The sequence below is a fragment of the Phocoena phocoena genome, chromosome 14 (genome assembly GCF_963924675.1).
Source record: "Phocoena phocoena chromosome 14, mPhoPho1.1, whole genome shotgun sequence".
NCBI lineage: Eukaryota > Metazoa > Chordata > Mammalia > Artiodactyla > Phocoenidae > Phocoena > Phocoena phocoena.
The window spans coordinates 74,289,468-74,361,556 of NC_089232.1; the positions used below are offsets into that span (position 1 = coordinate 74,289,468).

The 72,089-nt window shown below is 45.7% G+C and overlaps 1 protein-coding gene across 1 annotated transcript; it reads left to right on the forward strand.

Moving 5' to 3' along the window:
* Positions 1-16,334: 16,334 nt before the first annotated feature.
* Positions 16,335-55,689, forward strand: APOB (apolipoprotein B). Its single transcript, XM_065890621.1, has 29 exons — positions 16,335-16,401; positions 16,691-16,729; positions 17,769-17,884; positions 18,939-19,084; positions 21,353-21,506; positions 22,361-22,516; positions 22,992-23,116; positions 24,063-24,148; positions 25,608-25,827; positions 26,584-26,811; positions 27,033-27,150; positions 27,242-27,388; positions 28,083-28,294; positions 28,550-28,787; positions 29,354-29,530; positions 30,934-31,125; positions 32,689-32,856; positions 33,313-33,524; positions 36,044-36,226; positions 36,928-37,049; positions 39,970-40,180; positions 40,755-40,930; positions 41,053-41,240; positions 41,699-41,844; positions 43,625-43,998; positions 44,508-52,061; positions 52,442-52,556; positions 52,655-52,841; positions 53,751-55,689. Exons 1-29 carry the CDS (start codon positions 16,335-16,337, stop codon positions 55,389-55,391), a joined length of 13,698 nt encoding a protein of 4,565 aa, XP_065746693.1. The 3' UTR covers positions 55,392-55,689.
* The last annotated feature ends 16,400 nt before the right edge of the window (positions 55,690-72,089 follow it).

The window sequence follows — 72,089 nt, forward strand, 5'->3', positions numbered from 1 at the left end:
TGGCACACATAATAATTGTAACAATATATAAAGCTAGTATTTGTATCATACTGCTGCCTACTTTTGTCAGATGCTGTTTACCTATATTAATACATTTAATCCTTATAACAACAGCAACCTTATAAGGTAGGGCTGTGGTTATCACCATTTTCATAGTAAGGAAACCAAAGCATAAGAAACTCAAGTGACTTGTTTAAGGTCATACAACTGATAAAGTGCCAGGGTATGGCTCAGACTGGGCAAGCTAGCCTTGAATGCCACATGCTTAACCACTGTGCCACACTGCTGCTCTGACACAGAGGTGTAGCTTAGGGCATGGGTTCCAGGGGCACAGTGGAACCGGGACAGCAAGACCCACTTCTAACTTGATCGACTAGTGGGGATGAGGTGCCTCCTGGGCAGGTCACGTGAGCACTGGGCCAGATGAAGCAGAGCCTGCACCTGAGCCTGCAGTGCCCACATTTACCTGTGTAGGGTGTGAGCAGGCAGGGGCAGGCACCACTGCTCTCTTCTATGTCTCTTCTTACTCCTCTGAGCTCTTTTTTTCTGTTTCTTTTCTCTGTTTCTTTTAAATCTAAAGATTTAAAGAACATCTTTAAATGTTCTTGTTTCTGCTGGATCCATATCTATATGTAAAATCCCTCACTGAATCTTCTCTTTCTTATAGGGAGTCTAGAACCTTTAGCCTATCTTACAAAAGCCTTGGCAGTCAACAAATACATGTCAAAAAGCATATATGTAGGTTGAAATGAGTCCCTGTAATGGACATTTTTAAAATGATGTAGTAGTGTGGGTTTGAAAAGGTAGTGACTTTCAAAAAATAATTAACGTAAAATTACAGAGGATGAGAGCAGAGGGAATAAATAACCATAGAATAAGATTATTTAGTTAAACTCCTGTGATTTGGGGATGAGGTAAGAAGAAGATCCTTAGAGACTCAGAGACTTGGGCAAGGTCTGAAAGTCCGTTTTTCTTTTCTTTTTTTCTTCATGGATGTATCTGGGAGAGTCACAGCCTTAAGCAGCTTTGGAACAACCGATTAGATTAGTAGAGAGTTAGAGGCATTTTATCCTCTAGTGTTAACCTTTCATGAAACTAAAATTTTGGAGAATATCTCTCTACGTAACAAATCACAAAATTATGAATCCCAATTCTGAATTCTTCAACATACGAATATCCCTTATCAGACTTCAGTGAGAGGGTTTACTTTCCACCCCTGACTGGAGACCAGAGACCTGGGCAGCCCATCCACTCCCACCCTGTTCAGAAGATTCTAAAGCAACTCAACTTTCAGCCTAACCATGGATATTTTAATTGTGTTACAAACTTTATAATGATACTTACGATGATATTTTTACAAGTTGTGTGGGAAAAGAATTACTTGTTTTTCATAAACGTTAAAGCTAGATGAAGGAACTGCCTACCCAAAAATAATTTGAGAGTTTCCAGATTTCTGAGAATCTCCACTAAGAGTGTAAAGGTACCAAATAAGAAGCTGAAACTCGTTTTGCAAAATGAGAAGTTAAGTGTTGCTACTTCAAATGAAAAGATAAATCCCACCTAATAGAGAAAATACCATGGACATATTCAGTAAAACATAAATATCACAAAAAAGTCAGTTGACCGTTCAGCTGGCATCCTAAGGAACTTATCGCAAAATTCCTCAAAGGTTTGGATCGTTTGTCAAAGCACTTCATCTCCCGTAACCACCTCCTGTGACCGCAGCTGCTGCACCTCTTCTAGGGCAGTAATATTTGGTCTTAAAATCTGGCTGTTCTTGTAGGTCTTACTTCCTCTATAAGAGTGTAAACTAGCAGAAAAACTTTTTATTCATCTTGGGAAAATATCTGAAGTAGACGTTACGTGTGCACATCAGTAGATCACAGACATTTGGGAGAAGAAAGGGAACTGAATGTGAAAGGATATATTGACAGACCGATGACATTAACTGATATTTATGGACTATTTACCATGCACAAGAACTGTGCCCAGTACCTTATCGGTATTAACTCATTTAATAATCGTAAAACCTTATCAGGTAGGAACAGTCTATTATGTATTATGATCCCCCTTTTACAGATAAGGAAACAGAGGCACAAGAGATTAAATAACATGCCCCCAATCACATAACCCATAAGTGACGGAGCTGTAGTGCAAGCCCAGACCTCTGGCTTCAGAATGTGTGCTCTTAACCATTCTGCTAATGCACTTCCTAAAAAGAAGAGATACATGAGCAAAGGAAGCATCGGGTCCCCAGCTCTGAAAAAAATGGTAGGTTTCTGGGTCTGCTGGAATCAGCTTGTTCTACAAGAAAAAGTTGCTCAGTAGATCATCCAACCTGGAAGCCCAGCTTCCTTGTTGTTGGTTATCTAGAACAAAGTCTGGCTAACAGGATGGATTAATTGAACACATAAAGATCTTTATAAAGGGAAGTTACAAATATTTCAGCATGTCATCATGAGCCCATACAAACTGATTTCATACATGACGTAAATTCCCAGTTTTCTTAACTAGATCCATATCTTCTTTCTTTCACCACCCAGTATAGGATTGAGAGTGCTGAAAAATAATCAATAAATGCTCTTTTGCTGATTAATTGATTTACTGACTGACTGATAGGAGGAAGCCTTATCCTTTTTGTTTTTGAGTCCCAGCTTCATTTATAGTCAGGTGCTTCAACACCCCACTCTCAGCAGCTCATAGAACCAATAAACAAAATCAGCAAGAATATAGAAGAACTCATCAACCAACAGGATCTAATTAACATTTATAGAAAAACTACAGCCAACTCAGTAGAATACACATTTTTTCAAGTGATCATTGAAACATTCACCGATATAGACCATATTCTGGGACATAAACAAGCCTCAACAAATTTAAAATAATTGAAATCATACAGAGTACATTCTCCGACCATAAGGAAATCAAATTTCCTTTGGGTTCAGTCAAGCTACTCAACTAAATAATATAATGTTATTTTTGCCTTATTTTTGTCATGTTAACCAAATATGCTATTACTGTGCCTTTCTTCACAGGCTGGTTGATGTTAATGGTGTCACTTTAAAAATCTCATAAATATTTCTTCCAGCATTTTTTTGAGAAGCCTGGTATTTCATGTAAATGAGTCTTTTCTAATTTGTAAATTTTTGCACCTATTTTTTCCTTGCAAGAGATGCTTTTATTTCTCCGTTCTCCACCCAAAGCATTCACAGTATTAAAGCATTAATCTGCCCTACCTAATCAGACCAAGGTCGCTGGCTGCACTGCTCCTGAGCTAAGGGGATTGCTGGCCCACAGGTACAAGGGACTCCATAGTTCTCTGGGAGTCTGTCTTTAATCCCCTAGAGATGAGTTTATTCTGCTAGGAGAAAAATAGCCCCTAAAGAACGGAAGTCAATAAGCTCTATTACTCTCCTTCTGAGTTATTTGCTGCTGTTGGTAAACTGTCTAAACTTCTCAGACCAATTGTTTTCTGGATTTGTCCTACCCTTGGAATTACCACAGGATTTCCTGGCTGCCCAAAGGTATGTTATAGAGGCATTGTTATCCAGCGATATCCTTCTACTGCAGTAATCACATGGCCAAAAGCCATCTCAGGACTCTGAGGAAGCCATTAACTCAGTGAGGTAGTTCCAAGACCATGTGGACCATAGTCCCTAGTCAGCTACTCAGCTAACAGGGTCTTCTTGAAGCTTTCCAGAGTCCTTCTCAGGAGTCACAAGGGGAGTCCATATCACTGTCAATTGTAAGGAAATCATGTACTTCTGTTTACAGAACCCATTCAGACTATTACGGACTCAAGTGTATTCCCCCAAAATTCATATGTTGCTATGAACAAAATTGTGTTCACCCCAAATTCATATGTTGAAGCCCTAATCCCCATTGCGATAGTATTTGGAAATAGGGCTTTTGGAGGTAATTAGGTTTAGACAAGGTCATGAAGGTAGTAGGGCCTTCATGATGGGATTAGTTCCCTTATAAGAAGAGACACCAAAGAGCTACCCCCTTCTCTCTTTCGCTCTCACTCTTGCTCTCGTTGTTTTGCTCTTTCTGTCTCCCCCACTATCTCCTACTCCCACTCCCCTGCCATGTGAGGACACAGGGAGTAGGTAGCCATCTGCAATCCAGGAAGAAAGCTCTCACCAGAACCTGACCGCGTGGGCACTCTGATCTCAGACTTCCAGCTTCCAGACTGTGAGAAAATTTATTTCTATTGTTTAAGCCCCTCAGTCTATGGTATTTTGCTACAGCAATCTGAGCAGACTAAAGCATACTTTGAAGTCCTAACTTCCAGTATCTCAGAACATGACTGTATTTGGAGATAGGGCTCTTCAAGGGGTTATTAAGTAAAATGAGACCATTAGGGTGAACCCTAATCCACTAGGACTGGTGTCCTTATAAATAAGAAGAGGAAATTAGGACACAGACAGGCACAGAGGGAAAACCATGTGAAGACACAGGGAAGAGGAGGTGGCTGTCCACAAGCCAAGGAGAGAGGCCTCAAAAGAAACCAACCTTGCCAGCACCTTGGTCTTGGACTTCTAGGCTCCAGAGTTGTGAGAAAATTAATTTCTGTTGTTTTAAGTCACCCAGTCTGTGGTACTTTGTTATGGTAGCCCGAGCAAACTAATACACAGGCTATATTGGGAGTCATTACAGCATATTCACTTATATGCCAGCATCTCAGTCCATAAAGTAACTCAAAATATAAGTCAATTCAGAGATAATGAGGTACTAAAATGGTGGCGATGATAAAGCACACATGAAAGAGGAGGAAGAATAGGACAGACAACCTTAATAGAGAAAATGGAGATTAGGGCTGAGGTTTGGTGACCAGGGCAGGAGAGAGAGTTCACTGAGGGAATGAGAGCAGGAGTGAGAAGGGGCAAAGTAAGGGAGAGAGTGGGAGGGGAAGGAGGTCCCATAAGGAAGTGCTTCCTCTGCCTCCGTGGGAGGATTTTAGGGAGGGGTTTATTAGGGGGTGAAAGCAGGGCAGCTGCTGCTCTGCCGTAAAGGTGGTGGTGTGCTCATCCATGGGATGGCCTTGGAAGCTGCTTGTGTTATCTGACTCTTCCTCCCCTGTACCTCCCTCCTTTGAGGAAGGTTCTAGCTTCTGTGAGCAGTAAGAGTGCACATAGCTCCTCTGCCCTCTAACAAGGAGACACAGTTCTGTTATTAATGAAGTGAGAATGAAGTAATTATCTGGATAATTCAGACATCCATCACCATATTCAACTAAGAAGTCCAGGTAAAAAAGGTGTAAGAGTCTAGAGGAATATATTGATTTGAATTAATTGCCTCAATTTACCATTTTATATTGGACTTGTCCAAATTAAGTTACATAGATGGCCTTTAGCTTTGCCTGTGGGTCAGCCAGTGTTCTGCCAGGGGCTCCAGTCCCAAGAACTGGTCCGGAATAAGAAGACAGACATATCAATTCATACTGACTCATTCTCAGAGATATTTTCTGGATGTGATAACAGTGTCTCACATTCCAGAGTGTTAATCCATAGGAATAATCGTGCAAGGCCATTATGTGCAAGATAAGTATGGAAAAAGAACTGAGGTGTCTGAGCCAGCTTCTTGTTTACCTACTTAATAAAAATGCATGAAGGCATTTAGAAGGGGAAAATTGCAATAAACAGTATTTACATTAACACATCCAAGGAGCAGCGACCACAGGTGTTTCACCACGTCTTTGCTTCTTCCCTAAGTACATCTCATCAGACATCAGGATGTTATCAAAGGCAGCCCCTCGGAAATGCCGCCAAGCCCCATCTCCTTCTCTGGCAGTGGTTTGCTGCGGTATTTCTATGTTGCCTCTCTGAGTGTCCTCTCTGGGAGCCAGCTACGGCTCAGAACCCCCATGCCTTATCTCTCTACCAAATTCCATAAAAAGTCCTGGGTTCCCTAATCCTCTCATTAAGATTCAGGATGGTGGAGTATGAACTCCTTGGGATATGAAATCAGAACACCTGATTTTGAGTTCTAGCTCAGCTAGTTACATGCCAGGTGATCTCAGAAAGTCATTTAACTCCAGGGAGCCTCAGGTTCCTCACCTGTGATATCTAATATAAAACTCACAGGGTTATTAGAAAGATGAAAATAAATAGTGAATACCAAAGCCTTTAACAAACCTTAAAGCAATTGCAGCTCTTGTTAATAAGACACTAGCTTATTTCCCCAGATAAAGGGCAACTTAAGTATATGTGCCCGGGGTCACTGAGATGAACCTTATGTTGCTCATTTGATCCTCTTATACATTCATAGTTGCCTCCTCTAGGGATCACAAGGAAGACATTGCATAACTTATGTAGACTTTAGCCCTTGCTTCCTTATTTGTAGGAACGAGGGTTAAAAATACCTATTTTGCAGGTTTTATCTTTTGAATATTAGATCATTTATGAAAGTGAACTGTAACAGTGATCAGTACATTCTGAGTTCTTGATAAATGCTAATGTTTTTTAACATTTATAATGATAGGACTGTTGTTCTGTTACCACTCAGGAGGAGACATGACTATCCCCCCTCCTCAGCATCTGGCACACTGGTACAGGTCTGCAAGGGCCCCTGTCTCAGTTTGTTGATTTATTTGTTTATTTTCCATCCTAACTCCCCATCCCCGCCCTCCAACTCCTGATCTTCTCCCCTTCCTCCCCAAAGCAACCATTCCAATGTGTTTGATGTCACTTTTTTCTATTTATTTATTTGTTTGTTTGTCTCTGGTTCTGTATATTTCCTTGTAAAACATGTGAGCTGGTTTGGGTGCAGAAAAGCCTCATTTCTCTAACCACTGGATACTTTCTGAAGGAAAAAGGAAGCATGGTTATCAGAGTATCATGGACTTGAAAAGGAGCTTGGGATGTTAGCTTCAGAGACCAAACACATCATTTTTCCTTCTGAGAAGACAAGGCCTCAGGGCCTGTGCCCTCGGTGACTGTGGCTCTCAGTCACTGGTGACTGGTCACTGCCTGGAAAGCACCAGGGAGGAGCAGCACCCAATAAGGGACGATCCGCTCGCTGAGCAAGGGGACTGACGTCATCCTCGTCAGGAACAGGTCACGCCCTGTTAGCAGAGAGGTGGGAGAGGTTACTCAGAGTCAGGTACAGGCTCACAGAACCTAGAAATGTCCAAAAGCAAGGCTTAGACGGTAACTTCTATGTACAAAATTTAACTCTAAATAGATCAGACATAAATATAGCGCCTAATACTATACACCTCCTTGAAGAAAATATAGAAGTAAATTTTCTTGACCTTGTTTTAGGCAGTGTCTCTTAGATATGACACCAAAAGAACACGTAACAAAAATAAATAAACAAAGCAGACTTTATCAAAGGAGATGTGGGGATATATGTATATGTATAGCTGATACACTTTGTTATAAAGCAGAAACTCACACACCATACTCCAATAAAGATGTTAAAATAAATAAATAACGAGGAAAAAAATTAAAAATGTACTTCAAAGGACATCATCGGGCTTCCCTGGTGGCACAGTGGTTGAGAGTCTGCCTGCTGATGCAGGGGACATGGGTTCGAACCCTGGTCTGGGAAGATCCCACATGCCGTGGAGCGACTGGGCCCGTGAGCCACAACTGCTGAGCCTGCGCGTCTGGAGCCTGTGCTCCGCAACAAGAGAGGCCACGACAATGAGAGGCCTGCGCACCACGATGAAGACTGGCCCCGCTTGCCACAACTAGAGAAAGCCCTCGCACAGAAACGAAGACCCAACACAGCCAAAAAAAATAAAAATAAATAAAATAAAAGAAGGCTCAACCTTTTAAAAAAAAAAAAAAAAGGACATCATCAAAAAAGTGGAAAGACAGCCCACAGAATGAGAGAAAATATTTGCAAATCCTATATATAATAAAAGGCTTGTATCTACAATATGTAAAGAACTCTTACAACTTAATAATAAAATGTCAAAATAACTCAAAAAGTTTAAAACCCAAAGGATTTGAATAGACATTTCTCCAAAGAAGATATACAAATTTCCAGTAAGAGCACAAAACTATGCTCGATATCCCAGCCATCATGGAAGTGCCGATCAAAACCACAGTGAGATACTGCTTCACACCCACTAGGATGGCTGTAATCAAAAAAACATACAATAACAAGTGTTGGCCAGGATACAGAGAGATTGCACTACTGATGGGAACATAAAATGGTGCAGGCACTTTGGAAAAGTCTGGCTGTTCCCCAAATGATTAAACATAGAATTACCATATGACCCAGCAATTTCACTCTTAGGGCATATACTTAGGAGAAATGAAAACATATGTCCTCACAAGAACTTGTACACAAATGTTCATAGCAGCATTATTTATAATAGCCACTAAGTGGAAGCAACACAAATGTCCATTAGTTGATGAACAGATAAATAAGCTGGTAAATCCAAACAATGGAATATTATTTGGCAATAAAAAAGAATGAAATGCTACAGCCTGGGTGACCCTTGAAAATGTTATGCTGGGTTAAAAAAAAACTGTCACAAAAGACCACACATTGTATGATCCCGTTATATGAAATGTCTAGAATAGGCAATTTGTGGCTGCCTAGGGATGAGGGAATGGGGAATGTAGGGGTGCTGGCTAATTGGCACAGGATTTCTTTTTGAGGTGTTAAAATTTTTCTAAAAATCGGTTGTGGTAATGGTTGTATAATTCTCTGAACACACGAAAAAACATTGAATTATATACTTGAAATGGGTGTATTTTATGGTATGAATTTTATCTCAATAAAGCTGATAAAAAAGAAGTCCTTTTCCAAGGTAGATCTCAAAACAGCTGAACGTGGCCATTATTCTTTTAAATAACTATTAAAAGCTAAGTGTCACTATTAAAAAGAAGACAGAGATACTAAACAGCACGTTTCTACCCACTTTCTGCTTCGAATACCAAGACACCAAACCAGATTGGGTTCCGGGGATGGCCTGACTCCTCCCCCCATGCTAATAGGAAAGAAAGGGTGTACAGATGAAAATAACATCAGCCAATCGGGCAGTTATTTGCTCTTGACTTCAAAATACAGGTAAAGACAGTATCAGAAACTTCCATCCCCAAACTGGCACCTTTCTCAGCTTTCACTGTGATGGATGGTCTGACCTGGACAGAGGACAGAAATAGAATAAACCTGAGATATGACCACAAGGCATTGCTGTCCATACACAGGATCCATCTGGTCCTCTGCAGATAAACAGGCTGGAGGAATGTCCCTTTTAGGGACTTTTAATTGCTGTGCTGACTAGAGCTTCATGTAATTTCACAAAATTCCACCATTTAGGCAGCTTGCTAATGGGTGCCCAGCTATTCTCAGTCTGATGAGATCCCCGTATTAGGAGATGAGTTGGATGCAGTGACTTTAATGGCCCTTTGAAACCCTGAATCTCTGTGATTCTATGTAATTAGTAACATAACAATGTTTATTCTGAATACAAACCCACAAAAAAATCAATTAAGTTTTTCACTTTTAATGAGCAATAGATTATAAGGAAATACACTGATGTCAAAGATTCATTTTCAGTAAAGCAATCTCCAAGTAATTTTATGTAGTCAACATAGATTTAGTGCAATTGGAGTATAATGAATATTCTAAATTATAAACTAGGGGACCCAAGTTCTTGCCCTGCATTTACCCTTGTTTGGGAAAAACAACAAGAACAAGAAAGAACCTCAGGCTGTCGAGACCTCAGTTTCTCTGTCTATAAAGTAAGAATATTGTCTAGAGTCTGCCTCTAAGACCTTCAGTATGGGACTTCCCTGGTAGCACAGTGGTTGAGAATCCACCTGCCAATGCAGGGATATGGGATCAATCCCTGGTCTGGGAAGATCCCACATGCCGTGGAACAACTAAGCCCGTGAGCCACAACTACTGAGGCTGCACTCTAGAGCTTGTGCTCTGCAACAAGAAAGGCTACCGAGAAAGCCTGCGTGCGGCAACAAAGACCTAATGCAGCCAATTAATTAATTTTTTTTTTTTTTTTGTGGTACACGGGCCTCTCACTGTTGTGGCCTCTCCCGTTGCGGAGCACAGGCTCCGGACGCACAGGCTCAGTGGCCATGCATGGCTCACGGGCCCAGCCGCTCCGCGGCATGTGGGATCTTCCCGGACCGGGGCACGAACCCGTGTCCGCTGCATCGGCAGGCGGACTCTCAGCCACTGCGCCACCAGGGCAGCCCTAATTAATTATTTTTTAAAAGACCTTCTGTTTGTCTGACACTCTGGGAATCCCTGTCCCTCCATTTCCCTTCACAGCTCTGGACAAGGAGAATCCAGCCCAATAATCATAGCCTTCTATACTAGCCTGAGTTTCAACGCCATATGTTCCATATTTAATGCCAAATGTCTGATGTGCAGTCTACACAGTAACTCACAGTTAAATCAAAGACTGAATTAGCCAGCACGCTCTCTGTCCTGAGCACAGCAAGGTGTGCTCCCTGCCGATCCCCATCCTGCTTTTCCCCAGCCTTTTCCATGGACTCAGCTGGCTGGCTGGCTTACAGACTGTCAGGCGTGTCAAACAGTGTCAGCTCCCTGCCGTTGCCCTTTCAGTGGTGCCACCCAGTCCAGTTACCCAAATCCTGCCCATCACCCACCCAAGATCCACTCAAGTCCCACCTCCTCCAGGACCTCTGAGACCCACATCAGACCACTGAAGTCTGGCTGTGCAGACCCCACTCTGGATGCTTTATCTCTTCATTTTTTTATTAGCTGTGATGTGTATTCAGGCCCTTCTCCTCCCCTGTAAGCTCTCCGAAGACAAAGTGCTCAGAGGCTTACCTAAATACCTGAAGATGATCAGCAGTCACGTGGGGATGGCGAGGCTCATCCAGCCAGCCAGCCATCTGTTTATCATCAGCGCCAGTCAGCCCTTCGAGGCTAGTGCATTCCGAGCCTCAGTCCATGAGAAGACAAAGAAAACTTAGAAAAAAAAGAAAATCAGCGAAGAACAGCCAACCAAAACCAGCAAAAAGTCTTTCAAAGGAAAAGCTAAGATATACCTAAGGAAGGCAAGGCAAGGCAAGGATGAAGCCTGGAGTTAGACATGAGGGAGAACTTCCCGAGAGTCCCCCGTATCCCCAGGAGGGCATGGCCTCTCTTTATTTGGAAATCTGTTTAAAATGGGTGAAGGGTTATATTCCTTGCACAGTACTATGAGTGCAGGTCTTTGAGGTAGGTGGCCTTCTAGAAATCCATCCCGCTCAGTGATTCCAAATCCTTAGCCACAGCTCCTCATCACAGTGAGGTCCCAGTACAGGATAATTTGTGTGTTGTTTTCTTTAAGTTGCAAAGTCTTCACAGAATCAAAGTAGTCAGAGCTGCAATGGGTTTAAAAGGTTACCTAGGGCTTCCCTGGTGGCGCAGTGGTTGAGAGTCCGCCTGCCAATGCAGGGGACGCGGGTTCGTGTCCCGATCCGGGAAGGTCCCACATGCCGCGGAGCGGCTGGGCCCGTGAGCCATGGCCGCTGAGCCTGCGCGTCCGGAGCCTGTGGTCCGCAACGGGAGAGGCCACAACAGTGAGAGGCCCGCGTACTGCAAAAAAAAAAAAAAGGTCACCTAGTCCTGTCCACTCATCACACAGGTGAGGGACCATACTCAGAGTCGGAGACTGTCCCATGATCCCGGCTCCGAGATCCTGACTCTCTCGTGCTGATTCAGGTTCACCATGCAGTCTAAATTAAGATATAAGCATACGCAGTGGCACCTGAGGGTAAAACTGAGTTGCAGGTATGAAAAACACCTGTCTCACAAGGACCATCTCACATTATAATCACAGCGTTTACTCCTTTGCTACCATCTGCCTTTCCTAGTGCGAGGTGCTGGTGAGGGAGAGGGAAGGGGAATACAAAGGTAAAAACGACACTCAGTTCTCATCCTCCAAGCTTATCTCTCTGGTTGGCAAGTTAACATGTAAACACATGAAAAGTTAGATAATATCACCAGAGACAAATGTAAGTTCAGGGCAACAGCAGGTCTGTATGAAGGCCCTTCAGGATCACTTGCCCTGTGAAGAAACTGACTGATAAGAGACCAGGGTCAGATGCCATGAGGTCTTACTGGACTGGAGCCAGAGGAAGGCTCCTCAAAGGAGGTGGGGCTGGAGCAGGCCCTGGCAGGGTGGAGGGATGAGACCTTCATGGTCAAGGAAGTGATAGCTGCACACACATAGAACCTGACTCCACGCTGAACGGTGCTGACTTCGGACTTTTCTCCCCGGTAAGAACCGCTGCTCAACATTCTGACCTTATCTCTTGGATAGCAGAATAACAAAGTAGGAAAGTTTCGTTCTGCTTCCTCACCGGAGGTTAATCATCCATCAGTAATGTCTTCATCTGGTTGACACTGGGCCCATCCCACCATCTTTCACTCGTACCACTCACCTCAATGCACTTTTTTTTCCCTGACGTTTATCATTTGTGTATGTGTTTGTATATATGTGTGTGTGCACTTGTTATTAGCATGCACAGACCACGCTGGGCATGGCTCCATCTACAGTTCTTGAAGTTTACTTTCCAGCTTCTGGGCATCATGTGCAATTACAATGCTGTCATAGGCAGAAAAGAGAGAGGCTAATTAGTCATTGTCAGCACTGGTCCCTATTTGCCAGATGAGTTATTTGAACGGTACAGCTGGGAATAATTTGCATCAGATTGTATCTCCTTGTTTTATGTGACTGTAAAGATTTATTTAGCGTCATGGTCACTGTACATAAATATCCTGGAAGCAGTGGGGTGTAACTGAATGGCGTAGATTCGTTTGTATTCGGCAAATATATATTGAACACCTATTTCAGTATATGAACTACACTAACTCAGGATATTGGGCTGCTGTGGGGCTTTTAATAGTCTCCATAGGTCCCTGAACTTGACCAGGACCCTTCTGGTCACCTGCAGATAAACAATGCGTAGTTTCACTTCTAGAGGCTGTTAACTGGAATCCTTGGCATTATCTAATTCCTTGAAATTCCATTAATCAGGTGACTTTCTAATGGGTACGCAGAGCTTTGTGATTACTCAGACTGATGGTTCACCTTATGGGACTTTGCATTCACACACTGTCAAGTCATAGCCACTAGCTGAGATTAATCTTTGTGATATCAGAACGTGTCTCTGCTAGGGTCACTAGTCTGCTTGCTGTAGAAAGGCCTCCGTTCACCCCCAGAAAGGACAGTGATTTCACATCCCCAGAAAAGTTAGGAATCATCAGAGACAAATGGATGTTCTGTCTCCCCTATGCGCAGCCCTCAAGGATGCCCTGTCTTGTTTCTGCTCTCTTTCCCTAATGCGATTTCCTGTTTTTGTTCTGTCAATCTCTGTCTCTATATCCACTGTGGTTAGCTAGCTCAATAGCTACCCTCTAAATATACTTCCACTCCAACACACACACATAATAAATGATAATTTATCATTCATTGTCTTTTTTGCCAGGCATCGTGCTATCAATGCAGTTATTTACATAATTGTTTCACTTAATTCTCACAAAAATTCCTATGAGGAAGGTTGCTATTTTTAATCCGGTTTTAGGGATGGCTAAACAGAGGCTTAGGAAAGTGAAGTCACCCAAGGTTACAAGCCCCACAAGAAACCCAGCTAGGACACAATCCCAGGTCGTCTTAAGTCTAACACTCATACTGCTTTCCTTTACATCAGCTGACCTCGCTCGACCTGGGTTTTCTCTGTTCAATGAATACCTTATACTAGTAGATTTCCTGACTCCTGACACCATTTGATGTCTCTGTGAAGACAGGTCACTGTCCTTTGAAACTTTGAATGTGTTTAGGAGAGGGAACTGAGAAATGTTCTTCTTAAGGGCAAAGAGATGAAGGGTGATATCTGTGTTCACAAATAATGCTATATTTTAAAATAGCTTTTGACAAAAGATCTAAGTGGATGTAGTAATGTAAGAATAGTCTATGCACTAATCCTTACAGTATTTCTGTAAGTGTACCCAAGTCAACTCAACGATCCAACATTTCCTCTGTGGTGCTTCTGTACCTGACCTTGTCAGAGGATGAGTACTGCTGGCCGCTACCCAGCACTAGGGTGACCTTTCAGAGGAAATCAGGGGAAGAAAGAGAAGCTGAGCCCGATGCTTCCAAGTCTCCATTTAGATATGGTGACAGTCAGCTCAGGGGCATCTAAGCAACCCACAAGTTTTCCCTGCATCCAAATTAGCAGATTCATTTTCTGATTCCCAAATCATAAAAATGACGTTCTCTACTTTTTTACATCATAATAATTCAGTATTTGTGTATGTTGTGAAATGATCACAATGCCAACATCTGACACTATACATGCCCCCGCACAATTTTTTCTTTTCTCGTGATAAAGACTTCTAAGATCTACTCTCTTAGCAACTTGCAAATACACAAAATAGTGCTATGAGCTATGTTCACCATGCTGTACATTACATCCCCAAGTCTTATTTAATGTTCTCTACTGACAGACTATAGGACAGTGGCTTCATTTGTCATCCAACAGAGAAATCCTGGCCTTGTGCTTATAAACTGAAGTTAACCATCTCGTTTCAGTTTCTTTATACCTGAATATTTTTACACACATGCATGGGAGCATGACCATTTCCTGATATACTAACAGCAGCTCCTCCTGTGGAAAGACAATCCTCGTAAAATAGTTCAAATAGTGTTCAGAGAAATGGGGTTTGGGGGCAGCTACTTTTTCCAGACCTTTCTGAATTCAGTGGTGTAGGTATGAGCAGCCTTGGGTTGAAACCTCTGTAATATCCACTTTTAACAATATTACTATACCTTGCAGCTCATCACTGAAGGGAGTTTAGCTGCCCACAGGGAGTTCCTGGCTAAGGAAAATACATGAATTGAGGAGAAGTGTGGCGACCCAAGTGCCAGTAAGTCTTGGCTAAGGTAATGGGGGGTTTATACACTGTTACTGTCTCAGAACTGACCTTTCTGACCATCACATTTGGCACCAGAAGATTTAAATGACTCCACAGGTAGTTTGTTACATCTGGATACGTCTCATAAATAACAAATTGTAACAACAAATACTGACTTCTGCCTCCAGTGCTTCATGTCCCCGTCAGTCCACAGCCCCTCTTCATTGCTCCAGGACCCCCGTCTCCCACGCCTCCCTTTGCTCTCCTCCAGCAGTTATACCCCACACAGTTTAGCATTGCTTTCAGCCTGCCTTCATTGCTCACCAGCAGTTTCCCGTCTACACACTTTGTCTCCCCAGCCGGATTGGAGGTGCCTTGTGGACATGGCCAGTCCCAGATATTTGTCCATCCCATCACAGCACCATCCCATCATTCACCCTTTATCATCACTTCTGGGTCAGTAAGTCAGTGTTGCTGAAATATCTATACTGTGCCTTGGCAAAAGTTTCCTGTGGGAAACGGACGGTACCTAGAAAAGAAGGGAAGGATTCATGGAGATGTTTCCGGGATGTTTAGGGGGAACATTATGCACCCACCCACTACTGTACGTCTCCTCGCTGGCCTCCCCCATCCGTGAGGAAACCCAGAAGCAGTTCACGTAGGGAAAAGCCTCCTCTCCTCAATTTCTGAAGAAGAAATTGGACTGCTGGGGGGAAGACGGGGGAGGCTGGTCTTTTCCAAAGGCCCCACCTTACTGGGGTTTCTAGAAGATTTAGGCTGCTGGATTTCTGCTTTGACTGAGACGTGGTCCCTCAGGTCGAGTGGGGGTCAGTCCCTCACCAGACCTCCCTCCTTCCCCTTGCTGTTTGCTCCCTCCAGATGGGCTGAATCCAGGGCATGTGACCCAGAGCCACAGGTACTGACCTGGGTCACAGGCCCCCATGCAAACTCAGAGTCCACTAAAGGGGGAGGAAGGGGGAGGAAAATGTCTCCACCAAGACGCTGTGAAGGACTGGCTCCCCAGTGGTTACAAAGCTCAGGGAGCAGGGGTGAGATTGGCTCCTGTGCTTGCATCTCCCGGAGGCACCCCTAGCTCAGGGCAGGCGCTTCGCGTGCTGAGCCCACTGGCCTGGGGCCCTGAGACCCCAGGGACAGGAGAGGCGAGAGGCAAGGCCCCAGTGGCCCTGGCTGAGTCCAGGCTGAGCCCCCTCCTCGGGGCTCAGAGCAGGGCCTGGGGCAGAAAAGCAAACAGGCCCGGGACGCTGCCCTTTGGACCTTTTGCAATTTGCCCGGCGCTCTTTCAGCTGCAGCCCTGCGCGGGCGGCCTCATATAAATCGGGCCCGGGCGCCGGCCCCGCATTCCCAAGGCGGGTGCGGGTGCCGAGCTGCTGCCTGTGGGCGCCGGTCCCTAAGGAGCCAGCGAGCAGCGCGGAGGCCAGGCCCAGCCAGCGGACGGGAGGGAGCCGCCGTTCAGGTCGGCCATGGGCCCCCCGAGGCCTGCGCTGCTGCCGCTGCTGCTGCTGCTGCTTGCCGCCAGCGCCCGGGCCGGTGAGTGAGGCCCCCCGGCCGCTGGGGCGCCAGGCCGGGGGTGGGGGGCTGGGGCAGCTTGGGCCTGGGTCAGAGGGAGGACGGCCACAGGGGTCGGGGGACAGGGGCACAGGACCAGCTGGGTGGCTCCTCCAGACTCAGGTAATGGGTGGGGCTGGGGATTGGGTTCTTCAAAACCTGCTTCCCTCCAAGACACTGAAAGTCCTCTGCAGTTGTCGTCCCCGTCAGACGCTAGGACCCATCTGGAAGGACGAGAACACCCACAGTTGTCGTTCTCCCTTTCTTACAGGAGACACCGTGCTGGAAAATGTCAGCCCGAGCTGCCCAAGTAAGGCATTTCCCGCTGGGGCAAGGAAGGCCCCCCCACCCATCCCCCACCCATCCCCCACCCATCCCCCTGCACCTCAGGCCACTTAAGTGCTGTGATGCTGTGATTGGCGTACCCTGCTCTGAGCCCAAGAAGCCAGTTCCTTGAGCCTCTGACCCCCTCCAAGGGGTCTCCGCTCTCTTCTACCCACCCTTCCCATCGGTCCTAAAAGTTCAGCCTGGGAGTAGGGTGGGGAAGGGACCGCCAACTGTTGGTCCATAGACACTTTAAAGAGACATCTGTCCTGTTTGTCAGGGGCTAATCATTAATTTGAAGCGCAGGAAGGTGAGGAAATGCTGACTTTAACCTTTGTGCAGAAATCCAGATGCCCACCCCTTTGTATTTACCTGACCCCTAGGGGTCAAAGGAGCTGGCCTTGCAGTGGTACCCTGTGTTCTCCCAAGAGCCGGAGGCTGCCCTCTGATGGAGCAGCACTGCCATCTCGTGGGCGTCTGGCATCACTGCATCTGGGCTCAGAACCCAAATGTTTTTTCTCAAATTATTCAGAAAATGCCTCTCACGCCCTGTGGAAACCTCCGGAAATTCCTTCTTGGGGGTTTCTTAAATCAGCCGGACACCCTTAACGCTTAGTGAACTTAGCCTCAGATATTTGGTAGAATCAAAAAAGAGCCACAGAATTATGGTATTTTCAAGCTGAAAAGGCAATGAGAGATACTTGCTTTTATGCTGTCAACTCTTAATTTTCCAGGGAGTTTTTCCTATAGACTTTCTGAGCCTCATTACTTGACACTCCATGCCTTGTGTCTCAGATTATATATTCAAAGATTACCAGCTAATTTAAATATTAGCCTCCGCAAAATCATAATGCAGAAGCTAAATCTATAAAGGAAAATTAAGTATAAACCAAAATCAATTAAAAATAATTTGAGTTTAATTACCATTTTTTATTATCTTTGCCACTACCCCTCTCTGCCCAGGATTGACTGTCCTCGGGCGAGTTATTTCTGCTATGTAGCTGACTGACTTCTCCTCATTGCAGAAGATGCAACGCGATTCAAGCACCTCAGGAAATACGTGTACAACTATGAGGCTGAGAGTTCCAGTGGAGTCCCCGGGACTGCTGATTCAAGAAGTTCCACCAAGATCAACTGCAAGGTATGAGGGGAGATGGAGGGCCACTGGAGGACCCTGGAGCCCGGGGCTGAGCAAACCAGCTTGTGCCAGAACTGTCGTCATCTCCAAGTGCTGGACTGGCCCTCAGTTTGAAAGTCAGCCACTTTGCTGAGAAGTTGTCTGCCACAGAAAAAAAAAAACTTTACCCACCAGGTTTATTTTCCCATTAGCTTCCAAGATGTAATTAGAATATGTGATCTAGAATATCAGGATTGCAGACCAGAAGATTTAATATGTTGAGAGATGTCCAGCGGGTGAGCCAAGGGACGTGAGCATCCCAGGAAAGCATTCTGGAGAGCGGTTTTTATCATCTAAGTCAAATCGTATCTGCTACTACTTATTGTTGAGAATGACTGTACTCCTATCCATGTTCCTGTGGAACAGATCTAAGGGCCACTATTGGGGTTCGTGTGGGAAAGAGAAGTCAGGATGGGCCACCCTCTTCTTTCTAGGGTCCCAGCGCCTGTGCTGTCAGGTAAGGTAGCCATTGGCCACGTGCGGCTATTTAAATTGAATGGAAGTAAAAGTTCAGGTCCTTAGTCACACTGGCCACATTTCACACGCCCAATAGGCACCTACACCTAGCAGCCCCCGTGTTGGATAGTGAGAATATAGAACATTTCCAGCACTGCAGAAAGTCCTTTAAACAGTGCTGGATAACAACTAGGGATCTGTTTAAACTACAGCTGCAAGCAAAGCTCTGAATAGGCCCTGATAGGTACAGTGGTCTTGGATTTTTGGTTTTTCTATTTATATTAAGGAAACATTCGCTGTTGAAAGCAATGATAGCCCTCCTCCTGCCTCCTGGTTTTCTTCCAAACCCTCACTCCTAGACTGCCTTTCTTCTAGCCAGTTGTACGTCTTTAAAGGGAGTACATTTAGAACCAATAAAAAGGTATCATCCTTTGCGTGCATAGGGAAAAACTTCAGAAGCATGGTACCCTAGGACATGGAAAAGGCCAGAAAGCCCTGGGCTGAGGGGGGATCTGGTGTTCTTGATGGAGAGTCTTAATGTGATGTTACCCTCTGTTGTCAGGTTGAGCTGGAGGTCCCCCAACTCTGCAACTTCATCCTGAAGACGAGCCTCTGCACCCTGAAAGAGGTGTATGGCTTCAACCCTGAGGGCAAGGCCTTGCTGAAGAAGGCCAAGAACTCTGAGGAGTTTGCTGCCGCCATGTCCAAGTAAGACGTGGGCCTGTGCATTTACATTTCTGAGCTCTGAGTACCGCTGCACGTGTTGTGCATGAGCGTGTGGGTGTGTGTCCACCGAGGCATGAATGTGTGTGTTTATGTTGGGCACGTATGTGAGTATAAGTATTGGTATTCTCTATTCACCATGGATCAGGGAATTGCCGAGTTTTCACAACAATTCAAAAGAGGGAAGCAGTATTTACCCTCCCCTACTGAAGTTCCCCTAATTATCATTTAAATGTGGTTCTAAAAGATCTCACGTTTTAAAACTCCTTGAGACAGTAAAGCTGAGATGGTTTGTTTAAACAGGTGAACTCACGTTTAAAGAATGAAACAAGACTACGCCTCGTGGTCTTCAGACAGGGTCTCGGCAGGACTTGCTGTGGCCAAACATGGCAGTGCGGGTCCTGCTCAGCAGAGGACACCAGCTTCAAGGGGTCCAGGGAGAGCTGAGGCCTGAGCTGATCGCCCTCCAGGGCTGGCATTTTGCCAGTGCACACTGACCAGGCCATTCCTCTTGTTTATGACTGGCATCACTTCTGACTGATCACTGTTCACGTTGTACTGGTTGTTAGATTTTTTTTTTTTTTTTTTTGCGGTACGCGGGCCTCTCACCGTTGTAGCCTCTCCCGTTGCGGAGCACAGGCTCCGGACGCGCAGGCTCAGCGGCCATGGCTCACGGGCCCAGCCGCTCCACGGCATGTGGGGTCTTCGCGCACCGGGGCACGAACCTGTGTCCCCTGCATCGGCAGGTGGACTCTCAACCACTGCGCCACCGGGGAAGCCCTGTTAGATTTTTTGATCATCCCTGCCTCATCTCCAGATCACAGTTTGTAGTGTCCTGAGTGTGTGCAAATACAGACAGTCATGGATTTGTTGATTTGGTAACATCGGAAACTCCACCACCCCCCCACCCCCCGTGCCCTTCTTTCAGTTTGTTAAACATTAGACTCGGAAGCCATAGTAGGCCTTGATGCTTCTGTCTCTTACCAATACATCTTATTTTATACAAGACTTAGATGCATCTGAGGGAGTGGGGTGCAGTGACAGAAGGGAGTCACAGTTCCTTTTTAGTCCTTACCCTCCTGCAGAAAAGGACTCCTGCTTTTGGCCACCTCAGGGCTTTCCTGTGAGCCTGCATCAGTGTCTGCAGTTTTCTGAGCGGATGGACAGCTGTGGGAAACATGCCTGGTCTTCTTTTCTTTACTCTGACTTAACTAGAGCAGGTGCTGCCAGGCCATGTGAAACCCCCTAAGGAAGTCCCCAAAGAAAGGTCCCTTAGATCAGAGTTGACCCAGGCTTTAGACATAGCCTGAGATCATATAAAAGAGTGAATGAATGTCCAACAAATGTATGGAAAGAAGCTCCAATTCGCCAGTGGTCAGGAAATGCAATTAATGTAACAATGAGATATTTATCACCTTATACCCATTAAGACTACAGAAATTGAAAACAGCTATATCACTTGTTGCTAACAAGCCTATGAGGAAAAGTGTACCTTCGTGCACTGATGGTGAGAATGAGTGCCATTAGTCAATATCTACTATAATTAAAAATACTTGTAGCATTTGACACAGCAATTTCAAATGCTGGGACTCTAGCCCATGAAAAGAAAAGTAGTAATGTGTGACAATAGATGCATTAAAATGTTTATTTCAGTGTTGTTCGTGTGGCAAAAAAGATCTAGGAAGAGAAAGTGAATGCCATCAAACAGGGAACTATGAATAAAGTATATATAACCACAGAATAGAATGTTATACAACTTTTTAAAAAGAATCTGTTAGAGCACTACCAAATGACTCAGAAGGATTTTCATGGAGTATAATTAAATGAGAAAAGCAAGATAAAGACAAGTATGCATAATACCATCCCATTTGGATAAAACAAGGAACGACAAACTCTTCCTATGCAGGTGTTTTCACTCCCACGCTTCTACATAGGATTGTCTGAGTGTGGAGATACAAATGGGGGATGCCCAGTAGGTTGTTCTGTGGGGGAGTGTGACTACAGAGACCCGATGTGGGTAAAAAAGAGAGAGAGGATGAGTGAGCCAATCAAAGAAGGAAAAGAAATGAAAGAATACCAAAAGCATACACATATTTGTATGCTCTTGAAAAACAATATATATGTGTTGATATGTATGAAGAAAAAATGTAAAAAGAAAATAAGTAAAGAGGAGGCTACAAAGCCACCCAGCTTATGTCCAGCAGGTTCATGGTGGAGAAAGGACACTGAGTGACCACACTCTCTCTGGGACAGGTACGATCTCAGGCTGGCTGTTCCTGAAGGGAAGCAAGTTTTACTTTACCCAGAGAAAGAAGAGCCTAAACACATCCTGAACATCAAGAGGGGCATCATTTCTGCCCTCCTGCTTCCCCCGGATACAGAAGAGGCTAAACAAGTGTTATTTCTGGTGAGAATTTAGAAAGCTGATAACAGTGGCCCTTTGAACGCATCTTCACATATTGGAGCCGGGTCCCACTTATACATCAGGTGGATCGTTGACTCAGCTGCATGGCTAGTTACACGGGATGCCCGATATTGGTGTGAAGCACAGTGCCCAGGGCTTGCCCCAGCCTCTGGGCTCACTGAGGGCTCAGCCCACGCAGCCTGAGCAGGTTGGGTCTAATTTTTATAGCAGTTTCTGGGGAGTCCCAACCACCCTACTCCTTTGTTTGATTTTGTTCTGTTTCCACAAGGTATAGCCTCTGTGTGTTTTAAACACAGAAAATAATTGAATCTACTTGCCAGCCTCTTTGAAGAATTTCAGGTTTTGATCGGAGAGAGAACTCAATTTACTTCAGTCCCACTAACACTTTTGAGCCCTTACTATGTTCTGAGTTCCATCCTGTGCTACTCGCAGAGAACTCACTGCTGCATCCTGCAGGGGCCTCTCCTCAGGGAGTTCTCAGGACCTGGGGTGAGAACCGAGACACGTATAACACAAGGCAGATTGGAATACGAGCCATAAATGAACAGCAGAGAAAATGCTCTGCGAGCACAGAATATAAAACAAGCATTGGCGAGGTCCTAGGAGGGCAGGCAGGTATGCCTCAGAACCAGGATCACCTGTAAGTGGTTTTCTCACTCCAGCTCTGGCCGCCCTTGGAACCAGCAATGCCCACGCTCTGTCAAAGAGAATGAAGCTTTCTCCCAAAGCCATGTTGCATCCGCCTTTTCTCCCTGGCTCCTTTCCCAGCCCCACCCCAAGAACCTAAAGATGTTTCCCCGTGTTGAATACACCAATTGTATCTTTTGCTCCCATAGGACACCGTGTATGGAAACTGCTCCAGTGACGTTACCGTTAAAACAAGGAAGGGAAATGTGGCAACAGAAATATCCATTGAAAGAAACCTGGAGAATTGTGATCACTTCCAGCCCATTAGCACGGGAGTTAGCCCCCTTGCTTTGATCAAAGGCATGGTGAGTTTCACATCAGCATTGCTATTCACGCTGGCAGCAGCCTCTTTATTATTAAGATGATGGAATGTTAGCGCTGTAAGGGATCTCAAAGAAAAACTTCTAGGCAAAGAAAACATAAGGAGCAATAGCAGCTGTGAAGTGTTTATGTTTGGTGGGATGGACAGGCATGTGTAGGATACCAGGTTATATATACTTTGTGCAGGATCATAGGTCCACTGGGGTAGAATAAGAAGAGTCTGTAACTTGACTCAGCTTTGGATCTGCCAAGTTGTCGCATCCCCTTGTCAAAATGTCAAGTACCAAGCTCGCTTCTCTTCTCTCTTCTCTTCTCAGCTCTCTTCTAACTGAATTTATCTAGTGGTACAGAACCTGCATTCCCTCACCTTCTTCCCAGAAGGTAAATACCTATGGCAGGAGACTCAGGTTCAAGCCCCAGGGACTGATGAAAATGCTTCTCCCCTGATCTCATTCACAGGCCCGCCCCTTGTCAACGCTGATTGGCAGCAGCCAGTCCTGTCAGTACACCCTGGACCCTAAGAGGAAGCACGTGTCAGAAGCCATCTGCAAGGAGCAACACCTGTTCCTGCCTTTCTCCTATAAGTAGGTCACCCTCTGCAGCCTTGATTCATTATTTATGGAGCCAGTAGGAGCTGAATGCTTCTCAGGTGCCCTCTTGCAAGCTAGGCTGTGCCTGGGAGGGGGTTGTGAAGAGGTACAAAGCAGAGCCCGTCCCTGTCCTCCTGTCTCAAGCTAACAGGCAATTTGGTAGGAAAGTCTTAGGCATGCAAAATAATTTGGAACCAACAAAAGATAGCTGAGACCCAGACTTTAAGGGCTATAGGTCAGGGAAAACTGGGGATCATCACAGCCTGCCCTGGTTATAAAGGCTTTGCAGAAGATTTGGGAATTGGCGTAGAGACTTGTGTATCCAAATCCATTCTGAAAAGTGATCAGTCAACTAATGTATATGGAGTAACTGCTGTAGTCTTGGCACTGTGCTGTGGGAGGTGCGAAGGAATTTCAAAGCACAATGTTAGTCCATTCCCTCTGGGCGCTCCAGAATGGTGGAGGGTGTAAGGTACATATGTCCTTCTGGTGGACATATCAAGGACAGTTGGCTTTTTTTTTTAATTGGAGTATAGTTGCTTTACAATGTTGTGTTAGTTTCTGCCGTACAGCAAAGTGAATCAGCTATGCATATACATATATCCCCTCTTTTTTGGATTTCCTTTCCATTTAGGTCACCACAGGGCACTGAGTAGAGTTCCCTGTGCTGTACAGTAGGTTCTCATTAGTTATCTGTTTTATACATAGTAGTGTATATATGTCAAACCCAATGCCCCAGTTCATCCCAGCCCCCTCCCCCCCCCTTGGTATCGATCTGTTTGTTCTCTACACCTGTGAAGGACAGTTGGCTATAACTATGGGTTGAAAGGTGAGCAGAATTTGGGTAGAAGCAGAGGTGGGGGAAACATTCAACGTGAAAAGAACAGAATGGTCTGGGGAGCCGGCCGTTGATGACATGATGTGCCTCCTTTGTTACCAGGAATAAGTATGGGATGATGGCACAGGTTACACAGACTTTGAAACTTGAAGACACACCTAAGATCAACAGCCGCTTCTTTGATGAAGGTAAGACTTTATGTGCACCTGGTTGCCAGGGCTGGGAAATCTGCCCATGATGTACCAACCATGGCTTAGCTCCTTGCTGGGCCCGAGGAAATGTCTGCTGGTGATGAGGTCATGGGCTCCAGTGTTCTGGCCGTTCTACTGAGAAAGCACATTCACTTCAGAATGTCAGGTGGCAATGGGATAAAGGAAAGGGAGTTCCCCAAAGCTACCTGGGTTTTTGTAAGTAGGAAACTGGTTTCCTAAGTCAACCTTTGGTAGATCTGACAACCTCATATACCCCATGATAAGGCCTGGGGCCTGGACAGGGTGGGGCAAGTGAGAGAGACCCTCAGGGTCAGGGATCAGTCTTTAGAGCTGAAAGGAACTAGAGACCTCTAGTCCAACCCCAGCCCTGCATGTGTCTTGTACGTGAAGCTGTCGTATATCTTACCTCATCGTTCTCAGCAACCTGTGATGTCAGGTGGTAGCAACGTGTGCTTTTGTACCCATCAGAGGGGAGAGGGACCCAGAGAGAGGCTTAGTGATGTGTTCACAGTCACAGACTATTAGAGGTGGTAAAAAATAGGCCTCCAGGTCTACTCTAATCTAAGTGGACTCCTTCCACTGCACCGTATTTCCGTGCTGATTCACCTGCCTCCCTGGCACAGGTGAGAGCAGGGTGATGGAGGGGACACAAAAGCACCTTCCCCTCCCCCACAAACTGCCATTAGATCCCGCTGGAAGAAAGGGTGGGCGAGCAGCAGTGAGTCAGCTTCAGCTGTTGCCACATCAGCAGCAGCGCCTCCTCACCAGGTCTTTTAGGCAGAAAGGTTATCTGATACCAGAGTCACAAAAGCCTGGATTCAGTTCCAGCTCTGCCTCTCACACCCAGAAAGGTCTTGGGCAAGGTGAGTGGCTCGCTTCTGGGTCTTAGTTCCCTTATCTTTTTTTTTTTTTTTTATAAGTTTATTTATTTATTTTTGGCTGTATTGGGTCTTCGTTGCGGTGCACGGGCTTCTCACTGAGGTGGCTGCTTCTCTTGTTGTGGAGCTTGGGCTCTAGGCGCATGGGCTTCAGTAGTTGCAGCACACTGGCTCAGCAGTTGTGGCTCGCGGGCTCTAGGCGCACGGGCTCAGTTGCTCCACGGCACGTGGGATCTTCCCGGACCAGGGCTCGAACCCCTGTCCCCTGCACTGGCAGGTGGATTCTGAACCACTGCGCCACCGGGGAAGTCCCCCCTTATCTTTAAATTGAGGAATACTGCTCCCCTCAGGGAGAGTGTGATGAGTCAATGAAAACACTGAAGTCAGACCCCTAGCACAGAGCCAGATAGATACGTAATGGCATCAAGTACAGTACTGGATAGTTTTCTTTTCTTTTCCCCTTTGCTGACCCCTCCTTGATCTCCAGTTTCCAGTAGAAAGATGGGGGTGAGAAGCAGAGGTAAGCCAGAATCCCTCTGACACATTCCTCCTTCCAGGTGCCGAGGCGGTGGGTCTTGCCTTTGAGAGCACCAAGTCCACATCACCTCCAAAGCAGGCCGAGGCCATCGTGAAGACCCTCCAGGAGCTGCAGAAACTGCATGTCTCCGAGCAGAACGCCCAGAGAGCTAACCTCTTCCATAAACTGGTGACTGAGCTGCGAGCCCTCAGCAATGAGGCAGTCACATCCCTCTTGCCGAAGCTGATCGAGGTGTCCAGGTATTTCTTGAATGGTCACAGCTCAGTCTTTCATAGATTATACACCTGTGGTAGCTGGCCGAGACCCCGGCCACACAGAGAATCTCAGGGACCACTGAAATTTCAACCCAGTTAATCAATTAGTCAGTCAGTTAACGTTTACTGGATAGAGAAGTATCAGCTAAGGTGTCTAGAGTTCCATGGGCAAAACACACATACACACATCGCATCCAAGGTAGATACATATTTGTGTATTAAGACAGGAGGAAAATATTTCCCACATTTTGATGTGTATCTTCTAATTCCTAGTTCTATAATGGGTACCCTGGAGTGTTTGAGAGAAAAAGAAGTCTGTACTCTCTGGAAGCCTATAGGCTAGAGGAGAGAGAACTCAGGCAAACAAAATAATACCGTGCCTTCTCTTTACTCCAATGCACTCACTGTTAGTGCCGTGAAGACCAGCGAAGGGACTGAAGACTGGATGAGTGTTTGCCTGGCATGTTCTGTGTTCTGACCAAAGGATGACAGACCTTTCTGGATGTTGAGTCCAGGGGGTCCTTCTTCAGGCTTTGCTCCGTGGTGCTTTTCCGGTGGATAATGCTTATAGGGAAGGCTTTCTGGTTCTAGGGATCTGAGTTAGATTTTGGAAGATGGTTGGATTTGGATTGTGAATAAGGGGAATAAGGGCATTCCTGACAGAGGGAACACCATGGGCCAAGGATATTTTAGCTGCCTAGAAGGTGATGTTTATAACTCTCTCTGCCCTTTTCTTCTCAGCCCCATCACTTTACAAGCCTTGATTCAATGCGGACAGCCCCAGTGTTACACTCACATCCTCCAGTGGCTGAAAAGTGAGAAAGCCAACCCCCTTCTGATAGATGTTGTGACCTACCTGGTGGCCTTGATCCCAAAGCCCTCTGCCGAGAGGCTGCGAACAATCTTTAACACGGCAAAGGAGCAGCAGAGCCGGGCCACATTTTATGCTCTGAGTCACGTGATCAACAAGTGAGTTTTACACTGGTTCTCCTCGTAGGAGCTAAGGACGACCCCGCTTCTCTGTATTCAGTTTGTCCCCTCCCTCCACTTTCAAATTATGATGCTTACTCTTTTGTTTTTCTACTGCTCATTTTGAGAGTAATGATTTGAAATAAGAAATCAGCAAATATAAGTGTATATTTTAAGATAAATCCGGCTGTGCTCGCTGAATCCTACCTCTTATTCTGTAGCTATCATAAGACAAACCCTACGGGGACACAGGACCTGCTGGAAATTGCTGATTACCTGTCGGAACAGATTCGCAATGACTGCACTGGGAACGAAGATCACGTCTACTTGATTCTGAGGGTATTTTCAGTTTTTTGTATGAATCGCAGTTTTCCTGTACACCCCTCACTTCTTCTGTGCCCTGATTCCCTCTTGTTTCTTTTCAATGCAGGTCATTGGAAATATTGGTAGAACCATGGAGCAACTAACCCCAAAACTCCCATCTTCAGTCCTGAAATGCATCAAAAGTAGACAGCCATCCCTGCTGATTCAGAAGGCTGCCATCCAGGCCCTGCGGAAAATGGAGCTTAGAGACGAGGTAAAGTCCACAGAAGAGGACTGAAAGTGAAAAGTTTATTCAGACTGACAAGGATTTGGAATGAGATTCTAAATCTCATCATTCTAGTGACTTTATTCTACTGCTTTTTAATTGCAACTTTCAACACACCTGGTGACTGCCTAGCAGTACGGTGGACCTGAGAGAAATATTTGAGCTTGTTGCTACTCCAGCAGGCGGAGTGTGAGCTGTTCACTATATGCTGTCCTCGCGCCAGATTGACCATCGTTCCCATCTTGGGAAAACGTGTCTGATTTTTCCCCAGTTTCCCTAGACTAGGATAGTCAAACTGGCCCCAGAAAGTGGCAGTGGCTCCAGAGCTTTGCAGACAACCTGACTTACTTATTAGCACCAAATTCTCACTGTCCCTTCCCACCTTTATCCTCATATTGGGATAATTTATGTTAAAACAACTTTATCTTCAGTTAGTGGCAGATCTCCGACAAGTTGTAACTTGGCCATAACTTGTGTATTTTAATGCAGTTGAATTCAACATGCATCTGATAGGTGTCTTCTGAGAACACTTCCTTCAGCTAGTTGCTCTGGGGGGAACACAGGCAAGAAGGTTCAGTACCAGCGTTTGAAGGATTCTTAGAGAGAAATTCAACTTGCGCATAATAAGACCAGGCATGTTCTGTGTTCTGACAGTGATAACAGTCTCCTCTTTTGGCTACAGGTCCGGGAAGTCCTACTTCAGACTTTCCTCGATGACACCTCTCCGGGGGATAAGCGACTGGCTGCCTATCTCATGCTGATGGGCGGCCCTTCCCCGTCAGATATTAACAAAATCACCCAACTCCTCACACGGGAAAAGAATGAGCAAGTGAAGAACTTTGTGGCTTCCCACATTGCCAACATCTTAAACTCAGAAGAGCTGTATGTCCAGGAGTGAGTGAAGTCGTCCCCATCTGCCACAGGGGCCTGAAATTCCAAACCTCGATTCTGACTTAGCCGCTGCCTGCCCTTCATACATTGTTCTTTCTTCTGGAACAAACATCTGGGTGAAAGGGTGGCAGATCTGAGCCAAGCTCTTGGGGCAAATGAAACCCAAGTAGTTTGGTAGCGATTGGAAATCCATATTTACTTGGGGGTGGAAGAGTAACGTGATGTGTGTCGGCTCACAATATCCTCCTCTTCATCTAGGTTGAAAAAGTTAGTGGAAGAAGCTCTGAAAACATCTCGACTTCCGACTGTCATGGACTTCAAAAAGTTTTCCCGGAACTATCACCTTTCCAAATCTATTTCTCTTCCATCACTTGACCCAGTCTCAGGCAGAATTGAAGGGAATCTTATATTTGATCCAAGTAATTACCTTCCTAAAGAAAGCATGCTGAAAATGACCCTCTCAGTCTTTGGATTTGCTCCAGCTGACCTCTTTGAGGTATGTGTGAGATTGAAGCAGAGTCGTATGTTTTCTAGGCCATTCTGTTCTACATCATAAACATAAAGTCAAATCAAGGGAGCCGTGAGCCAGCTACAGAGGAGCAAGAATCGTCAGGCAGTGGCACCATCACTTCTTTCCCTCCTCCCTTGCCTTCCTGCCTCCCCACTAGGGGCCATCTGAAGCATGACTCCTTACATGAATGGAAATGCAGATGTCTCAGAGAAGCCCTTAGACCCCAAATCCAAGGAAGTGCATGGGCTGCACAGTCAGACGGCTCTGGTTCAAACCCCAAGTCCACTCCCAACTCTGCATCTTTGGTTTAACTATTTATGCTCTCTGAACCTTAGCTGCCTCTTCCAGAAAACAGGCAAGTGATAAGTTCTGCCTGTCAAGATTCTGGTGAGATTTAAATAAGACAACTCACGTGGAGTGCCAAGCTCAGCTCCTGCCCTGTAGTTGTCACCGAATACTTGTTTAATGAATTGGGCATAAAGAGGGGGATGGAAGGCTGACAGACAACAGAGAAACATGATGGCATTTTCTTGCCTGATTTTCTTTCTCAGATTGGTCTGCAAGGAAAAGGCTTTGAGCCAACACTGGAAGCTCTTTTTGGGAAGCAAGGATTTTTCCCAGACAGTGTCAACAAGGCTTTGTACTGGGTTGATGGTCAAGTTCCTGATCATGTCTCCAAGGTCTTGGTGGATCACTTTGGCTACAACAAAGATGATAAACGTGAGCAGGTATGTTTCCGTTAAGTATCCTCTCAATGAAAGCTTTGGGTTTCAATGCGAAAACATTCTTGTCTAAGCCTGGAAGTCACCAAGGTACTATCTAACTGAAGTGACAACTATGGCTCTTATTAACCAGTCCAGTGAGGATAAGAGCCAGTATCCTCTGTAGGTATGGGCCTCCTGGAGATTCAGTCTACCCACATCCAGACTCATTAGAGGCCTCTCTAACATCGAGTTCATAATAGTGTGAACTCTGGGGCATGGGTTTGAAATCTAACCTCACTCTCTTCAAGCTCTGCATACCTGGGCAAGTTGCTTGATGTTATGTCTGTTTCCACATCCCCAGATTGCTAATAATAATCCGTACCCTTCATGAGGATATTTAAAGACTAAATGAACTGGAGTATGTAAAAAGCGAAGCAAAGTGCCTGACTCTTCAATTGATTACTCTAGAAGCAGATAGTATTATACTCTTTATCTTCATATTTTCATTTTTAATAACTACTGTCTTTGGCTCTCACCAACACCAGTACACTAGCTTATGGGAGCACAATCCTCTTTGAAGCTAGCATAAGCCTCCACTTAAGGAGGAGAAAACAGCTTGTATGATCTGGAGCTTCTTATGCTTTAGCTTTTTGCTACCCAAAGTGTGGTCATCATTGGCATCACATCAGAGCTTGTTAGAAATGCAGGTGTTCAGGCCCTGCTGGGCTCTGCTGAATCAGAACCTGCATTATAACGAGACCCCCAAGGAACTGGTGTGCACATTTCAGTTTGAGAAGCAGGGCCATAATTTACTCCTCCATGCTCGCAAATGGTCCCACCTCTGTCTTCTAATTTACTTACCTCCACTTGAGGCTGAGGGTCTTTGATCTGTTTGGAGCCTTTCAATCAATCACTCTTTTCTTCCTCAACGCCTAAGCATCAGTCTATGGAATTCTTCTAAGAACTTACCTAGATAAGAACTTACCTAGACCAGGTGTTTTTCAAGCTTTTGGCCAATGTATGTAGCAGCTATGCTTTCCCAAGAAACCCCTAGTGTTTTTGCCTCGTCAAAGGAGAGAGGGAGTAAGCAGGGGAGGGGTTGGCAGACAGAGGGTCTTCTAATCTTGGGGAGCCGTTGGGATCCTGGCATCCTGGAGAGCGTCCCTTACTATGGCTACATCATTCAAGTTAAGAACAGAGTGGAAGCGCCGTTGTCCCCGAGCGTCTTCGTCTCAGTCTGGAGGAGCTAGTATCTACCTTCTGATAAAAGGTGGGAGCCTGATTTCAGTGTCTTCCCCGTGCCCCCGCCTTGAGCATTTGTGTTTAGGCCCATCCCGGCTGCAGCAGGTAGGTCCCACATCTAAATCTATGGGTGTTTGTTTGACAACACTCACACCTCACTGGACATTTTGTTGTTAAAATCCCAGGACATGGTCAACGGAATTATGCTCAGCGCTGAGAAGCTGATCAAAGATTTGAAATCCAAAGACTTCCCAGAAGCCAGAGCCTACCTCCACATCTTGGGCGAAGAGCTTGGCTTTGTGAAGCTCCAGGACCTCCAGCTCCTGGGGAGGCTGCTGCTGAGCGGTGTCCGTACCCTGCAGGGGGTCCCTCAGATGGTAAGTGGGCCAGGCCCCGTCACAGGGTGACGGGATTAGCCTGGGCTCCTTTTAGGTCTCCCAGGCTCCCTTAAGACCCCAGCCACACAAACCAGAGAAAGTGCTTGTACTTCCTTCAGAGAGGCAGGTTTGTCTTGAATTTCAGTGAAGAAGATTCTTGGATCCTAAGGAATTGAAAACATTTAGAAATTAAGCTATTCATCATGTTAGATGTATCTTTTAACAGCGTTCATTTGTTCATCTGGAAAACAATGTTAAGTGTGTCTCCCTCTACCTATGCTACAGGTTCCTTTTAATATTGAAATGATGCAGTGATTATGAAACAACATATGTGGAAAACTGTAATCCACTATCTAAATATGAACTATAGGGTTTTTTATTTTTAAAGATTTTTTTTTTTTTTTTTTGGCTGCGTCAGGTCTTAGTTGTGGCATGCGGGCTCTTCGTTGCCGCGCGCGGGCTTCTCTCTAGTTGTGGCGTGTAGGCTCCAGAGCACGTGGGCTCTGTGGTTGTGGCGTGTGGGTCCCAGAGCGCATGGGCTCTGTAGTTTGCGGCACGCAGGCTCTCTAGTTGAGGTGCGTGAGCTCAGTAGTTGTGGTGCGCGGGCTTAGTTGCCCCGCAGCACATGGGATCTTAGTTCCCTGACCAGGGATTGAACCCACGTCCTCTGCATTATAAGGTAGATTCTCTACCACTGGACCACCAGGGAAGTCCCTATAGTGTTTTATAATTATTAATTTATTAAAAAGGGAGAAAATATCCAAGTATACTCCCTAGGATATAATGAATAATAATGTGGCTTTAATAAAAGAGATCTCAAGTTATTTTGCAGGTGTGTTATAAAGAACAAAGAACAATACATACTTATATGTACATCGTCTAAATAGCTCATCAGTTTTGTTTTTTTTTTATTATTTTTAAAAATATTTATTTATTTATTTGGCTGTGCTGGGTCTTAGTTGCGGCCTGCGGGATCTTCATTGTGGCGTGCAGGATCTTTTAGTTGCAGCATGCACACTCTTTGTTGCAGCATGTGGATCTAGTTCCCCGACCAGGGATCGAACCCAGGCCCCCTGCATTGGGAGCACGGAGTCTTAGCCACTGGACCACCAGGGAAGTCCCAGCTCATCAGTTTTTAAAAATCGGTTTTACCATAATATATTGTGCTGCAAGTTAAACCCTCATTTACATTTAGACGCCAGAAAATCAGAATTAAGCCATGCTATGCAGTGATATTTAAAGTTCATAAATCTCAGAGAACTCTGAGATCTCATAAATCTCAGAAATCTGAAATTTCTCATTTCAGAAATATTCTGAAATGCCTTCTAAATCACCAGTTGAAAACAACATGATATTTACACAGGGCAATTTTTTGTATCCCAATTTGTTGAAATCAATAATCATTCATCTTTACTTATTAAACTATTCAGCTAATTAAAATATGCCGGTCCCTTCCTTTCTGGATAAAGAAGAATAACCATTGTCTAATGGTAGGGGAAGGTCGCATTTCACAAAGCCCACTTTGATGAGGCGTACTTTTCGTCTCCCCTGTCGGATCTACAGATTAAAGAGCTCGTAAGGAAAGGTTCAAAGGGCGACCTGTTTCTTCACTACATCTTCATGGACAATGCCTTTGAACTCCCCACCGGACTTGGATTACAACTGCAGGTGTCCTCCTCTGGAGTCATCACTCCTGGAATCAAGGCTGGAGTGAAACTGGAAGTAGCCAGTGTAAGACTCCGTCCACTTTTTCCTTCCGTGGGTTGTTCTTTTCCTCCAGGGTGGGTGTCTTGTGCAAGTTAAAAAATGTGTTTGCGGTTCAAGACGAAGTGCATCACCATTGGAATCACCTCATTAACTTTCACGACAAACGTTAGGCTTCCACTAGGATGCACCACCTTGCTAGTTCTGCTGGGGTACAGCAGTAGCGTGAGAACTCAGCTGTTTCTGTCGTCCTTGTGTCTTGTTATGCTTCAGGTTAACTTGGGCACTTGCTATTCCTGGGTATCAGTCTGGCCCTGGACGACTGAGAACTTGGCTTTTCCTCCTACAAACGAATCTCAGTAACATTTCCTCTGGTGTGAGCCATCCAGAGATATTTGCCCGGGGGTGGGAAGGATGGTTGATCTGACTGCAGGGGAATGAGGTTATTTAACAAAGCTGAACAGGTTGTTTTGTGACTTACAGATACAGGCAGAACTGGTGACAAAGCCGTCTGTGTCTGTGGAGTTTGTGACAAGTATGGGCATCATCATTCCGGACTTTGCTAGGAGTGGGGTCCAGATGAACACCAACTTCTTCCATGAGACAGGCCTGGAGGCGAGAGTAGCCCTGAAAGCTGGGCAGCTGGAGTTCATCGTTCCTTCTCCTAAGAGGCCAGTCAGGCTGTTCAGTGGCAGGTAATTCTTTCAGTTAGATCTGATGAGCCAGTTTGAAAGAAGGAATTATGACTACAGGGTTTGGCCAGGCTAGACAGCTGATTGAGATAATTCAGGCCCCAGTGGATCTGGGGGCGGTGGTGGCTGGAGAGAGAGAGAAGGTACTGGATTACCTATTTTTAACCTGGCCTAGACTCAGTATGTAATTACAGTTTCCTCGACTTTTCACATTTTACTAAGATGAGACTTAAGACCTACTGACTAATTAGTTGCTGTTAGGTTGTGTTTTCTTGTTGTTTGTTTTGAGAATGAAGAAGCTCTAGCTATAGAGAAGTCATCTTTGGGAAATGGGTATTTTTCCCAGGAAAACCACCAAAGGACATACTGATTTGCAGTGGCTAGTTCAGTGCATAAAGCATGGAAGTCCTACTCTCCTGATTATGGGATGCTGCCTCCTATCGAGAGCTCCATTTTCAATGAAATCTTCAAACATTGATTTACCTTAGTTTCCATATTTTGGACACATTAATTTGTCCATTCAAATACAGTGAGGCAAGCAGTGACTATCAAGTGAGGGCTCGGTTAGAGGAAGCAGGAGGGGACCATGAAATTACGTATCACGGAGCCTGTGGCAGTTAGGGAAAACCTTCTGAAGAAAGCCACACTTGAGCTGATCCCTGGAAGCTGTGTCGGAGTTATGCAGACAGAAGAGAAAGGAATGAGTGTTCCCAGGCAAAGAGAAAAGCACGTGAAATGGCCTGAAGGAAAAATGATACGGTTTGGGAACTACAAGAAATTCCATGAGGTCAAGTACATGGGGAACACGGGGAGAGAGGAAGTGAGAGGCTGGCAAGGGTCAGCCTTGTGAGCCGTCTTAGGGAGATTGGGCTCTTCTGAAGGCAAAAGGGTTTCAAGTGGGAGCGTAAGTAAACTAAGGTCGGTGCTTTAGAAAACTCTGACTCCAGAGCGGGAAATTGGTGGAAAGGAGGCGTGACTGGCAACAGGGAGACCAGTCAGGAGCCTATCCCAATCACATACAGGAGGGAGACGATAGTGGCCACACCCGACAAGGGCCGGGTTGACAGACGAGTGAGCCAACCCCAGAAATCCTTAGGAGGTAGAAACACAAGTACTTGGTGATTGACTGATTGAATATGGTGGGCGTGGGGGGAGGGCAGAGAAAGAGGCAAGAGGAGTCAGGGGTGCCCTTCACTGAAATAAGGACTAAAGAGGAAGAGCGGCTTGTGTGGGGGACAATGACGAATTCTATTTTCAACACGCTGCACTGGAAGTCCTGTGAGCCAGCCGACGAGAACACCCAGGTGTCAGCGGACCAGTGGGTCTGAGCTCAGTGAAAAGGTCTGAGCTCTGAATACAGATCTGGGCATCACTGGCACATAGCGGCGGTTGAAGTCCAACAGTGATTAGTATAGAGTAAGGCATGAGGGACTGGGGCAGAAACAGGCAGAACAGACACACGAGAAGGGGAGAGGAATAAGCAGCAACGAGTGAGAAGCGGTGACCAAAGCCGTAAAGGGGCCCAGAAGCCCAGGAGTGGCCACGGGGTGGATCACCCCATAGACAGGCCAACACTGGCACGTAGGGTCCCAGCCCACCAGCAAACGTTTGTCTTAGGGCACCCCCTAAGATGAGGAAACAATACTGAGAAAAGAACACGATATATCAGAGATCCTTTCATCCTTGGATGAAATCAGGACATTGTTGAACTTTCTGGCACTTACTAATTTTTTAAGTACATACTTGGGAGGAGGATACCATAATCTTTTCAGGGGGTTCGGACTCAAAAGTCTTAATCTGGCCATAAGTGAGCAACTCTACTGAATACTTCCGAGATCAAGGAAGACAAAGCCTCAAAATGTCCTTTGGAGCTGATTGGAGCTGCTGATGAAAGCAATTCCAGAAGCACCATGGAGGTGAAAGTCAGATCCCTGTTCAGTGAGATGGGTGTTGAAAGAAAGTGGAGACTGCAAAGGCAGACAAATTTCTTGACTGTGAGGGAGACAAGAGGGGGCTAGAAGGGAAGGAAAGGTGTGTGTGTGTGTGTGTACACACACAGTGGGAGAAGAGACTTGAGCGTGTTTAATGCTGGTGGAAAGAAGCTAGTAGAGAGAGATTTCAGATGAAAGAGAAGCAGGACACCTCTTATCCACACTTCAGGGAGGAAGGGGCAGCCCTGATGTCAGATCCCAGTGATTGTTACTGACCCCTCTGAGCCTCTTTCCTCTGTAAAAGGAGACTCTTAATGCCCACTGTTGTGGAAATTACAGATAACAAATGTGATGAACTTAGTGCAGTGTCTTAGTGCAAGTTGTTTCGGGAAACATAAGAGTCACCGTGATTGTTAGCCTTGATGTTCTTCTTACTATTCTTTGTTTCTGAGCAAATCAAAGAATCTGAGGTGGGTGTGGACAGAGGGGAGACAGAGGGCAGAATAAGGGGGCGTTTGTGCTGGGAGAATCAGTGATGTTCATTTTGGTCCGTGACTTGAAGATAACTCAGGTTTTTTCTTCCTTCACCAGTAACACATTGCATCTGGTGTCTACCACCAAAACAGAAGTGATCCCACCTCTTGCTGAGAACAGGCAGTCCTGGTCAACTTGCAAGCCTTTCTTTATTGGCCTGAACTACTGCACCACGGTCGCTTATTCCAACGCCAGCTCCACAGACTCTTCTTCCTACTACCCGCTGACTGGGGACAGCAGGTCAGAGATGTCTCAGTGTCCCCACCCAGCACGTGCTTACCTCCTACCTTATGGCAACCGAGCAAGGCCAAGAAAAAACGCTGTGTGTTGTGGATGTCACGTCACCAGCCTCAGGAATTTGCACTGTCCTTTGGTTATTTAGAACAGTTGTCCTTTGCCCAACACACCTGAAGGGTACCTACCTAACCTTTGAGTCTAGGGTGGGCGTCTTCATAGGTGGGTAGGAGTGGGGCGGTGCTGGAAGGTGAGGCGTCATGACCCCTAAGGGAGGTCTTCGCTCAAAAAATAAACAACAAGGGACTTCCCTGGTGGTCCAGTGGTTAAGACTCCACGCTTCCACTGCAGGGGTCACAGGTTCGATCCCTGGTCGGGGAACTAAGATCCCACATGCAGCACAGTGTAGCCAAAATATAAAATAAAATAAGAGTTACAGGACAAGTCTTATCCTTGTTCTCAGCTTTGCTGACACAACCAACCAACTCCTGCTTGTCCAAAAACCCCAGGCACCCTGGGATCTGCCCTTGCCTTGGGCTTTCGGAGGGACTGAAAGGGATCGTAAAGATCATCGTTAGTTAAGGACAAGAGACAATGTTAAATAAGGACCAGATTTTTGTTGCAGTTGAGGCTGACTTGCTTTGGGGACGTTGTCGTCATCGTGAAAGCTCTAACATTATGCATCACACGCACTGTACCATCTTTAGATTTGAGCTGGAACTGAAGCCAACGGGAGCAGTAGAGCAGTATTCTGCCAGGGCATTCCACGAACTCCAGAGAGATGGTGACGCTTTGGTGGACGTGCTGAAGTTTGTAACGCAGGCAAAAGGCAAGTGCCCAGAAAAGGGTCCCTCTATCTCTGCCCTTGGTCTCAGGTCCAGGACTCACAAGCAGAATATATTTAATTTAATGTATTTAACAAATATTTACTGAGTGCCAGATAAGTGTCAGGCCTGTTCTGAGAGCTGAGGCTAGAATAGTAAACAATGGAGAGAAAGTCCCCATCCTTGTGGAGTTTATAGTAAACAACCAAACAAGTAAATATTCAGAAAGTCAGATTAGTGCTGGGGAGAAGAATAGAGCACAGAGGGGTCTAGGGAATGTCAGGAGTGGCAGCAAGGAGGAAGGATGGGGGAAGCCAGTGCCATTTGGAATGATAAGGGAAACCCTCACTGGTAAAGGGAGCATAAAAAAGAGACGTGAAGGAGGGAAGGGGATAAGCCATGTGGAAAGAGCGTGAAGGAGGGAAGGGGATAAGCCATGTGGAAAGAGCGTTACAGGCTGAGGGGCGAGCTGGTGCAGAGGCCCTGAGGCAGGTGCATGGCCACTGTGTTTGTTTGAGGAAAAGGAAGGAAGCCAGTGTGGCTGAAGCAGGGAGATCAGGGAGGAAAATGGTAGATGAAGTCAGAGAGGTAGGTGGTTGTGAGGGAAGGATAGTCTTCTAGGCTGTGTAAGGATGTTAGCTTTTACGATGAGTGAAGTAAGAAGCTATTTTTTTTTAATTGAAGTATGCTTGATTTAAAATGTTACTTTCAGGTGTACAGCAAAGTGATTCAGTTGTACATATATTCTTTTTCAGATTCTTTTCCATTATAGATTATTACAAGATACTGACTATAGTTTCCTGTGCTACACAGTAGATCCTTGTTCATCTCTTTTATATATAGTACTGTGTATCTGTTCATCTCAACCTCCTAATTTACCCGCCCACCCCCTCTCCCCTTTAGTAACCATAAGTTTGTTTTCTATGTCTGTGAGTCTGTTTTGTAAATAAGTTCATTTGTATTTTTTTTTAGATTCCACGTGTAAGTGATAGCATATGATATTTGTCTTTCTCTGACTTACTTCACTTAGTACAATAATCTCTAGGTCCATCCATGTTGCTACAGATAGCAGTGTTTCATTCTTTCTTATGGCTGAGTAGTATTTCGTTGTATGTATATACCAGATCTTCTTTATCCATTCATCTGTTGATGGACACTTAACGTTTCTTCCATGTCTTGACTATTACAGATAGTGTTGCTGTGAACATTAGGGTTCATGTATCTTTTCAAATTAGAGTTTTTGTCTAATTTGATATATGCCCAGGAGTGGGATTGCTACATCGTATGGTAAGTCTCTTTTTAGTTTTTTAGGAAACCTCCATACTGTTCTCCATAGTGGCTGCCCCAATTTACATTCCCACCAACAGTGCAGGAGGGTTCCCTTTTCTCCACACCCTCTCCAGCATTTGTTACTTTTAGACTTTTTGATCACGGCCATTCTGACTGGTGTGAGGTGACACCTCATTGTAGTTTTGATTTGTGTTTCTCTAATAATTAGCGGTGCTGAGCATCTTTTCACATGCTTGTTTGCCATCTGTATGTCTGTTTAGTTCTTCTGCCCATTTTTTGATTGGGTTGCTTTTTTTGATATTGAGCCGTATAAACTGTTTGTTTGTATGTTTGGAAATTAAGCCGTTGTTGGCCGCATTGTTTGCAAATATTTTCTCCCAGTCTGTAGGTTGTCTTTCCGTTTTGTTTATGGTTTCCTTTGCTGTGGTTTTAAGTTTGATTATGTCCTATTTGTTCATTTTTGAAGAAGCTACTGTTTGATTTATGTTTATGTTGAAGAAAGACTTGAGGGGGACAAGAGCAGAGAAACTAGTATGTAGGCCGTCAGAGTAATCCAGGCCAGAGATGGTGGTGCTTTGGGTTGGAGTGGTGATGGCAAAGGCGGTTGGACTCGGCCATGTTTTGAAGACTGGGCAGACAACAATCTGCTGATACAGTAGATGTTCAGGCTGAGAGAAAAGAGGCAATCAGGACGACTCGAAGTTTTTGGCCCGAGCAGCTGAAGAACAGGGCTGCCACATCCTGAGATGGAGGCGCAGGTTTTAAATGTTCACTTTGGAAGATTTTTAATGTAGGAATAGTATGTCACAAAATTCAACAAGGAAAACAAAAAACCCGCAGGAAAGCGGGGGGGGGGCACACAGGGGGCACATACTGAACAAAAGTGTCAAGTAATGATTTTACAAGAGATATTAATGGGTATTGACCTGTGAATTGAAGGAAACCTGGAAATCTTGTGACAAAGAAAGGAGGAGCCGGGGAGAGGGAAAGGCAGGGCAGGGTGGCAGCGAACCAGGAAGGGTGTCGTAGGCAGACGATCATACAGAGATGTCACGTGTGCCTGACACAGAAGGACCCCGAGCCCTTACTGGTCCCTGAACATGCTGAGTTTTTCTCATATCCGAACGTTTGCCTTTCTGATTCCCTCTGCCTGGAAGGCTCTCCCTGCAGAATGCAGCGCGGCTCAGCCTCTCTCTTCGTTCAGGTCTCTGCCCACATATCCTCCTGTCAGAACTTCTCTGACCACCACACGTGAAATAGCACCTGTTCTATCCCTTTCTCTCCTTTATCACCTTATCCAGTTTTACTTTTCTTCTTAACAAACACGTATTGCCACCTGACATGAACAATGTACTTGCTTATTGTCTGTACCCCTCCCGCTAGAATGTCAGTTCCATGAGGGCAGGGGCTTCCAGTGCCAAGAGCAGTGCCTAGCACGTGATAAGCGATCAATAAATACTTACAGATTGAACAAATGTGCAAGTACCACGGAGTTAAAAATTTAAGGTAAAATCCTGAACTGTGTCCTCATTTGAGCACATTAAGTACTTGAGTTTTCTCTGCCTGTTTCTCTCTCTTTCCTTCCTAAACACGTCTTCTGAATAGACATCCTGATTCTCTTGTACACTCTTCCAGGTGTGGAGCAGACCGAGGCTACTATGATGTTCACATATAACCGGCAGAGCAAGACTTTGTCCAGTGCAATCCAGATTCCAGATTTTGATGTTGACCTTGGGACAGTCCTCAGAGTTCATGATGAATCTTCTGAGGAAGAAAAGTCTTACAGGCTCACCCTTGACATTCAGAATAAGAAAATCACCGAGGTCACCCTCACCGGCCATATGAGGTAAGGAAGGCTCAAGGCGGGGTCTGACCTGAGCTGTGGGCCTTCGTGGCTCTTTCCTTTCTTCCTTTTCAGCTTGAAAGCTGACCAAAGGGTCTGCACTTTAAGGGGCAGACGGAGCCCTCAACACTGTGACCCTCTGCACGTGTCCAGTTGGATCTGCCTACCGTTCACTGGGTACTTGCTATTCATCAGGCACTATACTGGGTACTTTAAAGAAATTATCTCAGCTCTCATAATAAACTGCAGATAGGTATGAGCTTCCCTGTTTTATAGATAAGGAAATGGTAGCTCGGAGGGGTTAAATAATTCGGCCAAGGCAGTAGAGCTAGTAAATAAATGGTAGAGCAGGATTCAAACGGTTTTCGAAAACCTTCTCTCTCCCATACCTCCCTGGAGTGTCCTGAATTTGTAGTGAGTTAGCTTTAGAAGTCAAGGAGTTCAATCTCTGGTCATTTCTCTGAGCGATTCATGTATCTCGTTTTCATCGCCACAAATGGAACTTGCATTGAACCCTGCCTATCTCTCTCTTTGGAATGAATGGAGTCACTGATGTCAACTTTTTCTTTTTCAATAGTTATGACAGGAAGGAAGAAGGCAAAATCAAAGGTGTTATCTCCATACCCCATTTGCAAGCAGAAGCCAGAAGTGAGATCCTCACCCAGTGGTCTCCCTCAAAACTGCTCCTGCAGATGGACTCATCTGCTACAGCTTATGGCTCAACAGTTTCCAAGAAGGTGGCGTGGCGTTATGGTAAGCACGCCTTCCCCACGTGAGCACTTCCAAGAGCGCGGTGTACTCGATGGCAGTGTTGACAGCCACAGGTGGGAGCTGACCTGGCACTACTGACAGCTATTTCACGTGTGTGTTTTCAGATGAAGAGAAGATTGAATTTGAATGGAACACAGGCACCAACGTGGATACCAAAAAAGCAGCTTCCAGTTTCCCTGTGGATCTCTCTGATTATCCTAAAAGTTTGCATATGTATGCCAGTAGTCTCCTGGATCACAGAGTTCCTCAAACAAACATGACTTTCCGGCACATGGGTTCCCAATTAGTAGTTGTAAGTACACATCAGCCAGTCAATAAATACACGTTTATAAGTGCTAATTACATAGTCGCTCTGAGTTAGGTGAAAGAGTATCCAGAGGTGGATAATGCATGCTTCCTACCCCCAGGGAATTCCTGGGGAGAAGAAGAAGCAGTCACGTATGCACAGTTACCCAGTGACACAAGGCTATGTTTTCAAATACCAAATGAATACTACTAAGCAGAAGAGTTACCTAAGATGTCACAGGGAGCTTCAGGACACTGACTAGGGGTCTGACCATGCTACGTATTCCTTTTACAAAATACAGGAAGAGATTAATTACTGACAACCAAAATTCATCATTATTTTTTAACTTTGAGTATACCGTCCTGCTTAATGATCGAGCTGCCAAATATGGAATATGACCTGATGTTAATTGTGTTTGATGCCCATCCATGCCCATTGCTTTTAAAACTTCTATTATCTTGTAGGCAACAAGTACATGGCTTCAGGAGGCATCGAGGAATCTTCCTTATGCCCAGAATTTACAAGATCATCTCAGTGGCCTACAAGAGTTGTACCTCCAGAAAATGGAATTGCCAGACTTCCACATCCCAAAAAACCTCTTCTTAAAAAGGTAAAAAGAGGAACCAGAAAAATTTCTTGAACCATGAAAAGTAAATGGAAGATTTTACTTAGCATGATTTAGACTTCTTTTAAATTTACATTTTTAAGGGAAACAAGGTAAGCATTTTAAGGAGATTAGTAACTGTCACATAAACATTGTGGCATTTTTGCATTATTAAATATGAGGTCAGAATGTGAATGCCAACCCAGTCAAAAAATAAAAACCTAAGAAAGTAATTAGGAGATTCTGGTACTTTCACCCTAAGATGTTTTATTCACTTAGTTTTAAAACTGAATTTGAAAGCCATTCACTTTTCCTCTGCTATAAGTGAGTTCGCCTTATGCTCAGGCTCAGGATATACTCATAATCGTGAAGAATTCAGGAGTGGCTGGCAGACTTGTTGGCCACAGGCTTGCTGTTTAGCTCACAGGGTCAGAACAGCCACTGGGCATGGAATGAAGGCACATTCTGAGAGCATACGTCACTTTAGCAAAATAGCATCATCCTTACGGGGAAGTCAGATTGGAAAATGCTCGGGCCCCTTCTGTACTTACAGAAATACATGTGATGCTTTGATTTCTGTCATGAAAATTTTAAACTCAGAGCATGAGCTGAAAAGACTACAGTCTGTTCTGGATTGACTGTTCTCTGTGTTATCTTCAGGGTTTAGAAAACAAGTGGCCTGTGTCACATGGGCCTTTCCACAGTCTGTGTCTGGGCAGCAAAGTTTAATAGACCAGATAAGTGTGTGAAGGGGCTAAAATCCACCAAAACAGTCATGTGGACAAAATATGAAGATAAGAGAAAAAAAAGTGGCAGCTTCAGAGGACCCAGGAACCTCTTCCTTCACTCCTAGTGTTTCCAACCAACAGTCTTGTCTGTGCTGTGCTGAAAAGGCAGGACCACAGGATCTTAGAAATGGATGGGGCCTTATCAAGCATGGGATCTTATCATGAATGTTGGGATCTGGATAGGCAGCATCCAGTCCTTGACGGAGTAATGCAATGAATAGTTGTTTACTACACTTACATTCTACCATCCTACTTTCCTCTTGTGAGTTGTCAAAATAGTCCATTGTATGTGCATAGTACTGAAAAGATTGCAAAGTGCTTTTAGGTATTTTTTCTCATTTCCTATCCAAGACCAGTTCTGTGAGATCAGCAGAAACGGTACTATCACCCTCACCACACAGATAACATCACTGAGGCTCAGAAAGGCGAATTCACTAGCATAGCTCCCACTGATTGCTGATACTGACACTGTAACTCAAGATTACTGATGCCCATGCCTGTGCTCTTTCCACATGTCAAGATGCCTCACTTCAGCTGAGCAGATACGTATCAAGTATCCCGTGTGCAGTACTAGATTAGATTAGGTGCAGTGAGAAAATCAAAACTGGATAAGGCGTAATGCTTCCCCTCACAGGAAGACACTGTGTAGACACTGACAACTGAACAAATAAGTGCTAGTTATATAAGCAGATTATGAAAAGATCTTTGAGATAGGTGGAAGCGACTGTGTCACTATAAGAACAAGAGAAACTGACTGTGACTTAGATGGAATGGTAGAAATAAGGACACAGCTCTTGGGAGGGACTTGAACGGATGTGAGTGTTTGTAGGTAGAGGTTAAAGCCAAGCGACGCCAGGCCCTGGGAGCAGCAGGAGGAACAGTGCAGTGCGGGATTGGAAATGAGACACATGCACTATTGCTTAGAAGCTCAGGTGGCAGAGAACTTCGAGGGCTTGCTGTCTTGACTGTGGGGACATTGTCTTTGCTCTTCATTTCAGTGACGGTCGGATCAAATACACCCTGAACAAGAACAGTGTGAACATTGAGATCCCTTTGCCTTTTGGTGGCAAATCCTCCAAAGATCTAAAGATGTTAGAGACTATTCGGACACCAGCCCTCAACTTCCAGCCTGTGGGATTCCACCTGCCATCTCAAGAGTTCCAAGTCCCCACTTTTACAATCCCCAAGTTGTATCAACTGCGGGTTCCTCTCTTGGGTGTTCTAGACCTCTCCACAAATACCTACAGTAACTTGTACAACTGGTCCGCCTCCTATACTGGCGGCAACACCAGCACAGACCCCTTGAGCCTCCAGGCTCAGTGCCATGTGAAGGCAGACGCCGTGGTCGACCTGCTCTCCTACCACGTGCAAGGTGAGCCCTGCCCAAGGGGAGGTTCACAGAGCGAATTTGCTGCAGGTTCCAATGGGCTAGCCTCCTCTGGGAAGGGAAGAACTTGGGCTTTCTTGCAGACATTGTTCTTGCTACTTGGGACCCTATTCTTTTTCCTTCCTCCCTCCCTCCCTTCCTTCCTTCGGAAGTATTTATTAAACACCTATGTATCAAGTATTCTACTAGGCAGTAACAGAGAAAACAGATAAACTGGCAATTAGAATTCAGTGTGAGAGGTGCTGTGACAGGGTATAGTGTGTGTAAGGTACAGTGGAGGACAAGGGAACCCAGCAAGGTCTGTGGTGGTCAGGGAAGGCCTCCAGGAGGAATGCCTTTTGCTATCAGATTTTGTGCTCATGTTACAAATGGAGGAGACTGTTGCGCAAATGACCGAGACCAATGGGACTTCCTTATTGAAAGACTTTCAACACAGAAATTGTTGTGGAAGTGCATGGCTTCATTTAACCAATGTGTTTTGATTTTTATGCTAGGATCTGCAAAAACAACGTACGACCACAGGAATACACTCACGTTTTCAGGTGATGGGTCTCTACACCACAAATTCCTGGATTCACATGTCAAATTCAGTCACGTAGAGAAAACTGGAAACAATCCAGCCTCAAAAGGTTTTCTGACATTCGATGCATCGAGTGCCTGGGGACCACAGATATCTGCTTCAGTCCATTTAGACTCAAAAAAGAAACAGCATTTGTATGTCAAAGAGGTCACGATTGATGGGCAGTTCAGAGCCTCTTCGTTCTATGCTAAAGGTGTATATGGCCTGTCTTATCAGAGGGATCCTACCACTGGCCAGCTAAGTGGAGAATCCAACATGAGGTTTAACTCCTCCTACCTCCAGGGCACCAACCAGATAACAGGAAGATATGAAGATGGAACAGTCTCTGTTACCTCCACCTTGGATCTGCAAGGTGGCCTCATGAAAAATACCGCTTCCCTGAAGTACGAGAAGAATGAGCTGACTCTGAAGTCTGACACCAATGGGAAGTATGAGGGCTTTGCCACTTCGAACAAGATGGATCTGACCTTCTCTAAGCAAAGTGCATTGCTACGTTCTGAGTATCAGGCTGATTACAAGTCACTGAAGTTCTTCACCCTGCTTTCTGGATCACTAAACTCCCGTGGTCTTGAGTTAAATGCTGTCATCTTGGGCACTGACAGAATTAATAGTGGTGCTCACAAGGCAACACTAAGGATTGCCCAAGATGGAATGTCTACCAGTGCAGCGACCAACTTGAAGTATAGTCCCCTAATGCTGGAGAATGAACTCAATGCCGCGCTTGGCCTCTCTGGGGCGTCCCTGAAATCAACAACAAATGGCCGCTTCCGGGAACACCATGCAAAATTCAGTCTAGATGGAAGAGCTACCCTCACAGAGGTGTCACTGGGAAGTGCTTATCAGGCCATGATTCTGGGGGTCGACAGCAAGAACATTTTCAACTTCAGAATCAACCAGGAAGGACTCAAGCTTTCAAATGACATGATGGGCTCATACGCTGAAATGAAACTTGACTACACAAACAATCTGAACGTTGCAGGGTTATCACTGGACTTCTCTTCCAAACTTGACAACATTTATAGCTCTGACAAGTTTTATAAGCAAAATTTTAATCTACAGTTACAGCCCTATTCCCTGGTAACTACTTTAAACAACGACTTGAAATTCAGTGCCCTGGATATGACCAACAATGGAAAATTACGGCTTGAGCCTCTGAAGCTGAATGTGGGTGGGACCATAAAAGGAGCCTACCAAAATAATGAACTAAAGCACATCTACACTGTTTCTTACGCTGACTTATCAGCAAGTTACAAAGCAGACACCGTAGCTAAGGTGCAGGGGGCAGAGTTTAGCCATCGGCTCAACACTAACGTCGCTGGGCTCGCTTCAACCGTTGACATCAGTACAAACTACAATTCGGACTCCCTGCATTTCAGCAATGTTTTCCACTCTGCAGTGGCCCCATTCACAATGACCGTCGACACGCATACAAATGGCAATGGGAAACTGGTTCTCTGGGGACAACACACTGGGCAGCTGTATAGCAAATTCCTGTTGAAAGCAGAACCTCTGGCCTTTACTTTCTCTCATGATTACAGAGGATCCACAAGTCACCATCTCGTGTCCAGGAGGAGCATCAGGACTGCTCTTGATCATAAAATCAGTGCCCTGCTCACTCTGGCCGAGCAGACAGGCACCTGGAAACTCAAGACCCAGTTGAACCAAAATGAATACAGCCAGGACTTCAGTGCTTACAACACTAAAGACAACGTTGGTGTCGAGCTCAGTGGACGAGCCCTGGCTGACCTCACTGTGCTGGACTCCATTACAGTGCCACTTTTACTCAGTGAGCCCATCAGTGTAACTGACGCTTTAGAGCTGAGGGATGCTGTTGACCAGCCCCAAGAATTCACTCTCGTTGCTTCTGTAAAATATGATAAGAACCAAGATGTTCACACCGTCAACCTCCCATTCTTTAAAATCCTGCCAGAATATTTTGAGAAGACTCGAGAGGCAGTTATAGGTGCACTGGAAGCTATACAGAAAGAATTGAAACACATCAACATTGATGAACGCATGAGGAAATACATAGCAGCCTTGGACAAACTCCCACAGCAAGTTAATGATTATCTGAATGCATTCAACTGGGAGAAACGAGTTTTGAGTGCCAAGGAGAAACTAACTGCTTTCACAGAAAATTATAGAATTACAGAAAATGATCTGCAGATCGCATTAGACAATGCCAAAATCAACCTTAATGGAAAACTATCTCAGCTACAAACATATGTGATACAATTTGATCAGTATATTAAAGATAATTATGATTTACATGATTTTAAGGCAGCTGTTGCTAAGATTATTGATCGAATCATTGAAAAATTGAAAACTCTTGATGAACATTATCATATCCGTGTAACTGTACTAAAATCAATCCGTGATCTGTATGTTTTTATTGAAAAGATTGATTTTAACAAAATTGGTAGTACTGCATCTTGGATTCAAAATATGGATACTAAGTATCAAATCAGAATCCAGATACAAGAAAAATTGCAGCAGCTCCATGCACAGATTAAGAATGTAGACATCCAGCACCTTGCGGAAAAGGTCAGGCAACAGGTTGAAGCTGTTGATGTCAGAGTGCTTCTAGATCAGTTGAGAACTACAATCTCATTTCAAAGAATAAAGGAAATTATTGAGCATGTCAAATACTGTGTTACACATCTTTTTGAAGATTTTGAAGTTACTGAGGAAATCAGTGCTTTCAGAGTCATGGTCCATGAGTTCATTGAGACATATAAAATAGACCACCACATCCAGGTTTTAATGGATAAGTCAGTGCAGTTGGCCCACCAATACCAGCTGCAGGAGACCGTCCAGAAGCTAAGCAGTGTTCTACAACAAGTCAAGATGGCAGATCTTGTCGAGGAATTGGTTGGGTTTACCGGCCATGCTCTCAAGCAGCTTGAAGCATTGTCTTTTAAACAATTCATTGAGGAAATAAACAGATTCCTTGACATGCTGGTAAAGAAGTTAAGGTCATTTGATTACCACCAGTTTGTAGGTGAAACCAATAACAAAATTCGTGAGGTGACTCAGAGAATCAATGGTGAAATTCGGGCTCTGGGACTCCCACAGAAAGCTAAAGCACTACAGCTGTTCACAGAGGACGTCAAGGCCACAGTCTCAGTCCATCTGGAAAACCTAAAGGCCACCAAAGTAACCTTGTTCTTTGATTGGTTACGGGTTTCTGTAGTTCACATGAAAGCCAGATTCCAAGACACCCTGGAAGATATACGAGACCGAGTGTATCAAGTGGATATGCAGCAGGAAGTCCAGCGATACCTGTTCCTAGTTGGCCAGGTTTACAGCACACTTGTCACCTACGTTTCTGATTGGTGGAATCTTGCTTCTAAGAACCTTACTGACTTTGCAGAACAGTATTCTCTCCAAGACTGGGCCAAAAACCTGAAAACATTAGTAGAACAAGGGTTCACTGTTCCCAAAATCCAGACCACCTTTGGGACCATACATGCCTTTGAAGTCAGTCTCCGTGCCCTTCAGGAGGCTACATATCAGACTCCTGACTTCATTGTCCCCCTGACAGATCTGAAGATTCCATCCGTTCAGATCAACTTCAAAAAGTTGAAAGATATAAAAATCCCATCCAGGTTCTCCACGCCAGAATTTACTGTCCTCAATACCTTCCACATCCCTTCCTTTACAGTTGACTTGGTAGAAATAAAAACAAAGATCATCAGAACCATTGACCAAATGCTGAACAGTGAGCTGCAGTGGCCAGTCCCGGAAGTGTACCTGAGGGATCTGAGCGGGGTGGACACGGTTCTTGCTAGAATCCCTGTACCAGACTTCCATTTACCAGAAATCACAATTCCAGAATTTGTCATCCCACATCTCAATGTTACAGATTTTCAAGTTTCTGACCTTCACATACCAGAATTCCAGCTTCCCCACATCTCACACACAACTGAAGTACCTACTTTTGGCAAGCTGTATGGCATTTTGAAAATCCAATCTCCCCTTCTCATATTAGATGCAAATGCTGACATTCAGAATGTAACTGCTTCAGCAAACCAGGCAGAGATTGAGGCTTCTGTCACTGCCAAAGGAGAATCCAAATTAGAAGTTCTCAATTTTGATTTTCAAGCAAACGCACAACTTTCAGACCCTAAGATTAATCCACTGGTTCTGAAGGAATCTATGAGGTTCTCCAGCAAGTACCTGAAAATGGAGCATGAGAGTGAAGTGCTATTTGTTGGAAATACTATTGAGGGAAAATCAAACACAGTGGCAGGTTTACACACAGAAAAAAACACACTGGAGCTTAGTAACGGTGTGCTCGTCAAGATAAATCATCAGCTTGCCCTGGACAGCAACACAAAGTACTTCCACAAATTGAACATCCCCAAACTGGACTTCTCCAGCCAGGCTGACCTGCACAGTGAAATCAAGACCCTGTTGGAAGCTGGACACCTAGCGTGGACTTCTTCTGGAACAGGGTCCTGGAAATTGTCCTGCCACAAATTCTCAGATGAGGGAACACATGAATCCCAGAGTAACTTTACTGTGGAAGGACCCATCACGTCCTTTGGATTATCTAATAAGATCAATAGCAAACACCTAAGAGTGAACCAAAATATAGTTTATGAATCTCGCTTCCTCAACTTTTCTAAATTTGAAATCCAGTCACAAGCTGAATGCCAGTACTTGGGCCGCAGTGTTCTAACTGCTAAAGGTATGGCACTGCTTAGAGAAGGGAAGGCAGAGATAACTGGCAACCATGATGCGCATTTAAATGGAAAGGTTATTGGAACTTTGAAAAACTCTCTTTTCTTTTCAGCACAGCCACGTGCACTTACCGCATCCACAAACAATGAAGGGAACTTGAGAGTTAGTTTTCCATTAAAATTGACAGGGAAGATAGACTTTTTGAATAATTATGCACTGTTTCTGAGTCCTAGTGCCCAGCAAGCAAGTTGGCAAGCAAGTGCCAGGTTCAATCAGTATAAGTACAATCAAAATTTCTCTGCTGGAAACAATGAGAAAAGCATCGAAGCCCACATAGGGATAAATGGAGAAGCCAACCTGGATTTTTTAAACGTTCCTTTAACAATCCCTGAAATGACTCTGCCTTATACAAACCTCACAACACCCCAGGTGAAAGATATCTCCTTATGGGAAAAGACAGGCTTGAAGGAATTCTTGAAAACAACGAAGCAATCGTTCGATTTAAGTGTAAAGGCTCAGTATAAGAAAAACAAAGACAAGCATTCCATCCCAGCTCCTCTGGCTGTATTTTATGCATTTATCTATCGTAACATCAATTCCTTCAACAGGCATTTCGAGACAGTCAGAAACAAGGCATTCGATTTTTTTATCAAATCCTACAATGAAGCAAAAATTACATTTGATAAGTACAAGGTTGAAAAATCCCTCAACCAGCGGCCCAGGGTCCATAAACTTCCTGGATACACTATTCCAGTTACCAACATTGAAGTGTCTCCATTCACGGTGAAGACGTTGACATTCGGGTATGTGATCCCCAAAGAGATCAGTACCCCCAGCATCACCATCCCGGGTTCTGGCGCCTACGTGCCCTCATACACATTAGTCCTGCCATTCCTAGAGCTGCCAACCCTTCATGTCCCTAGGAATCTTCTTGAGCTTTCTCTTCCCGAGTTCAAGGTATTGAGTACCACAAACAAAATTTTAATTCCAGCCATGGGCAATATTACCTATGATTTTTCCTTTAAATCAAGTGTCATCACACTGAATACCAATGTTGGTCTTTATAACCAATCAGATATTGTGGCTCATTTTCTTACTTCCTCTTCTTCTGTCATTGATGCACTGCAGTACAAATTAGAGGGCACCTCAAGTTTGACAAGGAAAAGAGGGTTGAAGTTAGCCACAGCTTTGTCTCTGAGTAACAAACTCGTGGAGGGCAATCATGACAATACTATTAGCTTCACCAAGAAAAACATGGATGCATCCATGACAACAACTGCAAGAGTCCAAACTCCACTTTTGAGAATGAATTTCAAGCAAGAACTTAATGGAAATACCAAGTCAAAACCTACTGTCTCTTCATCCATTGAATTGAATTATGATTTCAGTTGGCCCCATGTGTACACTACTGCTACGGGGGCGTTTGACCACAAGCTCAGCTTAGAATGTCTCACCTCTTACTTTTCCATTGAGTCATCTACCAAAGGAGGTGTCAAGGCTTTTATCCTTTCAAGGGAATATTCAGGAACTCTTGCCAGTGAGGCCAGCACTTACTTGAATTCCAAGGGTACTCGATCTTCTGTGAAGCTGCTAGGAGCTTCCAAAGTAGATGGTATCTGGAACCTTGAAGTAAAAGAAAATTTTGCTGGAGAAACCACTCTCCAACGCATATATGCCATCTGGGAACAAAATACGAAAAACCATTTACAGCTAGGGGGCCTCTTTTTAACATCTGGAGAGCATACAAGCAAAGCCACCCTGGAACTTTCCCTGTGGGAAATATCAGCCCTTGTTCAGGTCCGTGCACGTCAGCCCAATTCCCTCCTTAATGTCAATTACCTTGGCCAGGAAGTGTCCCTGAATGCTAACACTGAGAACCAGAAAATGAGCTGGAAAAGTCAGGTCCAGGTTCATTCTGGGTCTCTCCAGAACAACATACAGCTTTCCAATGGCCAAGAAGAAGCACGCCTTGACATGGCAGGCTCCTTAGAAGGGTACCTATGGTTCCTCAAAGATGTTGTCCTACCAGTTTATGACAAGAGCATATGGGACCTCCTAAAGCTGGATGTAACCACCACCACCGATAGGAAACAGTATCTCCGTGCTTCAACTGCCCTTGTATATACCAAAAACCCCAATGGCTATCCTGTTTCTATCCCCGTGCAAGAATTGGCTGATAAATTCATTATTCCTGGACTGAAACTAAGTAACCTAAATTCCGTTCATGTCACACCTACATTCCACGTCCCCTTTACAGATCTTCAGGTTCCATCCTACATACTTGACTTCAGTGAAATAAAAATCTACAAGAAGCTAAGTACTTTGCCATTTGCCCTCAACATACCAACACTACCCAAAGTGAAATTCCCCAAAGTTGATGTGTTAGCACAATATTCTAAACCAGAAGTCTCCTCATTTCCCTTTTTTGAGATAACTGTGCCTGCATCTCAGTTAACTGTGTCCCACTTCACCCTTCCAAAAAGTATTTCAGTTGGCAGTGCTGTTTTGGATCTAAATGTGGTGGCCAGCAACACTGCAGACTTCGAGTTGCCAACAGTCACCATGCCTGAGCAGACTATTGAGATTCCTTCCATGAAGTTCTCTGTACCTGCCGGAATTTTCATTCCTTCCTTTGGAACACTGACTGCACGTTTCGAGGTGGCCTCTCCCTTGTATAATGCCACTTGGAGTGCTGGTTTGAAAAATAAAGAAGATCACGTTGAAACATTCCTGGATTCCACATGCAGCTCCACCATTCAGTTCCTGGAATATGACCTAAATGGTAAGGAAATTTCCTGCCTCCCCTACGCGCTTTATTTCTTCAGTGCGAGTTGTGAATAAATAATTATGTATTTAGATATGACTCGAAGCAAAATTGCTCTCTATAGCAAAATTGAAAAGAGGCGGGAAGGAGACACATGTATACCCCACATGTGAAAACCATCCTTTTGAAAACCTACTGACATTGCAGAAGAATAGTTTCAGAGAAAATAGATTTTTCTGTAATGATTTTAGGACTAAAAAGGTCTCCTGTTTTTTTAAATGAGGACCATATGTTTCAAACATATAAGACAGTTAAGATAGAATTCTCTGTTTTCACAATGAAAATGTTTATATCCTGCAGTTACTAATCTAATGAAATATAAAATCTTTCCCATACAGTTGTGGGAACACACAAAATTGAAGGTGGCATGTTAGTTTGTAAAACTAACGGATCATTTGCACACCATGACTTCAGTGCAGAGTATGAAGAAGTTGGCAGATATCAAGGACTCGGGTATGGAACTTCTATTTTCATCTCTTTTCCAGTCCTTGTGATGTTTGCCATCTCCACGTCCCTTTCGTGACAGCCCATCTGCTTTCTTTTGCTTTCAGGTACTGGAATGGAAAGGTCGACCTTAACATCACCAGCCCGACATTAACTGATGTCCGTCTGCGCTACCAGGAAAGCGAGAACCACCACTCCTCCTCAGTAGCCTCCCCAGCCATAGGCACTGTGGTCATCGACGTGAAGAACATTAACGATACCTTATTGAGATGGAACCTCTACTACCGCCCTCAGGTGAGTCCCACCTAGTGGGTTACACACCCCAAGAGCAAACAGAGAATATGGGCAGGTAATACAAAGTATTACCTAGGGGCTTTCCCAAACTAGGGGAAACACAAGCAATGAGCAGGTTGAACTTCTCTTCTGAGGAGCTATTCTCCAGAACATATTAGGAGTCTTTTATTGATTGTATTAGATGCACACATGACCTCATATTACCACTATTATTTTATTACATTTGGGCAGTTCTAGAAAGATGAGAGTTTTGCCTCATCACCTAAATCATGGAAAAACTCTGCCACATGCTGAGAACATTTTTCAGACTGGGGCTTCTTGGAGTATTTGAGGCTTCAAAATTCTTGCCCACAGTAGGATTGTTAGATATGCCAGGTTTCTCTCACGTACTTTACAAGCTCTGCCAGGGCCCAATCAAAGATGCCATTAGTAGAGGAGAGAAAATAAGTGGGTTCTGTCACTAAAGTTTATCACAGGCTTAGAGGATGGATGGATGGCCCCTGATATTGGGCTTCTAGGTCTCTGCTCGGTGGGCCCTGGACTTTTTTCTTTTTTGTTACTTCTCCTTTCTCTGAATTAGTCTTTCCCTGTGATTTTCTCCCCATTCTTTTCCTCCTTGTCCTCTTCTGATCTTCAGGCCTAGAAAGGCCTGAATGTTAAATGTTACTGTGTAAATGCCTTACATAATTTTGTCCTTTCTGGGGCATGTGTTAAAGAGGAATTAACAAGAGTGTATTTGTTTAACCGTAAGACAAACACATGAGCTGACATATGAAAGATAAATCCCCATCAGAATATGAAAGATCCTCTGATCTTTACTTTTAACTGCTAATGAAGTTTTAGTGTAGTATATTATGAAATCAAGATAATTGAAAACATGTTCTTTTCATCCTTTTTTGCTGGTTTTAGTCCTCTCCAGATAAAACACTCAACATAGTCAAAATTGAGTTGAGGGCCCCGGAATCAGATGATGAAGTTCAGATTAAAGCTAACTGGGAAGAAGCAGCAGTGTCTGAATTGCTAAGCTCTCTCAAAGACAATATGCCCAAGGCCATGGGGGCCTCTTATGACTATGTCAACAAGTACCACCAGGAGTACACGGGACTCGATCTGAGAGATGCTTCTTTAAAACTGAGAAGAGGTTTGCAGAACAGCGCTGAGCAGGTGTATCAAGGGGCCGTGAGGCAGATTGATGAGGTGGACGTGGGGCTCCGAAGGATAGCCAGAGGCACCACGAGAACCTACCAGCAGTGGAAGGACAAGGCCAAGAGTCTGTACCAGGAACTGTTGGCTCAGGAGGACCACAGTGGTTTCCAGAGACTCCAGAAGAAGGTGTTTGACAGCTTAATAGGAGTTACTCAGGAATACAATGTGACAGTCAACCGTGTGATTGACTCGTTCATTGATTTCCTGAAGTCCACCAGATTCCAGCTCCCAGGAAGAGCCGGGAACTACACTGAAGATGAACTCTACACTATGGTCCTGAAGAAAGTAGGTAAGCTACTGTCCCAGGTACATTCAAAGATCCATAGTGGGTTAGAAATACTGTTTTCCTATTTCCAAGACCTGATGGAGAAATCTGAATTAATCAAGGACCTAAAGAATAAATTTCCCTTTGATTCAGTGTACTATCAACTAACACGTATAGGCTCAGAGTATGGAAAACTGTTGAAATCTTTATCACAAGAGATCCAAAAGGCACTTAGTGACCTCCAGTCTGTCAAGACTACAGAGATGCTAAGTAATCTTAAGAGGTTTCTACAAAGCATTTTCCAAGAGATAGAAGAAGACCTTAAACGCTTGAAGGAGAAGAAATTTACTGATCTCATTAATGATATCCAACACGACATCAGCACAACCTTCGACATATTCATTTCATTTGTTTTTAGACTCCTGAAAGGAAACCTAGGTCATAACTTTGGTGAGTTTAATGAACTTGTTCAAAACAAACTTCAGGAAGCCTCTCAAGAGTTACAGCAGCTCCATCAGTATGTGCAGGCTCTTCGCAAAGAATATTTTGATCCAAGTATGGTTGGCTGGACAGTGAAATATTATGAACTTGAAGAAAAGTTCATCAACCTGATCAAGAACCTAGTAGATGTCCTTAAGGACTTCCATTCCAAATACACTGTCAGTGCTGCTGGCTTTGCTTCCCAACTCTCAAGTCAGGTTGAGCAACTGGTGCAGAAAGATTTCCAGGAATATCTGAGCATCGTTGCCGATGGAGATGGAAAAGGGAAAGAGAAGATTGCAGAGCTTTCTACCAGTGCTCAGGAAGTAATTAAAAGCTGGGCTGTTGCAGTGAAGGAAATCATCTCTGATTACCGCCAGCAGTTCACATATAAACTACAGGATTTTGCACACCTACTCTCTGATTACTATGAAAAACTCATTGCTGAGTCCAAAAGATTGATTGACCTGTCCACTCAAAACTACCGCATGTTTCCGAGATATATCGTGGAGCTACTGAAAGAGCTACAGTTGGCCACAGTCAGTGGCGTGAGCCCCTACATAAAGGTTGCTCCGGGAGAGTTTACTATCACCTTCTAATTTTTTATAGCAATTCTCATTTATTCTTCTCCAATTAAACTTCCACATAGTAGGGAAAAAATTCAAACTGTATGTATTAATATAATCATCCACCAAGCCAGCCCTGTAGCAGGTAGCTGACTACAAGCAGAAACACATATGAACTGGACCTGCATCGAAGCTGGCATCAGATCTCTGAAGGTCTCTGAACTCTGGGAAATGACATTTTTTGCAAGTTAAAGAAAACCAGGATCTGAGTTATTTTGCTAAACTTTGGGAGAGCGAGAACAAATAAATAAATTCTTTATTGTGTATCCTACCACTCAATGTGACTCATTCATATTGAAAGATAGAGAAATGAGGTAATTTATTCAAATGTCTGGCATTTCAAAACCTCTAGAACACACACTGTTTTGAGTGATAGGGGAAAAGGAGAATTCGGGGAGGGAAACACTTTGCCACCTTGAAGAAAGTAACTGATCTCAGAGACTGTATTTGCCAAGTGAGAATGAACAACTATTTGTAAAGGCTTTCACATAATTTGACCCACAGGAGCATCTCATTAGGTGCCACACAACCTTCCTCACCAACCAGTCTGCTTTTGCCAGGCAAGGCGCTCTGCTAGGCTCTGAGATAAACCATCAGGCCCTTTATTTGACTCACCTGCCAGCAGTGGAAAAGGAATGGCTAAGAAAGAAGTCCTAATGGCAAGGGCTTCATGGCAGTAGGGATCCCAGAAGGCTCCCTGCAGCTCGGCCAGGATCCATTCGTGGCAGAGGAAGTAAGGGTAGGAGAGAAGACTTGGGACACGGGTTCCTAACATTTCTGGGACCAAGCATACATTAATGCTCTTGAATTTCTTTATTTCTCCAAACTTAATATCCGGTAATCCTAAGTGTAATCAAAACCCAAGCGTTTCCCCTACTACATCCACTCACCTCAAACTCTGATTTTAAACACTGGCAACATCCAGTCAGAGCATCCAGGATGAGCTCTGGTGAGGGAAGGCTGCAGAGAAGCTGTGCCGCCCAGCTGTCACTAACGTCATTGGGAAGGTCAGTGATAACTTGCATTTCAGTGGCACTGGAGGACAAAGGAAGGGTGTGACCTTTGGGGAATAGGAAATTGGAGACCACCCCAAGTCCTACATGAGACCTGTTTGGAAAAGGCCCTTTTTATCCCCAGATACCTTCAAGCTGCAGCATTCTTTCATAAAGCCTTCAAATTCCCTTGGTAAAGGCCGCTCTTAAAATGCACAAGCATTACCTGGAAAAGAAAACACAGTAGCCCCTTGGTACCTTAGCAGGATTCTTCTGTCTAGAACCGAGGAGCCAGAAAGAGTCATAGGGAGGTGGAATATGTATGGATCTGGTGCTCAAAGAAAGTCTTTTGGCTAATGAATCAACAGATGATGGATGGATGGATGGATGGATGAGTGGATGGGTAGATGGATGGACAGATAGTTGAGTGAATGAATGAGAGGGTAGATAAGGGGTCAGTTCCAAGCGCGAGATAAGGGGAGAAATTAGGCCCAGGTCCCACAGCAGCACGTGAGCGGTTCCAGACATAACTCTGAGACTTTCCCTGACGAGCTGTGAGCAGCAAGGATCTAATGAGTGTTCAAACTGAAAGGAGGCCTGGGGTTATGGCTTAATTTGGAGGGAAAGGAGGAGTCCAAGCTTCCTGGTGCTCACGTGGCCATATCTGTGTCTGGGTCATGAGAGGAGGCAAAAATAGACACAAATTCAAAATGATCATAGAATCACACAGTGCCACCTGTTCAGTTCCCTGACTGGTATCCCTTATACGAGGTGCCCCTGGCTGGCTTAGAGTATCTTTATCATGCTCAGTAAAGTTGGAAGAAGGGATCTTTGGCAGGGCTTGGACTTTGCTTGTCCTCTACCTTGGTTTTCCACTACATATCAGGATACTTCTCTGGGTTCAGTTAGTGGCTACATTCCTTACTTGTTTGGAGCTTTGAGCATCTTATTTCCCCTCTGTGAGGTTCAGTTTTCTTATCTACAAAATGAGGATAATATCTATCCTACCTGCCTTGAAAGGCTGTCCCCTGAAAATCAGTTGAAATAATAATGTGAAAGCATTTTGTAACCTTTAATGTTGTGTAGAAACGAAGTGTTATTATTATTAGATGATTATTTAAACAAGTTTATGGCAAGGAGAGAGAATGGAGACAAGGAGAACTGGCCAGTTTAGTGAACATTTATTAAATGTTTCTATGTTCTAAGCACAAAAGCTCTACAGAGGAGACAAAAATCAGCAAGACATAGTTCCTGGATGTGTGTCTGTCCATCTGTTTATCAAAGGTGGAATGTGTTGTCTCGTGGTGGGTATAAACAAAGTACTATGAAGGTTTTATAACAGGAAAGGATAAGAAGAAGTTTTCATGGAGACCATTGAAATGGATCTTGAAGTTACATAGACTTTAATAAGAGATAAGGGAGAAATGACATTCTAGAAGAAGAAAATAGCAAATAAAGATAGATGGGTGTGTTTGAAGGTGGCCAAAGCACAGAAAAGTCAAGGGGAGACAGGATTGGAAAGGCAGCAGAGGTCTTGAAAGCTGGAGTGAAAGGTGGTACTCTCTTGGCTGGAGAGGGCATCCAATGAAAGTATTTGAACAGGAGGGTGTTATGGGTTGTGACTTAAGAAAACTGATAATGGCAGCTGTTGCAGGATGAATTGAATTGTAATGAGATGAATCTGGGTATGAGGCTGTTCCAAGGTCCAAGTAAAAGATGCTGAGCATCTCAGCCAAGTCATAGGTGCTGCAGATGGTGAGGACCGGTTGGATACAAGAAGCATCATGAGGACATAAGACAGAGCCGAGGGGCTGACTGTTTAGGACAGAAGGGATGGGTACAAAAGCTATTAGAAATGAGCTGCCTTGGAAACTCACCGGAACCAAAAATTGGAGGGGTTGCTGGAGTGACCTGAAAACAAGGAAGAATGACTAAAGCAGACTTTAGAGTTAACGAAATTTTGAACCTGCGTAACTTGAAGACCTATGGGGCATCCCTAGAAATAGGAGAAACGTGTTGAGGGTAGACTATTAATGTAAGGCATGGACTCACAGATGATCAGTGACAGCTGGAAAGGGAGTGTGGGATCGCATGGTAAGTTTCAAGTTGCAGTGGTATGTCCAAGCAGAAGTATCTCCAATATTAAATTGGAAATGTGGGCTAGGAAAACAACATCCAAAGGAATGGGGACTAAGGGGAATTTTAACCAATTGTATTGATTTTATGTCTTTATACGTACCTTTAGAAACATAACAAGAAAACAAAGTTTGTCCTCTTGTACAATTAATTGGCCTATTGATCTGAGAGTGAGCCAACATGTACGTGTCCTGAGAACATACTGTGAGATGACTCGGAAAGTACTACTATAAACACAGCTATTCCTCCCGTAAAACAAATATCCAAAGTTTAAAACCAAAGGAGAAATAAGATAATGGCGCCCAGCCCAGGTCCCTGGAACTCTGGAAGCGTGATCAAGCTGTGTGCTTTGGTTTGACTCCCAGGTCCTGCCTTAGACTAGTGGTGCTGTCCCCAGAAGAAACCTTGCGATCGTTGGGTCCACTGAGAGTGGGCACCACCAGGTGCATTTGGAGCCCCCTCAGTTCTCTTTGCTTTTCACCTGGCGGCTGCCGTTGGGGAACCCAGTTGCATTTTATTGGTGAGATGAGCAAAACCCCCTCTGACTTCTCATTCTAGGTCCCTCTTCTGGCTCTAATTTACGACTTAGTCCCCATTCAGTCAGAGAAGGGGCCAAGCTGGCCCTCAAATGGGGCCTGTAACATGGGAGCCAGAGTGGACAAACAGATGTTCCCTCTAAAAGTGTCTAATAACCAGAGATAAATGTGCAGAAACAGACCCTACCTCTTAGCTCATCTCCTTGTCTTGCTGTTTCACATTAAGAGGTCAGATGCACTCCCTTCAAGCACTCCATTTGTTGGTGCGATGGTTGGGTGGTCACTAACAAATAACATTCCAGGGCCTCGTAAAAGCTGGTGGAGTAGGAGGTACACACGTTTCTAGGAGGAGAAGGCCCTGCCCTTCTCCTGTACAGACTGGCTCACGCCTCCTCCGAGTCTGAGCAGTGCTTTGGGTCAGTGATACCCAGGCACTAGGCACTGAGCTCTGACCTTTGTGTCAACTTTACCCTCCACTGGCACCACCGAGGCCCAGTTTTAAGTGAGAGACACAATGCAGGCCTTGGAGGTAGCCTGGTCCGTGAGCTGTAGACCTGTGTCCCCACCCTTGCCTCTAAGCTGTATCTGGGCCATAGCTGTGCAGCATGAGTGCCACACAGAGCAGAGGCACCCACAGTTCAGACTGTACGCTAGAGAGCAGCCTGAGGAAAGGGCAGTTCCGCCAGCAGCCCAGCTCCCCAGTTCTCCCTGGCCCCTCAGGTGGACTCTCCACTCCTCCTCTTCCCTTCCATCAAGCAGGTCCCACTCAGGCCGGCACCTAGGCCCCTATAGAGCAGTGAGGTCCAGGACAGCTCCAGGAGCCTGGAGCTCCAGGAGCTAGACGGATCGGAGCTGAGGTCATTAGAACACTCCTGGAATTACACGATGCCTTGGAAGTTCACGGAGAGAACAGTAGAAAGATGGCAGAGTCCTGCCTGTAATTCTGCTGAGCTGGGGCAGCCACTACTTCCCTCTTCTCAAAAGAAGGCTAAGCTCTGGAGCCAAATTCAGGCTTCACCATTCATGAGTTATATAACCTCAGGAAAGTTACTTGATTTTTCTAGTTTCACCTTTCAAATGGGAATAATGAAAGAATAGGTTGAAGCACTCTGAGCAGGAATAGAGGGTGGTTCCCTCTTACATTACAGGCTTGTAATGAAGGGAAATGAAAGAATGTATCTGAAGTACCTGGCACACAGAAAGTGGATTAATTGAATGTATCATACTGACAGAAGTTAAAGCGAATGAAGTATAATTACAATTACACACAACCACGTAGAGGAATTTTACCAACATAAATGGAGTAAGAAGGTAAGTCCCAGAAGACTAAACACAGCATGGTACCCTTCTAATAAAGTTAAAATCAACTAAAACCAAACAATATATTTTCTGGAATTATAGTTTTAAAGGAAAGGAATGGTAGACTCAAGATTCAAAATAGGTTACATATGGTGGAGAGAGACAGGGGAAAGGATGGGTGTAGTAGACTTCTCCAGAGAAACAGAATTAATTGTGTGTGTGTGTGTGTGTGTGTGTGTGTGTATACACACATATATATATATACACACACACAGAAACAGATTTAACAGGAAATTTATTATAGGAATTGTCTAGAAAATGGAGGCCAAGAAGTCCCATGATCTACCATCTGCAACCTGGAGAACCAGGCAAGCCAGCAGTGTCTGGGTTTGAAGGCCTGAGAATCTGGGGGCCAATTGTGTGAGCCCTGGTCGGAGTCCAAAGGCCCAAGAACCAGGAGCAGTAATGTCCGAGAGCAGGAGAAGATGGACGTCCCAGCTCAGGAAAGAGCAAATTCACCTTTCCTCTGCCTTTTGTTCTATCCAGGCCTCAACAGATTGGTTAGTGCCCACCAATATTGTGACTGCTATCTGTTTTACTCAGTCTACCAATTCAAGGGCTAATCTCTTCTGGAAGCGACCTTACAGACACACCCAGAAATAATGTTTACCAGCTACTGGGTATTCCTTGGCTCAGTCAAGGTGACACATAAAATTAACTGTCACAACGGGTGAGGACACAAAGGTAGGTGTGAGTTATGTCATGCTTTCACTCTCATGCTGGATGATGAGTTTGGGGGCATTTATTATGTTATTAATTAATTTAAATATATTATTTTTTACTTTATTCAAAAATGTAACGAGAGAAAAGAAAACCTGCAAGGGCCTGACAAATATTAAGTACTTAATTTTTTAAGTACAAATATTAAGTACTTAATTTAATTTGTGGTTCCCTTTCTTTATGGCATCAACCTGGGATTTTTGGATGGACAAACTCCTCTTTCAAAAGAAAATTATTTCATATCTTCAGCAGCTATTCATTAAGCCCCTTCCCTAGGCCAGGCACTCTCGTAAGCATTCAGGACACAGAAATGAACAAGGCTCTGCAGTGGGAGGCTGGGGGAGGCCCAGATGGGAAGGACTCACAGGAACCCTAGGGTCCCAGGGGACAGTGGGGGCAGGGAGGGAGAGAGGGAAACTAGATGTGGGGTCCTGGGAGAGTCACTCTGCCTCTCAGTCCTCAGTTTCTACATCTGCGAAATGGGAACACAAAAGTCATACACTCCAGATAAACTGAATTAGTCTTGGTCCTCTGCACTATCTAAACTTAATCTTATTTCTTATCTCCATGACTGATCCTTTTTAATTCTTCCTAGGAAAATCCTTCAAGCCTCAGCAAAAAATGGCTCTTACATAAAGGTGGCCAGTAGGCACATGAAAAGATGCTCAACATCGCTAATTATTAGAGAAAAGCAAAGCAAAACCACAACGAGCTACACCTCACACCGGTCAGAATGGCCATCATTAAAAAGTCTACAAATAACAAATGCTGGAGAGGGTGTGGAGAAAAGGGAACCCTCCTACACTGTTGGTTTGCCATGTAAATTGGTGCAGCCACTATGGAGAACAGTATGGAGGTTCCTCAAAAAACTAAAAACAGAGTTACCATATGATCCAGCAATCCCACTCCTGGGCATATATCCAGAATATAATTCAAAAAGATACACGCACTTCTGTGTTCACAGCAGCACTATATACAATAGCTAAGACATGGAAACAACTTAAAAGTCCATCAACAGATGAACAGATAAAGAAAATGTGGTATGTATGTATATATATATATATATATATATATATACACACACAATGTATATACAATGTATATATATATTGTATATATACATGTATATATATATATAATGGAATATTACTCAGCCATAAAAAGGAATGAAATAATGCCATTTGCAGCAACATGGATGGACCTAGAGATTATCACACTAAGCAAAGTAAGTCAGACAGAGAAAGACAAATACCACGTGATATCACCTTTATGTGGAGTCTAAAATATGACACAAATGAACTTGTCCATGAAGCAGAAACAGACTCACAGATGTAAAGAACAGACCTGTGGTTGTCAAGGGGGAAGGGGGAAGGGGGACAGGGGAAGGATGGATTAGGAGGTTGGGACTAGCAGATGCAAACTATTATATATAGAATGAATAAACAACAAAGTCCTATTATATAGAACAGGGAACTATATTCCATATCCTGTAATAAACCACAATGGAAAAGAATATGAAAAAGGATATATATGTGTGTGTGTGTGTATATATCTGAATCACTTTGCTGTACACCAGAAACTAATACAACAATACAACATTGTAAATCAACTATACTTGATTTAAAATATATATATATATACATATATATATATGAAAATAATGGGTTTTAGTCCTTGAAACCTTCTCTGCTCACCGATGATGCACACCCAGGCCACATGCTGGCATTGACCCATGTTCTTTGCTGCCCCAGACCAAATTCTGAAATCAACCAGGCTATTGCAATGGGCTTCCACTAAGACTTTGTCAGTTTTCTTCTACGTTCCACCTTGTGGCTGGGTGCTTGAAGGTCCCAGCCCCTTTTGAGGATCCCCTGAGTTTGGTGAAACAACGATTCCCTTCTGTGAACTCCTCTGAGACAACCCACTCAGCCCTGCTGTGGGCTGTTTGTTGACTGCCTGAGTGACCGTTGCACTGAAGTCGTACTTGTAGACTTTTTCTCTCACGAAAGGGTTTGAATGGAAGAAGGAGAGGGCTGAAAACCCACAAGGCTGCTGTTGGCTCTTTGGGGAGAGACTATCCATGTCCTCCAAGGAGGCTGAGCTGCCAGGGGCTGCTCAGGGTGGTGGGAAGCTGAACTGTCTCTTTCCTCCACACCCGCCCTGGAACTGCCCCTTCACACACCCACACCCCCCAGTAAGAACTGGCCTTCTCCTAACTCCAACCCCCTTCCAACCTACCTGCTGCCTTCCCAGCCTCCACCCAGCCACCACTACTTCCTCTGCTCCAAGATGACTGGGTGTGCATTTTAATTAATCAGGCCAGTTCATTTGGTCCATTTTTAGTGGCATTTCCCATTGTACGTCGTTTCTCTGATGTCTTAGATCACTTCGTCTGCCTGCTTTATTACCTTGACCTCTGGTCAGGGCTCTTAACGCCCCGGCTGATGGATAACAGAAGGCCACCTTCACTGACTGCAGCCTGATACTTTGGACTGCCTTCTTCCCTTCCCTCTGGGTGCTTGCTCCCAGGCCAGATTCTGTGTTTTTACCTCAGCTTTATCCTCCCCGGCCCTGGCACCCCGCCTCCCCATTCACAGGTCTCCTAGGTCATGCAGGACTGAGTCTTATTCTGTATCAGGTACAGGTGCAAACTCCCCTCAGGTCTGTGTGTGGGGCAAAGCCATGGGGCTAGGACAGAGGCACATAAAGCCTCAACTCCCCAGTGACACCGGAGGCAGGAATAATCCAAACATGGGACACACCAACCCCAACTCCTCACTCCTCCTCTGACGGCCACTCAGCTTCTCCACGGTCCCCACAGGGCCACCGTGTCCTGGGAAACCCCAGTGGAAATCTGACCTCCCGGGAGTCCTCCATCTGGCCAGTGGGGCAGTCTCCATCTGTAAGCAGGGCCTCTACTCGGAGGAGTCCCTCCACGGCAGTCAGGAGGCCTGGCTCCATCTCTGCCGCAGACCTGGCTGGCTCTTTGACGCTGCACAGGTCACCCTGCCTCCTATGGTCCTCCCAGGACTGACAGCCTGTGGGTCCAGTATGACCACGGCGTGCCCCACTTTGAGCAAATCCATATACACAGAACACAAACCTAAAACTCATTATGCAACCAAGTGTTGCCTTCCTGGATGTGCCCACATTATGCAGCCTTCAAGGTCTCCCTCCTCTTTAACATCAGAATCAACCCACTGAGCTCCAGCCCACATACGCCCCCCTCCCCGAGGTCCCCTAACCCATGGCTATCCTGTGAGCCAACTGCTCCCATCTCTCTAGGGCTCTCTTCTCCTCCCCCTTCAACTCTCCCCAGGTCCCCAAACCCTGCCTGCCCACCCAACAGAGGAAGACTCCAGTCACTGTGGACGGCAGGAGGATTTGACTCTTCCTGGGGAGGCAGTGGGGCCTCCCGTTTTCCAACAAACACCCATCGACCTATTTTCCTTTAAGACAAAACAAGCAGCCTTCTTACCAGGAAACATTTTGCCTTCCTCTTAGGCCAGCAGGCTCCAACTGCAGCTGGCTTTAACATACTTTTTTCCTACCTTTCACAAATAAAATGGGGCAGTGATTCATCCTACCATGTTTTTAAAAGAATCTGTTTATCGAAAAATCTTCACACAGTTTTCCTGGGACAAGGTAGATAGGTAACGAGAGGCCCCCATGTGTTTCTGCGTTCTCCCAAGAGGGTGAGATGAAAACCTTGCACGGGGAAACTTAGTCAAGGCTTTGGTTTTGTTGTGAGAGGTGGGTCCTGTGGATGCAGGTTCCTGATAGAATATTCTCTGCGGGGGCTTCCCTGGTGGCGCAGTGGGTAAGAATCCGCCTGCCAATGGCAGGGGACACGGGTTCGAGCCCTGGTCCGGGAAGATCCCACATGCCGCGGAGCCACTAAGCCTGTGCGCCACAACTACTGAGCCTGCACTCTACAGCACGCGAGCCACAACTACGGAGCCTGCGTGCCACAAATACTCAGCCTGCATGCCGCAACTACTGAAGCCCACGCACCTGGAGCCCGTGCTCCGCAACGGGAGGTCACTGCAGTGAGAGGCCCACGCACTGCAATGAAGAGTAGCCCCCACTCACCACAACTATAGAGAACGCCCGCGCGCAGAAATGAAGACCCAATGCAGCCAAAAATAAATAAATAAAAAGTAAATAATTTTTTTAATAAATTCTAAAAAAAAAAAAAAAGAATATTCTCTGCATTCCCTTTTGGTGTCTAAGGGAAGGAAACAGGTAGGAGAGAGTGGAGGATAGAATTTGCAGGCGATTTTTCTGCTGCCAAATAGTCACTTACATTGGAAGGTGATTTCTAAGCCAATCACATCCCTGACTCACTTTACACATTTACTAGGTCCAAGAAAATGTGAGTGTTCACTTCGATAAATCAAAGAATATTTGAGGGACTTCCCTGGCGATCCAGTGGTTAAGACTCCGCATTTCCGCTTCAGGGGGCACAGGTTCGATCCCACACGCCGCATGGCGCGGCCACATAAATAAATAAATTAAATAATGAAGGGAAAATAAAGGGCAATAAGTAAAGTGTCTTTAAAGTAACATTTCAGTAGCTGATGTTGCCAAAGAATATTTGAAATGTACGATATAAGAGAATCTGATGGGAAGATTCTCGTAAAGCAGTTTCCTCTCATCCTATGAAACATTCTCCCTAAAATGAATGTTCTTCGCAGTTTTCAGAGTTTTATGGAGTTTTCTTCAATCAGGGTGGTACCCAGCCACGTCCCACTGAGGCCACTGGAAGGCACTGGAAGACAGTGTGCAGTAAATATACCAGGTTACATCAGAGAGGATTTGTTTCTACTGTTACAGAAATACTTCTATTCTAGGAAAAATCCAATTGAGAAATCAGGCCGGTCACTTGGTTTGTACATATGGTGCATTTTCCTCACAGAGGCCCCAGTCTGACACGGCGGCAGGAGGTGTTTCCTGCCACGTCATCATCACCGGCACATACGTGAGGGCAAGGTTACCCTGGGGAGCCCATCAGCGGGTCCAGCCTCCTCTCTGCTCCGCCGGCCCCCTCTCCTGGGCTCCCTAAGTCCTGACCACCTGTCTGCCCACGACGCAGCCCCACTGTCTCCATCGTGTGATGCGTCCTCTGGGCCTGACACAGGCTGGTCTCGCGGTGACACCTCAGCAGTACCGGCCTGGGGCCCTCTTCTCAGAGTACGGACGAGGTTCCTCACTCCCCTCAGCTCACTGTGGGGACAGAGCTTGGTTGGACTCCCCCAAGAGGAGGAATGACGGCGCACCCCAGCCCTGGAAGCGGCCCTGCTTCCGGCCAGCCAGCAATTTCTCTGTGGTGGAAAGGGCAGGTCGGGTGGAAAGTAGCCTGGACTTGGGGGTCAAGTGGTCTGGGTTCTGGTCCCAGCTCATCCTCACTTGTACCTCTGACCTAAGTCTGGGAGGTCACGTAACCTCCCTGAGCCTCCATTTCTGCATCTTATAAAAATCCCTCTCACAGGAGCATGGAAACACCGGTGCCCGCTGAAGGCATGGCACACTCAGCCTGCCCACTGCCTGGCACACAAGGAGATGCTGAGTAACGTGTGTTGATGGGGTGAAGGATGGTGCAGGCTTTCCCGGAGGGCTGAGCCCTCCCCTGCCGGCTCTGACCCAGGAACGGGCCTGGCTCACCGGCCCGCCCAGCAAGGCTGCTTCTCTGAACCATCTTGATTCCCGCAGAAACTTTCTCTAGTCGGACAGAACACACGCTTCCCGTCATCTTTTATTTCTGTGAGGGCTTGCTTACGAGCAGGGCATTCTGTTCTTGGAATTTCTTGTTAAAATATTTCATTTAATTAAGTTTTTACAACCAGCTCTGCTTTGTGTCTGTCAGAAGGTAGGGGCCACGGCCGCCCTCTCCCCAGCTCCCTGGGAGGCCAGGTCACAGAGCCTCTGGGGAGGGACAAGCCCGGGCCTAGGGGCTGCATCCTAGGTCTCCAGGCATGCAGCCACCAAAGCTGAAATTGTCAACAGGTGGACGCCCTCAACAGGCCCCAATGGAGAACTCAGTGCCACCAGAAAGGTTGCCGAGGACTCCACGTGGATATCTCTCTCTGCCCAGGAACTGCCCTGTCTCTGAGCCAGAAACACAGTCCAGGGCAAGCACACTGTAGATGATCACAGCCACCTCTTAGAACCTCTGAAACTCCAACCAAGACCAACACCTTGTGGCCTTCCTTCCCAGGCCCCGGCCTCGCCCACTCCTCTGCCTGTACAAGCCTTGCTCAATTCCTTCTCTGCAGGCCCCGTGGTCAGATCTGCCTCCCCCCTCCAGCCACATCATGAAATGGAGACCGTACCCACTGCCCGACTGGTTGTTCATCCATCCTCTCCTCCGGACCGACAGACCGTTGCCTCCACCACACCAGGCCATAGCGGGGTCACCACGTCCACGTGGGCCCCAGCTCATGGCCTTGCTAGGGAACCTCAGGAGATGCTGAACTCACCATGCCCTTTCTCCCCCAGGGCCCGGCTGCCACTGGGCAGGAATCTGTGGGCAGAGAGGAGGCAGGAGGTGCTGTGCCCCCCATACTCGGGTTTTGGAAGGATACAGACCATGGACACCTAACAGGTAGAACATGAGGTCACTTAGATGGGGGCGGGAGACCCAGGTGAGCAGATGGGTTTGTGCAGGGACGTGGCTGCGCCCAGCACCCAGCACGGAGCCTTAGGAAACTCTCTTACACAGCAAACCAACCGGCGCTCCCCTGCTAGTCTCCCGTGCTCCCTGGCAGAGCTCCCCCAGTGCTTCTGGAAAGCAGGACCCAGGGTGAGGGAGCTTAGGAGGGGTCCGTCCTGTGCCCCAGGCTAACGCCGCACCCTGGTCTGTCTCAGGAGCACTGGAGGCCAAGGTTCCCCCTTCCCTTCTCTGGACCCGGCCTGTACCTGCCCTAAGGGAAGCACTGTGGCCCCTGGATAATTCCAGGCTCCTGGTGGCGTTGCTAAGAGCCTGGCTGCCACCTGTCAGGAATTTGCAGTCAGGGATGTGGCAGAATGCGCTGTTTTCCCACACTCATATTTTAAAAGGTTACAGACCATGTGTGCGTAACAGGCAGAACATTAGGTCACTTGTCTCACTTAGAACAATAATCCGTTTTGCTAGGGGTCAGGTTGACACAAAGAATCTGTCCAGACCAGGTCTCTGGATGGGACTTAGCCCTCCCCTCAAACTAATGAAATTTTCAACTCGTGGGTACTTGAGTTAATAAAGTGTGCCACACATCTGCTCGGGCCGCTGGCAGAAGAAAGCCCTGGGGTTCAGTTTTGAGATCACTGACATAATGTTTGAGTGGCCTCCCGCTGCTGCCCTGCGGGACACCAAATTAAGGAAAGCCGCACAATGAATGTGTGAGAAAAAACATTAGTGTCTAAACACAGAGGCCAAGGCTCCCCGAGGAGAGGGTGAGCGAGGGGAGGCCAAGGAATTACAGAGAGAGGGTCAGTGGGTGCTACCACTGGGATTTCACACCAGCGGCCTACAGGTAATGAATTATTTTAAAGGAAATTGGCACCAACATGATCTTAGGTCAAAAAGGTGAAAAAAGTAAAAAGAGCATATTTTCTGTGGCTGTTGAACTAAGTGCTAAAGTATAATGGGAACAGTTCTGAACGAAACATAAAGCTGGAGGTGAGAATGTAAAACGGCCCCGGGAGAGGTTACATTTCAAGGCCCACCGACCCCTGAGAATCAAGCCACCGCTCCCCATGTCACCAGCCTGGCAGGGGCGGGGTCATTGGGCTTGACTGAGACCGACACAGGGCGGGGAGGAAGGAGACTATCGCCCGTGGGCACACTCTCCACAGGCTTTCCCAGCTGCCCACAGACAGAAAATCAAACTTAAAGGTCTTCAGGGTATGTAATTCCTGATGACCCCTCTGCTAGAGATGTGGAGAGGATGGCGAGAGGCCGGCCCTGAATTTTCCGTGGTGTTCCCTTGGCGATGAGGGAGAAGCCCTCTTACTTCCGTGGCCTGGCTCCCAAGAAACGCCACTGTGTTTGCTTTGAGGTCAGTCTAAACCAAGGTAGGGCCAAGGGTGTTCCCCGCCCCCCAAAACCAATGAGTAAGGGGAACTGATCAGGGCTGAGGCCCCCTGCTGACACTGCCCGGCATCTCCCCCAGTCCTGCCTGGTGACAGGGTGTAAGGGGGAAGGGCGCTGAGAGCTCCCCAGGGCCCCCCGGCCAGGTGCCTGGGCTGAGGGTGGGACCCTGGAGGAGAACGCAGCACCCTCAGGGTCAGCTGCCCCATACACGAATCCAGGGCTCAGGCGGGCCGGAGAGGCACACAGGTAAGGTGAAGGAAGACCATGCTTACGTCCTCCAGGCTTGGCCCAGGCTTCTGCTGCAGGCAGGCTCTGCTGGGGTGCCAAGGTCTGGTGGGGAATCACCCGGTTACTTGTCCTTAGTTCCTTTGTTCCTCTAAGTGCTGCCCATGTGCTCTGTGCCCTGCCCCGTGGGGCGCACAGAGGGGTGACGCCAGTACACAGGGGTGAATACCGGAGCCTGCATGATGGGGCCCTGTGGCCCAGCACCAAGAGGGGTCTCAGCCCTCCTGACCTGGGAGGAAAAGGGCTCAACAAACGTGGCCCCAAGGGCTTTGCCAGCAGCCCCTGTCACTCCCACCCTTTTCCCAGTAGCAGGCCACACCTGTCTGCTCACCCCTTTGCCACAAAGCTCCCAGACTCCCCCTCCTCTAGGAAGCCTTCTCTGACCCAGTGCCCCGACCCTCAGGGCCCCTGATGCTCCTGTGAGCCTGCCCTCTCGGTTCCTGGCCGTGTGGCCTGTGCGTGCCCTGCGCCAGGCCTGGGTTTCATACATCTCATCCCATCCATAGCCCACGACTGGGCCTCGTGGACCCAAGCCCCTGGCAGGGACACAGAAAAACCTTAAAGATCAACTTTAGGGCAGAGTTGGTTCCAACTACACACCCGTGGGAGGCCAGGAGCCCACCCTTCAAGGGAAAGCCACTCTCCCTTTCTCAGTGAGAATTCGGCAAGGGAGAGAGGAGGGGCAGGGTGGGTGGGGCCAGTCCCCACGAGGGGCCACGCCGTGATTAATGATGCTCCCCAGAGGCTCTCCAGGCAACCGCGCGTGGCCGCCGTGGAATGCAGAGTAAGCCGCTTCCCAAGCCGCCCAGCCCCGCGCGGAGCTCCAGGGCTTCCTGTGCCGAAGAAATGCCCATGCTTTCAGTTTCCCAACACGCGGCCCAGATCTCACTCTGGGGAAGGAAGGGGCCTTGTCCTTCGATCCGATCCTCCAACAGAGGACGCAGAGCAGACTCCAGGGCCTGGCCACCTGGATCTAATTCCAGTTCCCTCGCGTGCCCGGGCTGTGGGCTTCTGAGATCCCTGGGCTATTCTGTATCTGCATTTCCTCAAATGTAAAATGGGGATTATAATAGTACCTACCTCAGAGGGTTCTTGGGAAAATTATAGGCATTAACACGTGTCAGTTGCTTAGAGTGGTGACTGACACGATGTGAAGGCCATAGAAGTACTTGCTATCTTTAGTATCTCATGATCTGACTTCTGAAACCCACTATTCCCTGAGAACCACCTGAACACCTTGTGGGCCATCAGCCTCCACCTCCTTCACCAGCCCCAAAAGGAGCAATAAGTTCCTGTAACCTTGGTACCTGGGGAACTAGGAGGCCTAGTCTTGACTCAGTCTCTGCCTCTAACTTAAAGGCAGCATCTACACAGACCTCACAACATGGAGAGGATGTTTCTCAGGTGACGGGGCCAGGGCAGCCCTGACCTGGGTAAGCCCAGCAGAGAAGAGGCTCCATGATGCCCTCCCCGCTCCTCCCCTTGCTCCAAAGTTACCAGGAGCCCAGGTTCCAGGGAGGCTGCTGACACAACACACATACGAAGAATGGGACTGAGTTGTCAGCGATGAGCAACAACTGACAAGCTGATCAAAAGTAATGAAAGGCGTGTGTGGCACCAACGTCTTGCAAAGTCCCAAGGTCAGCTGCGGTCACACAGGTCACAAGGTCACTAAGTCCCAGGACTCAGCAAAGTGAAGAAAGCCATCCCAACTGAAGGCCCATTGGCCTTCTCATGCCTCAGTGGGCCCCTCAGGAGGTCAGTTCCATGTCACATTTCTCCAGACCACAGCAGAACCAGGTAATGTCTGAAGGCCTTCAGGTTCTGATAGACTGTGTCTCTTTTTTTACCATCGTCATCGTCAGAAATAACATGAATGGACTCATCTATAGATCACTTCCTACGTGTGAGACAGTGTTCACAGTATTACGACAAACCCACTGCAGCACACCGTGGTCTTTATTTTACAGACAGGGAAACTGAGGCTCACAGAGGTTGAGTAGCTTCAATTTTACAACTTATACACAGAAAACTGGCCTTAAAATTCAGATCTGTGTGATCTCCAAAACCATACCTGGAAGCATATACTGTGCCATTTGTATAATACAAATGATAACTCCAATAATTTTAACAACTTTCCCGCCCATGCACACTGCATGGGTTTATCTCGTTTCATCTTTACCTCATCCTTACATAAAGGTGGGTATGGTCATCCCAGTTTTACAGGAGGATTAACAGAGTACCCTTTCTAACATGTAAATCCGATCCTATAGCTCCCTTTGTTGAAAACCTAACAGAGCTGAAATACATTTTCCTAGTTACTCACCCAAGTTTATTTTTGGTGACATCAGAACTGATGCACTAGGAAGGCCATACCAGCTATTAAAATACTGAAATATATCTGAACCAGTCAGTACCTCTGCACATGCCTGCCTCCTGCCCCGCCCCCGTCACCCTAGGCCCTCCTATGGGACCCGCTGGACCACCCTACCCCCACTCCAGCCGCTGCCCTGTTACTGACAGTGTCATCCTGATTGGTCAGTGCCTGTGCTAGTCTGAGTGTGGGCCC

Coding starts and splice junctions, on each gene's coding strand:
- APOB (XM_065890621.1), top strand. CDS start 16,335: ATGGGCCCCCCGAGGCCTGCGCTGCTGCCGCTGCTGCTGCTGCTGCTT. Junction 21,507..22,360: donor CTAAACAAGTGTTATTTCTG/GTGAGAATTTAG, acceptor TTGCTCCCATAG/GACACCGTGTATGGAAACTG. Junction 41,241..41,698: donor TGGGTTCCCAATTAGTAGTT/GTAAGTACACAT, acceptor ATTATCTTGTAG/GCAACAAGTACATGGCTTCA.